The sequence below is a fragment of the Panthera leo genome, chromosome B2 (assembly GCF_018350215.1).
Source record: "Panthera leo isolate Ple1 chromosome B2, P.leo_Ple1_pat1.1, whole genome shotgun sequence".
NCBI lineage: Eukaryota > Metazoa > Chordata > Mammalia > Carnivora > Felidae > Panthera > Panthera leo.
Window position 1 is genome coordinate 85,957,774 of NC_056683.1, and position 72,089 is coordinate 86,029,862.

Genomic DNA, 72,089 nt, shown 5'->3' on the forward strand with positions numbered 1-72,089 from the left:
GGAATAATATATATGAAATATTTTTAAAAGCCATGAAATGTTATAAACTCTCAACACATTATTTATTAGATTGCTCATGTATAATGATAAAAGTTTGTCCAACTTGATGATTCACTGAATTGTTCCAGATCAGTCCAAAAGAGTGGGAAAAAAACTAGTAACATACATTGATGATTTTTAGTAATATCATCATCATATGTAGTTAGATCTTAATTATCTATGGAAATGGATTTTGGTAATATCATGGGGAAATGAAAATACAGATATTTCTATAAATGTGCATGCATTATGAATACCATCTTACTGGTCATTTTTATTCACTGAATGTGGCAGAAATTATAATGATGATGAGAAAGTGATGATGATCATGAGTGTGATGTGTGTGCATGTGCATTAGAGAAGGGGAGAGAAAAAGAGAGAAATAAAGAAAAGAAAGGAAGGAAGGAAGGAAGGAGAAAAAAGAAATATTGAATATTCTGCTCCTCAATTATGATTATGTAAAGGCAAATTATAATTACAGATAACTATAATTATAATAGATACAGATAACTATAAATATAATACAGATAATTATAATTACAAAATCCATATATTTCTGTAGGGTAAATTAAGAAGAATACCATCCTTCAGTAAAGGAAAATCTGGATTGAGTTAATTTTGTAACACCAGTGTAGAAACAATGATTGGTACAAGAAAGACCAAGTTCAAAGAAGAAGCTTTATAGCTATAGCTATAGATACAGAGGTTTAGATAGATATGGATATAGGTACAGATAGCTCTATATCTAGAATAGATATATATAGATATGGATCTGGATACAGATACAGACATGGACACATGACATATGTAGGACAGATACACATAGACATAGGCTGAACTTAATTTATTTGGGAAGAATAACAAATAGTTTCAGTGTTGGAGGTGGCTGCCTGAATGTGGCTCTGAATACTAATGGACCATACAAATATTTATAGGATCTAGAGACAGTTTCACACATTTAGCTATAGTATGAATTCACATTTTCTGTGAAATAAAAATCACACTGTGTAGACCTGCAGTACCTGTAATTATGTGTTACTAATAGAGTGAATACCAGATATCTCTAAGAAAGTGTGCCTACTCCCCATGCCTTTTGTCATGGGATATGAAGGGCAGACATTCACCATTCCAAGAATTTGTGCTGAAAGATTTTCTGAGTCCCTTACTGCTCCCAACAACCAACCTAAACACATCAAATGAGTTCTTAATTTCAGACAGTATATTTTCAGTTCAACCAAATGTTCATTTGGTTCTTTTTATACATTTCAGTTATTGAAATTCTGTATCTTTTCATCTAGTTTGTCCTTTTTTTTTAAATCATAAAAGTGACCGTTTTCTTGACACCCAAGAATCCCAAGATTCTCCAGGCTTTTCTTAATACTTGATTTGAACAGAATCCCAGGTACAAGCAACATTTAAAGATTCTGCATTAACGTTCTGGGGTGCCTGGGTGGCTCAGTTGGTTAAGCATCTGACTTCAGCTCAGGTCATGATCTCGTGGTTTGTGAATTCGAGACCTGCATTGGGGTCTGTGCTGACAGCTCAGAACCTGGAGTCTGCTTCAGATTCTGTGTCTCCCTCTCTCTCCTCCTCCCTGGCGCTCTCTCTCTCTCTCTCTCTCTCTCTCTCTCTCAATCTCTCTCAAAAATAAATAGATATGGGGCGCCTGGGTGGCTCAGTTGGTTGAGCGCCGGCTTCAGCTCAGGTTACGATCTTACGGTCCGTGAGTTCGAGCACCGCGTCGGGCTCTGTGCTGACAGCTCAGAGCCTGGAGCCTGTTTCGGATTCTGTGTCTCCCTCTCTCTCTGACCCTCCCCCATTCATGCTCTGTCTCTCTCTGTCTCAAAAATAAATAAATGTTAAAAAAAAATTAAAAAATAAATAAATAAATAAATAAATAAATAGATATGAATTTTTTTTAAAGATTGTACATTAACGTTCCAAATTTTTGTATGTTGTCTGCATGATGTGTTTATTTCCCACGAAATTTCTTTTGTAATAGATTTGTATATTCTCAGTCACATCCCGATCTACAGGCTGAACAATGAGGTCATATAGCCGGATGGTGAGATATCACAAAGGAATAGCACATTTTCTTCGGGGCAAACTCACCGGTTGATGCAGCAAAAGAATGGCCATGCCCAATTGAAATAAGAGCATTCTACTAACAGAATCTTTTCTTTGGGGCACAAATAATTGGCAATACCAGTTAGAAAGTGATACTTGTATTCCAGAGCATTTACTTGTGTCCACTACACCTCAGGTGAAATGTGCCAAACATCCAGGATGATGAAATATTTTCAGTCAATAAACATTTTGGTTTTGTTTGTTTGTTTGTTTGTTTGTTTGAAGGCAAACAGAAAGGTTTGCATATTCAAGAAGTCAAACAATTCTTCTGCTTCAACTTACAAATGATTCACAAATCTTTGCTAGGAATAGAATGTTTAAAGACTTTTCCCCCACTAGATTTTTTGGCATCTTACTACTCTTCAGGGACACTGTATTTAGAAGTGAAGTCTAAGAAGCTCTAATATAATTTTGTATTATCATGATTGGCCACTGGTTTCTTAGCTGGTGCACCCAACCATTTAAGGGGAGTCTCAATGTAGAATACGAAAGCCATCATGACCCACCAGAATAGGCCCATGTTTATTTGGTTATTAAAATCTTTGGCAAAAAATTCTGACAGTACCCAAAGATTAGAGTACCCTTCGATTAGATCACTGGGAAAGAAAATTTGGAAACCTGTAGCATCTCTGAAGAGTCTACTGCATTGCAGGCTCTGAGGTGGCGACAGAAGAGGCTGGGTGCTTGATAAATTCTAGTGTCACTGGAGCCACGCTACAGTGCTGCATGCAGCCTGGGAATCAGTCGTAAGGGCAGCCTTACTTAACACAGCCATCTGAAGGCAGTGATCTTCTCTGAGGCAAGTCATGTAACAGGACGTATTTTGCTTATTTCGCCAAATATTTTCAGGGCCTGTTCTTTCCTATAATTGTATCTATTGGTGAAGGCTAAATGCCACACTTTTTTTTTTTTTCATTTTTTTCCTTATTCTTTATCTTATGATTGTTCTCTCTTGGTTCTTCTCACTGAGGAGATTGTTGTAACCAGTTATTAAAAGCACCATTTTTCTTTTTTATTTGGGAAACTGTTCATTGATGTCACATTGTGAATATTATTTGGGGCATCCACCCTTCTGTTTCTCAATTATGTGCATAATCTCTTATGAACTGATGGCTGTTTTTATTATTCCCTCCCCACCACCACCGTGACTCTTCTCTGATGCTGATGCCCCTCGGGATTTGCGCAATTATCTAGAAAATGCATTGCATGTACCTGAGCTACCATCACATATGAAATACTATGATTCGAGCATGAAGAACATGTATAAAATCTGTTCATAATCTGCTGTACGCACAGCTTGGTTTGGGGCAGAAAGTATGTTTAGAAACTTGCAATGATGATTGCCCTTAGATAAGGACAATCTAAGCTTGATTTTTAAGCTTAGATTTTCAAGCTTTAATATACATACAAATCACCTGGGTGTTTTGCTAATGATAAAAATTCTGATTCATTAGTTCTGGAAGTGGCCTGAGATTCTGTATTTTTAACAAGCTCCAAGACAAAGCAATACTGCTAGTCCAAAACCCATACTTTGAGAAGCCAGAGGCAAGGGCTGTACTATTCAATACAGCAGGTGGGTATTTATGACTGTTCAAATCAATTATATTCTTACTGATTTTCTACCTGCCTGATCTATCAATTACTGAAACAAGAGTGTTGAAGTCTCCAGCTATCAGTGTGGATTAGTCTAGCTCTCCCAATAATTCTATTAGTTATTGCCTCATGTATTTTGATAAATTATTGTTAGGTGTTTACATGTTAAGAATTGTTATACATGTTACTTGAAGAATGGACCACTTTATCATGGTATAATGTTCATCTTTATCTATGATAACTTGTCTTATTCTGAAGTATGCTGTGTCTGAAATGAAGATAGCTACTCCAGCCTTCTTGAAATACGGTTAGCATGGCATGTCTTTTCTCTCATCCCTTTATTTTTAAGCTACCTGAGTCTTTATATTTAAAAGTAGATTCGGGGTGCTGGGTGGTTAAGTCTGTTAAGCTTCCAACTTCAATTCAGTTCAGGCTGTCTGAGGTCAGCCACATCAGGCACTCTGCTGTCAGCAGGGAGCCTGCTTCACGTGGGTCCTGTCTCCCTCTCTCTCTGCTCCTTCCCCCTCTCAAAAATAAATATTTAAAAATAAAAATGAAAGTAAAATTATGTAAGCAATATATTATTGGTCTAATTTTTTTACTGTATTTTTACTGGTGTATATAGAACACTCATATTTAAAATTATTATTGATACAGCTGGATTAATATATACCTCATGTGAAACTGTTTTCTATTTCTTACACCAGTTCTTTGTTTCTTTTTCTTTCCCTCCTTTTCTGCCTTCTGTGGTTTTCATTGAACATTTACATTTTATTTTGTCTCTTTTCTTAGCATATCAGTTACACTTCTTTTAAAAAAAATGTTAGTGGTTGTTCTAGAGTTTGCAATATACACTTTAAACTAATCTAAATCCACTTTCAAATACCACCATATCACTTCATGTGAAGTAGTGAAGATAGTTTTTAAGAGACTTTCCAATCCCTGCCTTCTATCCATTGTAACACAGTTGTCCTCAATTTCACTTATCCATATGCTAAAATCACCCATGCATTGTTATTGTTATTATTATTTTAAATAGTTATTTTCTAGATTAAGAATAAAAAACAGACTTTATTTTTCATTCATCCATTCCTTCTCTAACACTCTTCTTTTCCTTATGCAGATCCAAGTTTCTGACACCATTTTCCTTAACCCTGAAAACACTTTTCACATTTCCTGGAGGACAAGTCTGTTGGCCAAGAATTCCTCCCTTGGTTTTTGTTTGGCTGAGAAAGTCTTTATTTCTCAATCACTTTAAAGGATAAATTCTCCAGATACAGAATTCTAGGGTGGTGACAGTTTTTAATACTAAATATTTCATTCCACTCTCTTCATGCTTGCATGGTTTCTGATTTTAAAAAATCCACTATAATTTTCATTCTTGTTTCTTTAGAGATAGGTGTTTTTTTTTTTTTAATTCTCCTCAGGCTTCTTTCAAGATTTTTATCTTTAGTTTTCCGCAATTTGGAAATGATATGCATGGGTATAAAATTACTGATTCCTTCCTGTGCATGTCCAGTCTCTTGATGAGTCCATCAAAGGCATAATTCATTTCTGTGACACTGGTTTTGAATCCTGTTGATTCTATCTTAGAGCTTTCTTTTTTTTTTTTTTGCTTAAATTACCAATCTGTTCTTGCATGTTATTTATTTTTTCTATAGAGCCCTTAACATATTAATCATAGTTATGTTAAATTCTCAGTCTGGTTATTCCAAAATCTGTATCATATATATTGGAGTCTGGTTCTGATGCTTATTAAAAAATAAGAGGGGCGTCTGCGTGGCTCAGTGGGTTAAGCATCAGACTTCGGCTCAGGTCATGATCTCATGGTTTGTGGGTTCAAGCCCCGCATCTGCTCTGTGCTATCAGTTCAGAGCCTGGAGACTGCTTCGAGTTCTGTGTCTCCCTCTCTCTCTGCCCCCTCCCCCACTCTCACTCTGTCTCTCAAAAAATGAATAAACGTTAAAAAAAATTCAAGAAAAATAAAAAAAATTCTAAACAAGAGAAATAAAATAAGAGAAATTCTTCAGGATGTATTTTTGTTGCATTTTAGCATACATTATAATTTCTGGTTGAAAACTAGGAACGAGGTATCCGTTAATAAGAGCTGAGGCAAACGCCTTTAGTGTGAAATTTCATGTTAGTCTGGCTGGAGTTGGGCTGTATTTAATGATCTAGCTGTACATACCAGAGGCTTCACATTCTGTTAGTGCCCTTGTTTTGACTCCACTGTAATCTTTGTATTCCACTTTCTCTTAGACATTTTATTTTAGAGTTCCCTGAGAACCTTTCCTTGTATGGAGACTGCATCTTATAGCTCTTTGAGCTGCGGACCACTGCTAACATATTGGTGTCTTGTTGGCAAGATGGTAAGGTGTGGGTGGTGGGAAAGTGTTCTGTAACCTTATGATTAAATCTCTGTCTTTCAATGGGCTTATGTCTCTGGACTGTGACCTTCATGAGTCTTTCTTAGCTTTTTATTTCTTCTTAGTTCATATAAGAAAGTTAGAGAAGTCTGGAATTTGAGAAATATATTTTCTTCCCGATCATATAAGGCTCTGGTAAAGTCTTTTCTTTTGGAGAGAAGGTCTTTGTTACAGAGACTGTTCTAAGTATATTTCTTAATGATTATTTCCCCCTTCCCTTACTGGAATCAGGAGAGGGATCCTGGCTCTTCACGGTGAGAATTGGTGGGGTTTATGGAGGGAAAGCCTAAGACAATACAGAGGTCCACCAATACTACAGCCCTCACAAGTTCTGTAATCAGCCTAGTCCACACTCAGCATCAGAAGTTCATGAAAGTTACCATCTAAATGTTCCTACCAGCCTATGGCTCCAGCAGCTTCTGTTCCAGGTAAAGAGATTGTGGCTGCAATTCTCAAGATTCATCTGTCTCTCTGGATTTGGGGGTAGCAGTTTACCCATGACCTCAGTTCTTCTATAAGAACAAAAAAGTCATTGATTTCCAGTTGTTCAGCTTTCTCCTTCTTTTAAAGACAATAGTGACAACGTCCAAGTTCTTTACATGTTGTAGCTGTGACCGGAATTTTCACATGTGACTACTTAAATTTAAATGTAAACTAAAGTTAAATAAAATCTAAAATTCTGTTTCTCAGTTACACTAGCCATATTTCAAGTACTCAATAACCATGTGTGGCTAGTGTCTACCATATGGGACCGTATAGATATAGAACATTTCCACCATCACAGTTCTGTTAGACAGAGATGAGCCGGACAAAATCTCTAAGGAAATCTCATGAGACAACTAGAATTACAAGACAAAATGGGTCAGTATAAAGTAAAATATTTTAGGATGAGATTGTAAATCTTTGTCTCGGGTTCACCTTGAATAATCACTAAATGATGATAAAAGATAACTAAAGAGTTGACCAATAATAGTCTATGTCAATCAAGATAAGAAGTGATCTCTACTTAATTCTAGTAAGGAGACTGACGTCAAAAATCTGAATTGAGACATACCCTAACACATAAAAAGACACACCCTGATTAAAAGATATCTATATTTCCATATAGAGCTAAAACCCAACTTGCATTTTCTGCAAGTGACTGTCACCCATGGATTTAAAACTGTCTTCATGTTATTTTGTATATTTTACCTGTCAGAAACTTTAATTAGCTAAAATTTGAGATTTGGCTTGTGATTTTGAATGTATAAAAAATGCACTCAAGAGTATATGGTAATTAATTTCAAAAATAAAAAAGTAAAAAAGAAAAAGAGGTAACAGAGCGAAAGCATACAATAATTCTTGCTTTGGAAACAATGAAAAAAAGAAAATGACACCTTTCATACTTTTCATTTTAAAGAATGTCATGTAAGTGACAGGCTTAATGGATCATACCTTTGAAGTAATTATACTGCCAGAGCAGTTAAATATGATAATGTAACATTAGACTAAGGAAGCATAGTAATATTGGCATATTCTATACATTGTGAGTTCAAAAATTATCTTACTGCATAATACAGTAGTTTAAAATATCTTCTATTTTTCCAGACTAATGTTACATCTGACTTTTAAAAAAATACTAGCATGCTGTTCTGAGTACTCAAAGGAGCCATAATCATTCACTTTTAACAACAAGGTTAAAATTAAAGGTTTAACATTTTGCTTTTAATTTCTGCTTTATCGGTGAATAAGAACAATTAGCCCTGGAATGCCACTGGCTGAAAAAAATTAAATATTCTTGTAGTGTTGTGTTTTTTTTAATGTGATATTTGAGCTAGTACCAGATACCTAATAAGTATATGTCACACCATATACTTCATGATCTTTATTCTTTCTGCTTAAATATTTTCATTAGTGAGCCTGAAAAAAAGTTCCTGAAGATGTAAAATGGTTATTTTAAATTTGAGAGAGCCAACATAATTAAGTATTTAAGGACTACTTCTAGAGCTGAAAGTTATTGGATGTGATCCTTAATTCCTAATAAACAACTGTGAATTCTCTAGTTTTTAAAATTGAGATAATAATGGAGATTTTGAAAGTTCTTAAATCAAATGCCTAAGGCAATTGATGCCAAATATATATAAGAGTCAGTAAAGCCAGAAATGAACAAGGATGTGAAGAAGGAAACAAACTAGGTCAAAGACTTTATCTAAGTAAAATGAAGAATGTGTTCGAAAAGTCTACACTATTCCCGTGTGTTTTTCCTTTACTCACATTACTACCACACTCACAACACTTCTGACAACAGATGTCTGGGGGTTTTTCCCCATACCAAACAATTCTTTGTGATACCAGCTTAACACAATTCTGATACTGGCTTCCTAGAGAAGGTGTCAGATCCCACTGCTTACGGGTTCAGTCCCACAAGATTTCTCCCATCCCATTTCAGATGCCAGTCCCAAGTAGTAGGTCCCCAGATTATCCTTGAGGTTGGTTGGTGGTTCCCATGGCCTCCTGCTCCTTGGGTGTGATTGTTTGCTAGAACAGCTCACAAAATTCAAGGAAACATTTACTCGTGTTTACCAGCTTATTATATAATTAAGGATATGATAAAGAATGCAGGGGTGCCTGGGTGTCTTAGTCGGCTGAGCATCCAACTTTGGCTCAGGTCATGATCTCATGGTTCGTGAGTTCAAGGCCACATGGGGCTCTGTGCTGACAGCTCAGGGCCTGGAGCCTGCTTTGGATTCTGTGTCTCCCTCTGTCTCTGCTCCTCCCTTGCTCACACTCTGTCTCTCTCTCAAAAATAAAATAAAGATTAAAAAAAAAAAAAAAGAATGCAGATGAACAGCCACATGAAGCAATGCATTGGTCAAGGTAGATAGAAAAATGCACAGAGCCTCCGTGTTCTCTCCGAATACACTGCTCTCTCAACTCCTGCATGTGTTCACCCACTTGGAAGCTCCCCAAACTCTGTACCTTTGGAGTGTTTATAAAGGCTGCATCACATAAGCATTGTGGTATTTAAATGGGGTGTCTCTCCCCCTAAAGTGTGGGGTAGTGATCTGGTGAAAGCCAATGGCGGGAGAGGTGAAACTATTCTCCTGAGGCACCTCATGAGAACAAAATATACAAAAGATATACCAATCACCTAGGAAATTCCGAGGGATTTAGAAGCTCTGTGGCAGGAACTACAGTCAAAGACAAAACATTAGAACAAAAGGTGTTCATAGTGTTCTTATCACTTAAGAAATTACAAGAGTTCTAGGGGTTCTATGCCAGGAACTGTGGCAGACAGATAGATATAGATATGGATATAGATATAAATATATTCTATTCTATTATTTCACAGGAAGCCAGTGGAAGGCTTTAAGCTGAAGAGTGAAATGATCTGGCTTACAATTTAAACACTCTGGCTTCTGGGAGACTGTAAGAGGCATAAAAATATAAGCAGGAAGAAGCTATTTTAATATTCCAGAAGAAAAATGACAATGACTTCATTTAAAAGTATCCTTGAAAATGGAGAGAAGTAGCCAATTACATATGTAAGTTAGAGACAGAGCCAGAATTTCCTGATGAATTGGATATATGTATGAGAGAAAAGAGTGCAGTCTCTCAAATAGCCCAAGGTTATAGCTTGAGCAACTAAAAGAATGAGGTTACCATCAAAGAAGATGGGAAAGGCAACTGATGGAACAGGATTGGTGGAAGATCAAGACTTCATTTTTTTAATGTTTATTTATTTATTGAAGTGGGGGCTAGAGGGGGAAGCAGAGGGAGAGAGAGAATCCCAAGCAATCTCCATACTGTCAGTGCAGAGCCCAATGCAGGGCTCCATCTCATGAACTGTGAGATCATGACCTGAGCTGAAATCAAGTCGAGGCTTAACTGGCTGAGCCACTCAGGGTCCCCAGATCAAGATTTCATTTTTAAACATAATGCATTTGAGATATCTATGGGATATCCAAATGGAAAGATCAGGTAGGCAGTTTGAAATAGTCTAGAGTTCAGAGGTGAGGTCTGGTATAGATATATACATTTAGTAATTTTACATATATTTGTGGAACGAAACAACTTATGAAAACCAGGTACTAAGCTCTGGGACACTTGAATCTTGAGTGCTTAATAAAAAATGGGTGTAGCCAAGAAAGGAGCAGGGAATAAATGGCTAGTAAGAAGAAGGAAACCTAGAGGAATGTAGTATTTTAATCCAAGAGTAGAAAGTTTTTGCTGGAGGGAGAAAGCAATTGATCATAAGTAAACTAAATGTAAGATGAAGACAGAGAATTCATCGTTGGGTTTAGCAGATTGGAGAAGAATTTCATGAAGTAGTAGGGAAAATGCCTGAGTGGAATATATTTAATAGAAATAAATACAAGCAGAAGCAGTGAAGAAAATGAACATATAGAAAACTAGTTTGGAGAATATTACTGTGGAATACAAAAATGAAAAAGTAGTTGGCAGGGAAGAAGAGTCAAGAGAAGTTTGTTTGGTTGCTTGTTTTAAGATGGGAAACTTCTTTGCATTGTGATGGAAATATGTATATCCAGTGGAATATTACCCAGCCATCAAAAAAGAATGAAATCTTGCCATTCTTAATGACATGGATGGAGCTAGAGTATATTACACTAAGTGAAATAAGTCAATGAGAGAAAGACAAATACCATATGATTTCACCCATTTGTGGAATTTAAGAAACAAAACAGATGAACACAGGGGAAGAAAAAAAAGAGAGAGAGGGAAGCAAACCATGACAGACTCTTCACTATAGTGAACAAATTGAGGGTTGATGGAGGGAGGGGGGCAGGGAAAGGGCTAAATGTGTGATAGGTACTAAGGAGGGCATTTGTGATGAGCACTGGGTGTTATGTAAGTGACAACGCACTGAAGTCTATTTCTGAAACCACTATTACACTGTATGTTAACTAACATACACTGTATGTTAACTATTGAAATAAAAACTTGAAATAAATAAAAAAGAATTCAAACAAACAAAAAATAGTAAAGCTCATTATGGCAACAAGCAAGAAGGATACAAGGGTGTAGATGCTCCAATGTCTGACTAGAAGGTGATAGAAACCTGGTGACTTTCACTTTTATACATATGGTGTTTCATTTAATCCTAACAGTTCTTTGGGGTGGATGCTCTTGTTTTCCATGCCTTACAGATGAGAAATCCAACTCTTAGAGTCTAAGTAACTTGTCCAGGATCATACTGTTCATAAATGGTACCTGGTTTTATTTCAGAGCTATTGGTCTTGACCACCATGCTATGTTGCCTCACATGAGTGTTGGTAGGACACTTCTGGTCAGAGTGTTGACAGTTTTAAAGATATGACCTATGAGCTCTTTATTATGGGGAAATTAGTACCGAGACTTAGGAGGTTTTCAAGTTGTGACAAGTTCTCAAAGGGTCAGTCTGCAGGGTTTTTTAATTCATAAAGTGTCTTATTTAGTGGCACTTTTAAGAACATCACATACCATGATAGTTTCATCTCTAATAAAGATCATCAATAATAGATGCTCCATAAATATGCAAATATTTATGCTACAGATATTACAGGAAACAATACAAAGTGCATTCTTCACAAAGTTCACCTTTTATTTAGAGGAAATGGATAATAAACAAGTAAGCAAATTAATAAATAAGATGGTAGTCACTTCTCTGAAGTAAATAAGTAGGAAAATATGAGAGAGAGTCCCTGGGGAGGAGAGTACTACTTTCGACAGTGCCAATGTAGTTCCCTTTGTAAAGGTGGTATCTCAATTATGATCTGAAGAATAAGAAGCAACTCCTCTGAAAAATGGAGAACATTCTAGGAAGTACAAAGCTGTTAGGAAGACAATAACTTGACACATTTAAGAAATAGTAAGAACAGTGTAGCTGAAATGTAGAGTGAAAGTGATATTGGTGGGAAATAAGGGTGGGAAAACTGACAGTGGCCAAATCTTACACCTATGATAAAAAGTTTGGATTTTTTTTTTAAATGGGGGCATTGACAATCCATTGAAATGTTTTGAGAGAGAGGGATGATTTGATGTATGTGGTCATTAAGCTTGTTGCTCTTAAGAATAAAAATTACCTTTTACTTTGGCCCTCACACAAACGCTGCCTACTTTTACACAGACTTGTATTAAAAAGGATGATTCTAGGCAGAACCAATATTTTTCTCATGGCGGGTTGAAACTTCTCCAGATACTTGGTTCAAATAGATGGCTAAGGCACCAGAATTTCCTCCTATATACTATAGAAACAGTTATTTGAATCTGAAAAATTTTCAAAACGTTCACCATCAGTCCACATACCAAAACAAAATATGTTTCTAGAGTGCCTTCACTACACAACACATGTTATAGCCAAAAAAAACTTGCCATTCTTCTGTCAGTCTCCTAGAAATGGCCACTGAGAGGGAAGTGTGTGCAGAGGTGTATTGGGGAGTGCTTGGGAATATCTATACAGGGGTGAGGGAAGCAATATTGGATGAAAGAAGATGGGGATCTGCCATACAACCCTTACAAGGGCCTCATGTGAGCCTAAGGAGGCCTGGAGATGGGATGGCCCTTCAGAGGGCCTACCTTGGCAAGGGGTCTGGGTCTTTGCACTCACCCCTTTAAAAGACAGTGATGTAGGAGCCAATTTGGAGGAGGCACTTAGCTACAGAGGGACTCAGTTGTGAGGTGCCAACAGCCAACAGGCCCAGCATTTAGGGAAATGAGTGAGTGCCAAAGTCCTAAAGGAAAGAGCTGAGTTGTCACACCGTGTTTACTACGGTGACCACCAAGTAGTGAGTAACTGATGGGTAAGTTAGTATTGCCCGTGGAAATTTTGATGAATGTATAGGAAATATGACCATGTCAATTCTAACTTCAAATTAAGCTACACTGATGGTTTTAGTTGCATTTCAAATTCACCCCCAGTTACGTATGGTAAAATAATTCCATTATCAAGGATAGGGTTATTTAAGGATTCAGTGAAATAGTATGAATAAAGTACTCAACAGAATGGCCGCATAGTAAGTACTCAATACATGCAAGCTAAGTTAAATAAAGCGAACAAAATCATAGCTCTTAGAAAGTTACAATTTGACTTTTATCTCTCAAATTTTTATTTACTAAAAAAAGTGCATAATCATTTTAAATTTAGATAGTTTATTTCTCTCTTTAGATATCTTCTAATTGAAGAACTATTCTGAAATGAGCAGGCATTATAAATAGAAATTTTTTTCTCTCATATTCAAATCTCCTTTTTAATGCTGTGTGTTTACCAAATTTTTCTCCTTCATTCTTTAAAAAATAGGGGCGCCTGGGTGGCTTAGTCGGTTGGGCGTCCGACTTCGGCTCAGGTCACAATCTCGCAGTCTGTGGGTTCGAGCCCCGCATCGGGCTCTGGGCTGATGGCTCAGAGCCTGGAGCCTGCTTCCGATTCTGTGTCTCCCTCTCTCTCTGCCCCTCCCCCGTTCATGCTCTGTCTCTCTCTGTCTCAAAAATAAATAAAACGTTAAAAAAAAATTTTTTTTTTTAAATATATGATTTTAATTGATTTGGGGAAATTCTAATTAACAGTTTTTATTGTGTTGGGAAAGAGAAATTAATTTCTTATGGTAAAGATGAGTGAGAGGTTACGTTCTTTCTGCCAGCCAAATGAATTTGGAATAAAGTTGAGTGAGTGATTTTTTTCATTAGCCTGTGAAAAGGCTATTTATTTCTACATGTAATTATAAAACAAATAATTCTGACTTAATGAAATAAAACCAACCCTGAAAACAAATAGGACTCATTTGCAGTTTCAACTAAATTAGATACTGAAAAATGCTTGCATTCTGATGTGTTTGAAATGTCTAATGAAATTACAAATATAATATTTCAAAGAACAAGGATAAAAACTTTGATCAGAGAAGGAAATATATGTGCATAAATAACATCTCAAGAAGCTCAAAGTCACTTTGCCATTTTAAGCCTTCTCTTATTTATAAGTCAATGATGTGAAATAATGCAGGAAAATGAGTTTCCACCCAAATCTTACTAAGAGGCTAAGTTTCACAGGAATAACTGTAAGTAGTTTACAATGTGCACAGTAGGTCAAATTGATATTGTGATTCATGAGAGTTAAATGTTTTATTTGATAAATGCAGAAACCCAAGATTGCCTCTGGCAGAAGTTTAAAATAGGTTATAAATCCGATTTAATGTTAACAGCAGGGATTTATAACAATCATAAACTGAAAACAACCCACGTTTTAATATGTTAGGATCATGAACTACATTGTATCAAAACCAAACTGTCCTTTTTTTTCCTTTAAAAAAGAATAGCCAATGAACTAGTAAAAAGAAGTTAAAATGGAGCAAAGTCTCTTTCTTACACACACACAAACCTATACAGATATGCTATCAAATAGGAATAACGTAAGAAAATAATAATACTGTCACTTAGAATCATTGCCTTATATGTTGTACATAATGGCTTTCCTATGGTTTCTGCTGCAAGTTAATAAAAGTCCATAAAGTATGTAATAATGACAAAGAGCTACTGTCCTGGGATTAGAAGGAAATAAATTTTTCTAGCTCTCCATTCAGACAACACATTTGAAACCCGGGAGGATGGGACATTTGGGGATTGTGCTCTGAGTCAAGTAGAAACTCAGAGACAATTCTAGTTCTCTGTAAAACTCTCTCGCTTTCTTTAAGTTACCCATGGCCTTCATTTAGCATATAGATCAATTAACAGACTACTGTTTGGGGGACAATATATGGTTCGCTCCACTCATCCTGCTTTTTTCCTTCTTTCTTTCCCTAAATCCCCATTTAGTTTCAGTCCTTCTGAAAGTAGACTCTGAGACAACGACTTGACTACCAATAATTTTGAGGAACATCTCAATCCTAAGAAACAGAAGCAAAGAACAGGACAAGTGACAGGTGAAAGGTATAGAAGCTTTATCTCAGGATGCATTATCAAGTTGGCCACCAAACAGGTGACTGGCACTCAAGCCCATGGCACATTCTGAAGAGTCTTATGAAATGTGTCAGAGCTGTTTGCCAGGGGATGTGAGACAAAAGCATTTGTCCATCAGTTCCTATCCCCATTTGGACAAAGCTTACTCCTCAGATATTAACTGCCCAGCACTTCTGAATGCTTTACAGGTTCCTAAGAATATTCCACATTCAATGTGTCAGAGAAGTTTTTAGGCAATAAGTGGTTGGTATGCTACCCAAGGAAAGGAACTAGTGGGTTGCATCTGCCAGTGCTAGTGAAGGGCTGCATGGAGATGGTCACCGACTGCAGCAGAGGCAGGAGTGTGTGGCAGGACTCAGAGCTTGGTGAGGTGGGGTACTAGAGTGGTCTGAGACACCCATCTTCTTTCATGGTGTCTAGACCCTTTTAAGTTCCACATTTAGGGCTCATTCTTGTTGCCATTCCCTGTATCTCAATGTGATTTTATCTCAGTTGCGTGACCCTTATATTTCTGGATCCAGATAAAAACAAAATAGGAATATCTTTAACACTAAATACTTTAAATATCTAAATAGCAGGCTTAAAGACGGTCCATGCAGCAAAATTTTGCCCTCTACCTTACTCAAGGGCTCTCGTCAACTCAAGGGATGCCTATTCTTGGTTTTCCTCCATTCAGCTCAACCCTTAAATTAAGCAAGGAACCTGAAATTCCATCATGAGATCCTTCCCTGAAACACCTAGCAGAATAAAGAACTTTTCTAATACTTAGGACCATTTTGGGTTGAATATCATTTGACAATTCTAAAGGAAGAAAATATCTCCTCAAGTCATCAGTGTGAGCTAACTGGAATGAACGATTTCCTTTAATGTTTTCTTGGGGACTCTGCCATTTACCATCATATGCATTTTTATGTGTATTTTTTTTACTGCCAAAATGTTTGTTCCTGATTGTGTGTGGGTCTGAAAACAATTTGAAATCATTATTTGGTTTCTATATTTGGGAAACAACACTACATCACTGAGACATGTTCAATTTATTTTTTAATGTTTATTTTTGAGAGAGAGAGATTGAGAGAGCACATTGGAGGGGCAGAGAAAGAGAAAGGATCCTAAGCAAGGGCTTGATGCTGGGCTTGAATCCATGAACCATGAGATTATGACCTGAGCCAAAATCAAGAGTTGGCCAATTAACTGACTGAGCCACCCAGCTACCCCTAGACATGTTCAGTTTATTAACTCTTCAACCCCTGTCATCTTTTGCCCTCTTTCTTGAAAATTAGAGTCTCAACAGTGTGGGTTTCTGCATAGTAGTATCAGTGTTTAGAAATTGCTACCAAAGTCAACAATAAAGAGACAACATATGTTACTGGGAAAAAACAAAACAAAACTGGAAAGTCATTGGAAGTTTCAAGCTAAGAACTGACAACTAGCAGTTAAAAATCAGACTTCACTTCTTAAAGCAAGGATTAATTCTCTAAAATACATTGCTAAATGTGCCCAATCTGAGAAGCTTCAATTACTTTGTTTTTATTTAACATACTTTTGTCAATATTAAGCAAGGTACTGTGGTTATTACTCCAGAAGCATTCCTCTTTTCTTTTCATAAAAACTTTCAAGAGGTAGAAAATTAAGGGAAAAATCACAATTCCATTGTCAACTGGCAAGTCTTCAACAAGCCTCAACATTCTGTATTTATTTTTTATTTTTATATTTTGAGAGAGAAAAAGCACATGTGTGTGAATGTGAGCAAGGGAGGGGCTGAGGGAGAGGGCAAGAGAGAATCTTAAGCAGGCTCCACACCCAGCCAATGCTGGACTCAATCCCACAACCCTGAGATCATGTAAAGAGATTTTGGCTCTTTACATTTAACCTGAGCCAAAATCAAGACTTGGATGCTCTACCAACTGAGCCACCCAGGCGCCCCCAACAAGGCTCAAGATTCTTATTTTGGCAGTATCATTTGTCCATAGGATTGTCACTATAGAAGACAAAATAAATAAAGGGACACAATTCTCATTATTGAGAAAATAACTCTGTGCTCTGTAAAGATACAAGAGCCTTGCACAAATATTTACATACTCTATCATTGATGTGAAGTTTCCTAGTACCACTGAAATATTAAAAAGAAATGTAAGAGCTGGAGTCAAAATAGATGGTTTTATGGAATTGGAAGAAGACTTATAGAAAATGGGATATTTGAATTTAGATTGATGGAGAGGGGCAGGAAATTCATTCATTGTGAGGAATAATACATGCACAGTTTCACAAATCACACAGCATTCTGTCCAGCCACAATGACATTTTTCTATTTCCTTTAGTTTTCTATGCTGCTTTTTCTCCAGATCATTGAGGAGCTGGCTCCCGCTTGCCATTCAAGTCTCCCCTTAAATATGTATCATTTGATTTACATAGGCACTAGTCACTCTGTAGTACTGTATTTTATTTTCCTCAAACAACTTGCCTTAACTGTCTTATTTACTTGTCTATTCTATTGTCTGCCATCCCCCACTAAAAAGTTAACTGCATGAGAGAATAGAATTTGCCTATCTTCTTTAGCTATTTTATCAGTAGCAACTTGAACAACACTCATAATGAGGTAACAGATCATATGTATTGAATGAATTGATTAGTCAACCACATATAACCACATATAATCTTGCCTCTCTTAGTGTGAGATGGGATTTGGGCTGTCCTTCTCGCAAAGTCTTTGTGTTCACTAGAGGTTTCCTTGACTATGTTCTTGCTTCATTTAAAATCTATTCAATGGAAACAAAAGAAAAAAAATTGATGAATATTTTATGTGATAAAATACTTTTGTATCTGTCTTGTTAAGTTGTGAATTTGTCAAGATGGAACACCTGGTCTTTTATATTTACAAGATGATAATTCACCATGTAAATCTTACAGATTTTCTTTTGTTTTCTTTAATACCATTTAATGAGAGCTATCATTTTATGGCATTGCTAAGAGTTTTAAGTTTTTAAATAAATGTGATTGCCGCATTGTTGTCATTAAAAGTGTCTTTTAAGAAATAATTTGCATAACAAAGTAGTTAATAATTTATTTGTTTGGATTGTTGTTTAGTTTTTCTAAAGAGAAAAGTGGGATTTTATTCTGTGAATCAAGGAGAACACAAGAAGACTTTATTAGGACTTCTGAAATGAGGGATTGCCTCCACTGGTTGAGACAGAAAATATGAAATCCTATGGCCCAGTAAATCTCTCACTTGCTTTTGAAGTCATAGACCACCACTTGCCCCACTTTAATGGTGAGCAAGCAACACATTAGGGATTGAAGTAAAAGAGATGTGATTGGATTAATACAAACTCTTCAGCACACCAAGAAACAACTCAAATTAGTCTCCTAACAATCACAGCTCTGAAGATAAAGAGCAGCACATTATTATGTAGAGATGTTAGAGAAACTTAGATTATTATTAAAGAAAGAGTAGCAGAGGATTGTTAATAACTGGTTTCAAGAATATAAAAAGTTCTGTAAAAAGGTTGACCAGATGTTTTTCATCTACATGGAGACAGAATCAAATTAAATGGTTGCAAATTACAACTAGAAAGATGTAAATTATACCTAAAAAAACTTATCCACTGGGGAAGGCTATTGAAAAAGAACAGTTATCTTTCACCAGTTCGGTATAAAATTACTTGGGAGTCAGAGGTTAAACAAGATAGTTATCTGCCAGGGTTTTTCTCCCAGCATGAAATAGACACAAGGATCCCCAAATAAAAAAAGGTCACTGCTACCACATTAACAAGATATACACATTATAATCTTACTCTTCCCCCTTTTATCATTATGCCTTTATTTGAAACCAGGGAGGAACATGATAAAGTAAACATGGGAAGCACAGCTAGATTAAAGAGGTTGAAAAAGATGGAAATGAATGGGGAAGTTAAGAAGAATTCACAGAAAATGATTTGTGAATAATAGGAAACCCAAGGACTTTCATTCATGCCCAGTTCTGACGTCCTGAACAAATTATCTAGAAAACATCCCAAATAAAAGCTTCCTGAAACTGAATACAAACCATTTTAGACACATGCTCTATTTTTCTTTCTTTCTTTCTTTCTTTCTTTCTTTCTTTCTTTCTTTCTTTCTTTCTCTTTCTCTCTCTCTCTCTCTCTCTCTCTCTCTCTTTCTTTTGTTCTTTCTTTCTTTCTCCCTCTCTTCCTCCCTTCCTCCCTTCCTCCCTTTCCTACCTTATAAGGGTTTAAAGTGTTCAGCGCTCCCAGAAGGATAGTTGACTCAAATATTTCAGGATCTTATACTAAATACTTCAGTGGAGGGGCACCTGGGTGGCTCAGTTGGTTGAGCGTCCGACTTCGGCTCAGGCCATGACCTCGCAGTTCGTGAGTTCGAGCCCCGCGTCAGGCTCTATGCTGACAGCTCAAAGCCTGGAGCGTGCTTCAGATTCTGTGTCCCCTTCTCTCTCTGCCCCACCCTTGCTTGTGTTCTGTCTCTCTCTGTCTTCCAAAAATGAACACACATAAAACAAAAATTAAAAGAGCAAATACTTCAGTTGACACATCAGTTGTGTTGCCATGCCTTAACAATTAGGAGTTAACTAGATTGCAGTACTCTCTTCTTAAAACTGGACTTTGAGAAAATGTCTCAACAACATCTCAAGACTTTTTCTTTCAGGAACTATTTAAAGCTGAAGGCATGCTATTTTGGCTCCCACTTCCCTAAGGCTATAGTTTAAGAGATAAATCTTGGAGCTCATCAACAAGAAAAAATGGTGCCTCTCTGAGACCATGGCCTTTTCACCTTGCCAGCTAGTACATTCAGCTCTGCCTTTATTAAGTAAAGGTGAGGAACTGTATTTTCATTTCTTCTCTGCCCCATTCCCATCTTCTGTCTCAACTAAATACATTCCCAAGATTATGTTGCCTGCTAAAAAATATATAAGAAATATGGTCACTCTGAAAGAAGCAGAGAAAAATTGATATACATTCAGTCATCAAACATTGTACCAGTTCTGTGGCTAGCAGTGATAGTTCTTTACATACAGATGTCTTGAGCATGCCATTTCATGTAGATTTAACAAGCAGTAAAGAGAAAAATGCAGAGTTTGTTCCTTAAAACTACTCTGGCTTTCTACCTAAGCCATCAAATGTTAAGAAATGTAAATACATAAATGCACACTATGTTCTAAAACAAGTTCTACCTGATGCTTTAGAGCAGGAAGTTGCAAACTTTCTGGAGCAGGCCAGATGTAAGTATTTTAGGCTTTGTGAGCCATAGGGTCTCTGTTGCTGCTACTCAACTCCGTCATTGTAGCACAAAAGTGGCTATAGACGATGCATAAATGGATTGGTATGTCTGTAAAATTTTATTTACAAAAGCAAGCTTTGGCTAGATGTGGCCACTGGGTATATCATTTGCTAACCTTTGACTGAAACAGTCCCTTTTGGTTCTTTCTTTCTTTCTTTCTTTCTTTCTTTCTTTCTTTCTTTTTTTCTCAGGTATTCTCTCCTTACACCTGCTTTTCTCAAAATCTCTGATAAAGCCCAAGAGAAAGAGGGAAGCATCTTCCAGTGTGGCATCTTCCAATCACCGAGCCATGCCTCTTGTCTACCTGCTTCTGACTTGCTCTTCTGGTTTAAGTTTGAGGGTAGCATAACTGGGATCTGGGGCTTCCCAGTAAGGACATTTAGTGGTGCTGCCTGGCTGCCCTGGGTTCCCCCCAGCTTCTTTGGTGCCGTGACCTTGCAGGGGTCTGGCAAGGCTGCCATGCAGTCTCAGGCCAAGCAGTCCACCTTGCAGCTCCACAGAACCACCTCACTATGTCATGACATTCCCCTCTGGCAATTCTCCCAGCCACAGTTTCATCTACCCACACCATATGTGAGCCAAGGGCAGCTTGGGGAAACTCCCTCAAAATCTGAAGTGTCTTACTACACTTGGCCATGCTGACTTGGATGGCTCTTGTGGTTTTTAAGAGGTCTCCCTGCTTTCCTCTGTGTTTAATATTACACTTAATTATCTGGCACTCCCTACTTAAGCCAGAGTTCAGAGGCCTCCCCTCAAACTTAAACCTAGAAAACATCCCGAAAAAGGGATGTTAAAAGGGAATAAAGGCATTTGAAAATCTCTCCAAATAGTAACTGGACTTGCACCGTGTACTACATGTCAGAAGCTGAAAATCACATTCTCCTTTCCCTTTTTATTTCTTCTCCAATATATCCTAAGTAAGTTATTCCATTTTGCCCCAAGATAGGTAGACGGGCCAGCCTATGACAAAGGTCATGCACTGAGAAAGTTCAGACAAGAAAATGTGTACGTCGTTTTTAAACTATTAGTCTATTATATATTCCCTGATATTTCTTCACAACAACCCATTTAGGTAGATGTTGTTATTCCGGTTTAGAGATGAAAAAACTAAGGTTCAGAGAACATTGTAAAGCTTGTGCAGCTACTGCACAAGTGAACAGAAGGTCCACCTGCGTCTCCAGTCCCACACCCAGTTCTCATTCCACCGCCATTCCTGGGAGATGCAGGAAGCTCATTGCAAAGAGCGAGGGTCTGAACTCTGGCCCTAAATCCACCAAATACCAGTTCGGACCATTTTAACAAATTCAAGAATTCTCACCCTTTGCATAAAATCATTGGAAGTAAATGAGATGATGATACTAACTGCTTTTTCATCAAGTCCTGTCTGTGTGGCAGGCAGTTTCTAAACACTTGGATTATCTCCTTTAATTTTCAAAACAATCCTATAAAGTAAGCATTAAAATTATTCTTATCTTATGGACAGTGTATAATAAAGTCCTCCGCATAGAATCTGGCACATCATGAATGCTCAATAATACTAGTTATTTCCTTAATTATTACTCTTCTCTTAGAACCATACCCACCAATAACATTTATACAGAAATCTTTACCCAGAGTAGGAGCAATTCTTGATCGGGAGCCTTTGTCTGCTTACAATGTGGGAGCAGGGTGAGGGATCCTCCCATTTTTAAAGGGACTAAAATAGTATCAGACTTAACAACAAACTTCTGTGTCCTCCTACACTGCCATTTGGCTTGGGTCCCCTTGCTGCTCAACCTCCCTGGGTTCAGACAGCTGGGACACAATGGCAGAGGCCTGGAGAAGGCAGTAAAAGAACATGTACCAGGATGGCTGAGACAAGCTGTTGGTTCCATTCAACATCCAAGGCTGCTCTTTTCTTTTTTCTTTTTAAAAATTTTTTAAGTTTATTTATTTATATTGAGAGAGAGACAGAGACAGCGTGAGCAGAGAAGAGATAGAGAGACAGGGAGAGAGAGAGAATCCCAAGCAGGTTCCACACTGTCAGCACAGTGCCTGATGTGGGGCTCAAACTCACGAACTGTGAGATCATGACCTGAGCTAAAATCAAGAGTCAGATGCTCAGCCAATGGAGCCACCCAGACACCCCAAGACTTCTCTTTTTAATTTTCATTTCTATTTGAGTTATTTTAATTTTAATCCACTTGATGATTTGATTTTGGACCATTTTTCATTTTGAATTCTTACTATCACAACTTCCCCATATCATGAAGAGAAGAGACATTGCCTTATGGACAGTCTTGAACCACAAGTCAAAATTTGTGGTTTGAAGTTCCTGTGTCACTAAATATGTACTATTAGTGATAATTTAACCTCTACGTATCTATTTCGTAACTCTATCAAGCTATGAAATGAGACTGTCAGATTAGATTATCACAAAGTTGCCTCCCAGCTTAAAATTGTTCCTTAATTATTTTCTATTGCCTTCAACACAAATGCTCACAAATCTCTTCATCATTAGTCAGTGTATGTCTTGCAAATATTTCCATTGTCAACCACCTGACAATCATTAATTAAGGAGCCTCTAACTCTAGGCCTTGAATAATGCCATCATTTTTAGAAATAATTGTTTATGAGTCTCAGTTCCTTATTCAATTTATTATTTAACTGAAATATAAATGGAAGGAATATGAACTATAATATCTAAGAGTTTCCTAGCCCTATCAGTATGTTAATTATTGAATATAATAAACAGTGAAAGAGCATCAATCTCCCTTCTCCTTGCTTCTCAAAACAGATGACTCGGTTTTTGAACTGTTCCTATTTTGTTTCACATTAACATCTATTTTTAGAAATTCATAGAATCATGTTTAAATACTATATTGTGGAACTTAGGGTCTAACAGGAGAGGAACACAGGCAAACCACCCTTAATCTCATTATAATAGAAATGCCATGTTAGAGAGATGCATAGCAACTATGGGAGCAGAGAAAGTCTTTCTTATTAAGATAATATATTGTAAAGTATTCATTATTCAATAGGGTTGTTATTTTGCTACTAGTTTTTTTGGCTTGTGAGTTCTTTAAGGGAGCTTAAATATATTCATTGTAACATCCATTTATAACACTGTGTCATATAAACATAAGAACTTTAATTAACAAGCATTTATTGTGTACAAAATTTTGGGTTAGTTATTTTGCTAACTGTAGAAAAAAATGGAATTTTAATACACAAGAACAATGAAAATTAAGAAAATGAAAATGACAAAAAATCACTCACTCCCATAGGGAACACCTGAAAAAAAAATGTTTTCACAAATTGAAGGTCGAAGAGGGGCAAAGCACATCACAGAAAATGAGTTTCTTAATCTCATGAAGCCAGATTTGCCTATTGAGCATACAGCTTATGACAAAATAATTGTTCAGTAATTACTCTAAAAGATGGAACAAAATCAAATTAAAATGGAGCAAATTGCCTTTTGCATTTTGGCCAATGACAAGTAGTGACACATTCATGCTGCAAAATACCACTTTGTTTTTTCTGAGAGGTGACCACTTGCTCAGTGGTTAAGTGACTAGATTACTCCAGGCAAAATCTCTTACAATTCTGTCTCTCAGAGGAAATGCAAAGTTCATTACTGCTACTGCTACAGGTGGCCATTTCATATTCAGCAGTGAAGAAGTATACTTCTGGAGCCATATGCATGTATGTGTAGCAAATATCACAGCCCCTGATTATCAAATGCTTGCTATACACCAGGGCCTGTTCCAGGTGATTTACATGTATCAATTAATCTTACATGCACAAATCTGGCAGGTAGGTATTCTGATTTTTTAGATGAATAACTAAGACACTGGGAAAGATTGAAAATGTTGCCCAAAAGTTTCATAGAGAGCCACAGGTAGATCCTGGATTGAAAACTAGGCACTCGGTGTCCAGAGCAGGTGTTTTCAGTCACAGAACAATGTGCCATGTGCCCCACGTAGTCCAGAAGCCAGTTAATGGTCCTCTTTTTCGTATCTTTTAAAGCTACAGCCTTGCACTTAATTCACATAGCATCAAATTGAAAAACAAGTTTGAGTCAGATGAACACATCGTGAGTAAATCAGTTGCCACCTTTATAATTAGGTACTTTTAAATTAGAAAAAGACAAATAGATGATGAGAAGATCTGCCTGTGGCTCAGATCCTAAAGGGAAAACATTCAGGATTTGTTTCTCCACTTTTCATGCCCAAAAAAAAGATATGGTCATTATACTTACAGATAATCAGTCCTATTATCATATACACACAGGTAACTGAATAGTGAGTTCATTCATTCAGGAAGAGGAATATGGCTTTTTGTTGAAATAATCAGCCTATGTGAGGGGGGAAAAGATACTCTACACAAAATAGCAAGGGACAATAAAACATGAAATGCCTCAGAAAAAAATAAATGTGTGAGACACAACCAACTTTTACTCTGGGATATGAACAACTTTAATACAATGACATAGTAGTACACTTTCATTTAGAAGAATAAATACTTTTGGTGTGCCATTGTTTCCAATACTGTAAGTAAACATAATGAAATATTTCTTCAAAGTACTAATCAGATTTTTTTAAGGATGGACTTGACAAAAATAATTCTAATGTTATCTGGAAGAATAAGTGATATACAATTGAAGAAAATAATTATAAGGGGGGAAACAAATACAAACAATTTAAAACATGCTATAACACGACAATCAACAGACAGATGAATGGGATGGAATAGCTACCCTTGAAATAAACTCATACCTGACCTGAAATTGTTTGAGAAATAAACCATTGTAAAAGAATGTGCAAAGGAAAGGTTATGCGATAAATATTGTTGGGAATAATTGGCTGGGTATTTGAAAAATATATTCAGTTGTTCCTTACCATGTATCAAGTATGAAGATAATCCCCAAATAATTATAGAGTGTAATACAAAACCAACTGCAATCAGAACCTAGAATAATATATTGATTTGAATGAGCTTTAGTTATGAAATACTTTCTAAGTATAAATACAAAAAGAAGCAAAGGTAGAAAGAGATATATACTGAAGTGCATACAATTTAATTTGAGTGCACAAAACTGGAGGAAATTTAATAACCTTGTATCATTAATAATGCCAAAAGAAAATCAAAGTACCACTTACCAAAAACTTTGAAATATGAAATTTAAAAGATACTGTCATTGGTATGTATCATAAAAGTTCTTCCAATTTAACAAGTTACATGGTAAAAGTAATTTGGAAAATAGACAAATTCACAATCCATTTTCAAAAAGTATAAATAGTCAACAAGTATGATCTTACATCATAGTCATCAGAGAAAAGTGAATTAAATGAAAACTTAACAAATTATATATTCCTTATCAAATGCAAAATATGCACACATACCTCAAAAGATAATACTTAGTATGTCTAAATTCTGACTAGGGGAGCTCTTTACTTTTTTAAGGAAAGATATGTGCTCTTATATATTTTTAAAGGATGTGTAGCTTTGAAATTGTTCATGCTCTTTTATCCAGTTTTCCCGTCTTAAAACCAATCCTAAGGAGATAATCAGAAATATAGTCATAGATTTACTGTATAAGTTGCATATTATAATATTTTTATTATGAAAAAAGCAAAAATAGTATTTATGACCAACAGTAAGTGACTGGTGAGTAATTTAACAGTATATTCATATGGTGAAATGTTATCCAGCCATTAAAAATCAAGTTTTTTCTTGGTGATACAAGCAAATTCTCACAACTTAAAGTTAAATAAAAGAAAAAAAATGCGGGAGAAAAATTATTTAAATCTATTAGTTCTCACTATTGTTTGAAAACATAGCATACACTTGATAATTGAAACTAGATAGGTGAATAATTAACTAAATAGATCTTTACAATAAAGACTAGAAAGAAAGACACACAAAATATTATTTCTGTGAGTTGCTTTTATAGACTGCTTCTGTTTATCATGTTTGTGTATTTTCAAAATTGTATAGCAAACATTAAGTTAATGCAAAGAATCAGACTGTTATGTGAAACTCATTTCTATTAGAGATTGTTCCTAGTGTCAAACTTTACCAATATTTTAAGGATGCAGTCATAAATAAGCCAGGGAGAAGTCTGAAATATCCTACTAATTTCCATAAACCCTCCTTTTTGCATCATACCTGGTCTCTGGTCCAAAATAATAGAAGTCCCCAGTGGCAGCTCACACAGTAGGGAGTATTTAAATTTTAAAATATCTATTTTATATGTAAAAGTCTTATAGCTTATTTGACACTCTCCAGGGAACCATGCCTCATAAATCCATCCAAGTTTAGATTCATTTACAATAAGCAATCCTAAACCAAGAACATCTTCTTCAAAGTATTTCATAGATAAGAGTTCTCCCTTCCAGCAAATATGATTAGTCTGTTGGCTTGGAGGTCAAGTTATCATGTTTACAAAGACATTGAACCAGGTCACCTGCCTTCTTAACCACCCAATCCCCAGGAACATCTTCTTGGTAATCAGGAGGGATCACAGGCTAGCTGCTTTAACAGCTTCCTCTCCAACATTGCTTTGACAGTAAAACTTTTTCTTTTTTTTTTTTTTAATGTTTATTTATTTTTGAGAGAGAGAGAAAGAGATAGAGTGTGAGCAGAGGAGGGGCAGAGAGAGAGGGAGACACAGATCAGAAGCAAGATCCAGGTTCTGAGCTGTCAGCACAGAGCCCAGTGCGGGGCTGGAACCCACAAACTGTGAGATCATGACCTGAGCTGAAGTCAGACACTGAACCTACTGAACCACCCTGTTCAATAAAACTTTTTCAAAAGAGAGAAATTTTAAAAAAAGAAAAGAAAAAGAAAAAAAAGTCAGTGTTTACTATGAATTGGAGGAAAACAAAAGCAATATCAGTGACAACAGTTAGTGGTTCATTACAATAATCCGGGAAATAAGTGAAGCAGGCCCAAACAGTGAAGTAACAGTAGATGGAGAAAGCGAATGAGATTTCATAACTAGCACATTTGCAATGATTAGGTGCAATAATTGACTGGATGTTGGATAACAGAGTTGAAGGAATGAATAATGACTTCCAGTTGGAGGCTTAGGCTTAGATAGGTATATGAATGATGCATCCATTTGTAGAGATAGCTGAGCAGTGTTTGAGAGGGTGCAGGTTCTTTAGTAGAAGACAAAAGAACTGTGATTATATTTAAATTCTAATGGCAAACAACCATTAAGATAGAGAAATTGAACATTACAAAAAAATCAGAGATAATGAATGGAATGAGGTCACTTGACTTATTTAGGTTCCAGATAATGAGGAAGAATCAGCCTTGGATGAGAGAACAGTTGCCTTTTCCAATGTGGTGGGAGGAGAGAAGGGTGTTCTCTGTTGATGTATTTCCTTTTCTTTTTCTCTATTATGTTTATGGAGTATGGTGCTTTCTTCTGAGTATTCAACAGCTTGGTAAACTGAATATTCAAAAGATTATTTAATTGGAATGAAATTAGAATAGGAATGTTAGTTAACCCTTGAGGAGACTTATTCAGGCTATGGAATAAGTGAGGCCAGTGATACAGTGATATAGTATATATACTATATACTATATGATATATATCACTATATGATATAGTGATATAGTAAAAAACCTCCCCCCACCTCCAAGGATGGGAGTACTTGTATCTCAAATTTAAGGGTCTTTCACTCTTGCAATTTTTTACTTCTAAATTCCTCCTATCTTTCTTCTAATAATATCATCTTTGTTGAGTATCTTAATCAGTTCATTTTCAGATTACTCCGTTGCAGGTTGATTAAACCTGATTCTTTCCTACAGACCTCTTTAGCCACACTTTTATTGTGTTGTTTCTTAAGCTGTTAATTTCTTCGTGGTTTATCCTTTCTATTTTAGTTCTTACTGGCCTATTCTCATATTATAGATTTAACTTGAAGTTTCAGAAGCTCCTTATTAACTACAGTGATGTGTTATTTAATCCCAGTAAAGCTGGTGCTAATTAGTTTCACATGAGTTCAAAAGATGATCAGCCTGTAAAATTTGGTCTGATCCAGAAACTGTTGTCATGGCAATGCCCCATCTAATATAGTGTTTACCTCTATAGGTAGATAGGTTCTTTTGTTATGGCAACCTTCTTATTAGTATCTGTTAACATCCTTTGGTGTGCACGATGGTGTGTTGTTTTTGTTTTCATTTTTGTTTTTGTAACTGAAAAAGCGAGAATTTTATGTTGGAGAAAGCGTGTAGGAAAGAGCCAAGGAACATAAAGCAGTTTGTTTCCCGTTTTATTTCCTTGCCTTGCAAACTGGACTAAAGCCTCTTTTGGTAGCAGACAGAGGACCAGAAATTAAGGGAAATGTTCTGAGAGAGACTGTGTGAGTGTGTCAACATAGTCAAAGCTGCTGGAGTCAGTGACAGATTTTGATTCAGATAGGCAGTCTTCCAAGTGCAACAGGAACCCAGATACCCTGACACTCAGAGAGTTAGAGGACAGGGGACAGTTGGGTTTGAGATTCTAGGCTCACACATATTATGGTAGGAGCAGAAGTGAGGCTGCATTGGGGTACCTGGGTGACTGAGTCGGTTGAGCTTCTGCCTTCAGCTCAGATCATGATCTCGCTGCTCATGAGTTCGAGCCCCGCAATGGCCTCTATGCTGATAGTTTGCAGCTTGGAGCCTGGAGCCTGCTTCAGATTCTGTCTCTGTCTCTCTTCCCCTCCCCTGCTCATGCTCTCCCTCTGTCTCTCTCAAATATGAATAAACATTTAAAAAATGTAAGTAAAAAAGAAGTGAGGTTGCATCAATTGGATTCTTAGACTAGTGGTAGCCAAATGAGCAAGAAGGACAAACCCAGGGCAGAAGGGGACTACTGAGGCCAGACAGGTTTGGCTCCATATGAAACTCCCTCCCAGTCTTTTACACAACTGAGAGACACCTTGAAGAGATTATTGGTAGTAAGACTGATGAAAGTCAAACAATCATAATATGGTCCTTAAAAGCACATGACCTAATGCAGTAGTCTGGTGGGATACAGGGAATTTGTAAATTCTTACAGAAAAGGAATTCTTTATTCCATTTTAAATAATGGATGGTTAAAATAAATGCTTGTAAATCCTTTAAAGTATATTAAACAATGACATTGTGTGCACAAACTATAGGATATAAGTGAAATTTTTATTGGAATATTTTTTTAATTTTTATTGAATTTTATTAAATTATTTGAATTTGTATTGAAAGATTCTCTACCTTTATTGTTTTTGGCCACCTGGCTCTTTGAGGTTAGTTAATTTTCAAAGCTGACTAATCAAAGCAGCACATAAGGAATTCACTTGAAAGAGATTGCAGCTATGAGGAATACACTATCAGAGAAGCCTTGGATTATCAATTACAAATGTGTCAATAATTCTTTGTTTCCCTGGAATTGTTTTATAACTAGACTAATAATAAAACAAAGTTAGACTCCTCCCCTGATCCAATTCACCCTTCTGCATTCTCTTGGGGACAGGAGGAGAACTATCTAAGACTTCTGGTTTTCTGTTTTGGCCATTGTTTTCCAGAATAAGAGTAGAAATGAAGTGTTGGTAATCTAGTTTGTTCTAATGAACAATGACTTCAGAGAAATACATGTGATAAAATAAATTTTAAATCCCATAATTCATAGAATTCTTTTCAATTACAAGCTGGAATTCTCAATTTTCAACATGTGTTTTTAGAGTTTTGGAGTCAAGCCACTAAAGTCCATATCTTGATTTATTATCTACTGTGTGATAGGAGACAAATAGAGGTGCATCAGCTTCCTGGCCTATAAAATGAATATAATTATAGTGTGTATTTTATCTTGTCATTATGGATCTGAAAGAATTAATATTTGTTAAGTGCTTAGAACCATGCTTGGCATATAGAAAGTGATATGTATTTTTTTTTATTTTATTAAAAAAAATTTAATATTTATTTATTTTGAGAGAGGGAGAGACAGAGCACGAGCAGGGGAGGGGCACAGAGAGAAGGAGACACAGAATCCAAAGCAGGCTCTAGGCTCTGAGCTGTGAGCACAGAACCCAATGCAGAGCTCGAATTCACAGACTGTGAGATCATGACCTGAGCCAAAGTCAGATGCTCAACTGACTGAGCCACTGAGGCACCCTGATACGTATTTTTTTAATGAAGAAAAACAAATATGATTTTCCTGAAAATAAAGTGATAAAAATCTATATGAATGTCTTAGCCTGGTGCCTGGAACATTACAAGTGTTCAGTAATTGTTAACTATTTGGTCACTCAAAAAACATTGGTTGAAAGCAAAGGTATATCGGGTTTGACTAGGCACTAGAGATTGAATCCTGAAGAAAAACACCCATTGTCTGTTGTATGAGCCTAGTTACAGTCAAACAGAGGCAATAACACCAATCAAGTACACAAATACAGGTATACCTGATATTGTGGTCAGTGCTTTGCAAAAGTGACACATGGGACGATGAGACATGTACTTGGCCTTTGGTTTACTGTGGGGATCGGTATTGGGAGGTCCTCAGGAATCCTTCAACAAAAAACTGCCAGGGGAGCTGAGGGATGAAAAGTGAAAAGGAGGAAATCAACAAAGAGAGAAGAGAAGCTATTCCAGGGAGAGGGAGGAGCTGGTGCAGCGAGTGTCCCCATCTGTGCACGAGGGCCAACCGTGGCCATGGAGGGAGTGCAGAAGGGAGCCTGAGTTGGAACAGAGGCAGGTTTCCCATCACCCAGAACTGTTTAAGCTATAGTTAGACACTTTTGCTTTATCTTAAAAGTAATTGTAATTCATTGAAGGACCTGAAACAATGTGATCTGTGGTTTGAAAAGATGACTCGACTCAGGGATTCTCAAACCTTAGTGTATTTTAGAAATCACTTAGAGGGCTTTTTAGAATGGATTGCTGGACCTCACCCCAGTTTCTGATTCCTTATATCTGGGGTCGGGTGGGAGAATTGCCTTCCCTACAAGATCCCAGGTGATGTTGATGCTGTTGCACCTGGTCTGGGGACCACACTTTCACAAACATTGCTCTACTGCATTGTGAATAAATTGAACTGATCAAAATTGAGTGCCAGATGTACTGCTGAAAAGCAATGTCAGCAGTCTAAACAGGAGGTGATAGATTTTGGACCTAGGGAATTAGAAAGAAGTCAACTAATCTAAGGAATAATTAGGAGACATCATTGGTACTGGGTAGGGTATACATTTAAAAGACAGGGAGATGTAAGGAAAAATCTACTGGGTTAATCACTCTACTTTGTCATCTATAAGGAAAAAAGTCTCATCTTCAGAGTTGGGAACGCATAGTAATATATCAGCCCAAAATGAGAGTTTGGGATTTTTGTAAAGGCTCTCTTGACCTTCACTGGCTGGCTGTTTGGGGCTAAAACCTGACAATAATCATAGCACTGGTGCTGCCAGCCAAATTATAAAAGACCATTGGCCCCAAGGAACACCAGAAAGCATGTTCTGGGAAAATGCCAGCAAACACCGTTGGCCCTGTCTATGGTATTCCCTCTGGGAAGGTACCACGTGAGCCAAGTGATGCTTGGGCTCAGTGTCAGATCTGATTGCTTTAGCTGCAGCAAAAGCAGGTAAATAGAGCTTCTAAGATGAATAAAGACAGTGACTGAGAACTAGTGATTACAAGTAGAAAGAGAAGAGAGCAGATAAAAGATCAAACTAAAAAAGGTTCATCCCTGAATTGGAAAGAAATTTCAAAGAGAGTGAATGTAGAAACCACTCAAGATGAAGAAATTTGCAATGCCGGAAAAATGGCAGTTGGCCAAACAAATGTGTAAAACAGAAATGAAAGGGGGCGAAAAGAAAGACATTTCTGAGCATTTTGGAGTAATATCCCTAAAGATGAAAACACTGCAGAAATAAGTCAGGGAATCCTAGTATGTGCTAGAGTGCATTCTGAGGAATATTCAGTAGAAGCATTGGGACCAAAATCTGGCATATTTTGGTGGTAGCTTTTCCAGTGTTTGGAGGAAATAAAAGAGGCTCACCCATGGAAATAGCAGAGATAATATCCAAAGGTCTTTGAGAAAGGTTCACAAACACAAATTTGATAGCATTCCAGAGATCATCAACCTGTGTCTTCTTGCCAAAAAGTAAATGGCATCTCTCCCAAAGACAGGAGGCATTTGGCTCAGATTCTAATGGGGGAAATTGTGGGAACTCAGAGCAGGAATGCCCATGAGAAAGGTTCAGCGGAATGTGAAGTGTCAAGGGAATCTTTGAAAGTGAAGTGATGAATATATAAAGTTTTACAGTGCTTCGAGGCAGAATATAATCTGGTATATAGTATAGAAAGTATGAGGCATATTTTTATTCTTGTAAAAGATCTTAGCCTAAAAGTCATAGGAAGCAATAAAAGCAAAATAAAACAATAACGAAGACAACTCCCAAAAATAAAACCGTGAAATTTAAATGATAAACATTCAGTGTAGTATTCAGAAGACTTATGCAGAATCCATATGAGTATCAGGACACTAAACCCCATGATGATTATGTGGAGAACAAATTGTTCTTTGAGCCTGACCAAACAGGTCAGTAATAGCCCAATTAGATACCACAATACTTTAATCTGGGTGGGGTCTATGGCTTAACTTAAAGTGAAGAGATATATTTGATGTTTTAAGAATTTATATATGTTTTTTTTAATCCAAATAATTATGGACATATTTTGAAAGAATTAAGTAATATACTTCATGTCCTGCAGGAATTAAAAAAAGAGGAGAGAAGATAATTAGTTGGGGTTTTGTTGGCTTGCTTGCTTGCTTTGGTTTTGTTGCAGTTGTTTGTTTGGATTTGTTTCAAGCACTGAAAACAATTATAATAAACATACACAAAGAGGAAATTATTGCAAGTTTATGGAGTAGCTCTTAGAGCTAAAGGAATGCCAGAAGAAGGAAGCCCAGGAAGGCGGCACCCCAAGCAGCAACTTGGAGGCAATTAGTAGACTTTACTTAATTGTCTTATAAGGAAATCCCACTGTGATTAATCAGCCCCAAGATTTTTCCCTCCTGACCCTTCCTTTCAAGTTTCAAAGTCCCAGAAAAAGAGTTTGAATGATCTGGATCCTCTGCTCAACATTGGCTAGGAAAGGGGGAAATATCACTCTCTGTAGTCCCAAAGATTGCACACAGAAGAGGAGAGGTAATATCCCAGTAGGAAATAGGGGCATTTTATCAGAAGAAGGGAGGCGATCCAGAGAGTGAGAAAATGTAAACAGGAAAATAACTCTGCCTATACTTGTACAGCTTCTCAAATCATGTTAAAAGAAACTCACAAGAAATTTTAAAATAGCAGTAATTATTTTCATTTTCATATATCTGCTATAGAATCCTTTAATTATAATATGCTTATAGAGTAATCTTTTGTATAAAGGGTGATACCATGAACAAGTGAAAGACCCTGTTTATAAAATTTTTATATTACGTATTTATCCAGATGTTATTAATAATGAGTTATGTTTTGAACTTAGAGGAAATTCTGCATGTGTATGTGTGTGTGCATGTGTGTGTGTGTGTGTGTGTGTGTGGTTAGAAATGGTAATAATTTGGGGATCCTGGGTGGCTCAGTAGATTGGGCATCAGACTCTTGGTTTTGGCTCAGGTCATGATCTCACAATTCATGAGTTTGAGTCCCACGTCTGACAGCAAGAGCCTGCTTGGGATTCTTTCTCTCACGCTTTCTTTCAAAATAAATAAATAAACTTTAAAAAAGAAAAGAAAGAAAAGAAAAGAAAAGGAAAGAAAAGAAAAGAAAAGAAAAGAAAGAAAAGAAAAGAAGTGGTAATAATTTACATAGAAATAAGAAGGGATCTATAATTCCAAAAGAATTTCAGCTATGGTAAAAGCTCGGATTCTTGACTATAACAAAGAGTAATAATATAATAGCAAACACTTACATAGTGCTTTTCCTGGTCCAGGCATTATCAGAAGCACTTTGCAAATTTTATTTTATTTAACAGGGAATAAGTCACAATGGGTGACAGTCAATTTTTTTCCTTTAACTATTTCTAACTTTATCCACTGAATTTTTTAATGATTCATTTCTTGTCTTTGGGCTGATCTGGCTTGATCTGAAGATCCTTAAGTGGGTCCAAAGTTCTGTTCCTTTACACATTTTTGCCAAGGATGAAAAGTTTTACTGTATCAGGAATCATTTAATTATGCACCCACACAACAAATAGGGAATACGTGATTGTCAAACATATTGACTCAAGAACTCCTAAGGGCATGAGGGAAATTCTCTTCCAACCCCACATGCCTGCAAGCGTGAGCCAGAGGTAGGTTGAAGAATTAGGGGGTGGCTGCAATGTAGGAATAAATCCCAAGTGGCAAGTGACAAACCCAACTGTTCTTTTAAGTTTTAGGCAGGTATTGAATTCGATTTTAAATATACACTTGTTTCTTTCCATTTGAAATAAGGATTCAACACACACACACACACACACACACACACACACCCAAAAAAAGGAACCACTATTTCTTGAAGAAGGCTCCTGTTCTCTTTGGTTCACATTTCTCTCCCAATACCTTGAAGTATATTTATGACTTGAGAATCAAACTTGAACCTTTTCTATTCCAAGCTCTCTTCCATTCTTTATCACTCAGTAGAGCATTCCTACAAATGTGAATGAAGGTAGTTTCATGATGGAAAACAGAATCATAGGCACACCAAGGCCCATCAAGTTGTACTTTTACCAAAGATTGTGTTAATTTTTAATGCCAATGCCTTTAAATTATATTCTTCAATAGTACTGGAGACTATTAAAAATAATTGAAAAGTTTTAACTACATGATTTATTGTTATAATTTGCTTAATGCTATAAATGTGTTGGTATCTCAGGTGAGAGCAAAAGTAACACTGCTGTGGGTGCTTTAAAAATAGGTTGTATTGATTAGCAATTCAAGATGTGTTAGGATCCAACTGAATTTTAGTAATGAGGAGTAGGTGAAAAGGTTCCTGTCAAGGAGATGTCAGTATGGTGGTTCCAAGAGGCAAACTTTTCTGACAGTTTCTGTACAAAGCAGGGGTCACTAAATAACTGCCCCTACTATTCAGTAATTGACCCCGACAGCAATGAAAAGCTGAGGTGAGAGGTATGCAGAGAGTTAACAAGAAGAACCTCAATACAAAACGTCCAGGAAGCAGAACACAGAAAGGCACACAGTGAAAGGAACATTGTTTCTGCCTAGTGACCAATTTTTTTTCCTCATTTGGCCAAGAAAAGAGTCATGGGAATTAAAGAGTACTAGATAGATGCCAACTTTGACACGTGATGAAGAGAAGCAAAACTGGGAGATTTTGCTCATTTAGTGGTAAAATACCTGTATGTAACTGTAATGGTAATTATTCTCTAAAGGTTTACTTGTTAAACCCACAAAGACAGCAACTAAGTATATATTTCTTCAGTCACACTTGGTTCATTTTTGTTTATCTAGTTACTAAGAATTTTATCTTGCACATAGTAGGGACTCAGAAATCCACCCATTTGTTCATGCAACATATACAGCACTTAGTCTTTCATAGAGTTTACTTTCTATGAAACAAAGTCTTTCATAGAGTTTACTTTCTGGTATTGTCAAGATAATTACATTCTCTGGCTGCAACCTGAAGAATCAGTAAACATAAAATATAGTGATCATGCCCCAACAGGAACCAGATGGCCTGGGTTGTTTGACAGTGTGCTCTGCCACGTATGAACTGGGTGACCCTGAGCAAGTTTCTTAACCATTAGAGGACTCAGTCTCTTTATCAATAAAATGGGATTACAGTGAGGATAAGTGTGTTTATGTATGTATGTTAACGTCAGTGCTAAGATCAATCTTTGACACTAAAAAGTTTCATATAAGTGTCAGGTTTCTTGTTAAGGGAAATTGCTCTAAATTTAATGCATAGATAAGTACTCCTCAATTATGGAGTAAAAGATAGAGGCCAGAGAAATCAAGACAATGAAACTTGAGGTGCTAAGTGCATCTCAACAGACTACTGATGTTTGTATTATTCAAAGAAGATTGTGGAAGGCAAGAAAGAGCAGAACGCAATGGGTAAGCTAGTTAGTCATATCTCTGGCCCTCAGTTTTCTCATCTGTGAAGAAGTGATAAAAGACCTTCTTGCTAGAGATTCTATGAAGATTAAAGGAAATGTTGTGTGCAAAGTGCTTGGCACAAGGCCTAACTGAGAGTGAGCATTTATTAAATGGAGACTATTAAAGTTGTAACCTGATCATAATGAATTGATATCACTTATGCAGTTTTTGCCAATGCATTTCGATTCAGAAAGCATTTAAGGAAACTTTCAATGAGAACATTTCTAAACACCATTAAACATTGGTGCCATAGGAGGAAAAAAACCTAATTGCTGAGTCCAATCATGGATATTAAAGGTTAGTATTACTCCATTAAAGAGGAGATCCTTCTTCCAGTAAATTTTCTCAGTCTGTAGATCCCAAGATCTAGAAAAAAACCAAAGATTGTCCAAATATTTAAATTTATTAAGTGGGATCAAATGTACATGAACCTACAAAAACCTATTCTTGAATTGTGTCATATTTTTAATAATCTTTATTGCAAAATGTTTGTATTTTTACATCTGTGTTCATAAATGAAATACTTTTTTTAAATTTTATATTTTCTTTTGGTAATAGGGTAATAATTGTCTTCATATAATGAGTTAAGCTTCTTTGCTTATTTTTCTGTTTATTAGATTTTTTTTTTATTAAATGACAGTAGTATTCTCTAGTCATTGAAATGTTGATATCACTCCTACACATCATCTAGGTCTGCTGTTTGTTTTCAGTTACCACTTATCAATTCCACTTTTCTAACTGCTATTTGTTTAATAAGAATTTCTTATTAAAATTGGCATTTTTCTCATTTTTCTATTTGTGTAGATATATAACCATTCATTTCATCAGTTTTTCAAATTCATGAATGTAAAATTACTCAATATAGTCATTTCTTATTTTTTTATGTTACATCAAGAATCATTTAGTCTTTTTGATATTTAAAATGAACTTCTTAAAAAATATAAAATAAATTGAATTTCTTTTTTCTTAATTATTCTTGCCTGGGGTTCATCTTAGTATTTTTTCCAGTTTTATTGAGTTATAATTGACATACAACGCTTTATGAGTTTAAGGTATACAACATAATAATTTGATATATGTAGATATTGCAAAACTATTACTACAATAAGTTTACTTAACATTCATCACTTCACATAGTTAATGTGATGTTAGTAATCACCTCAAATTTCTGCTCTCGATTTTAATTTCAATCCCTATCTTAATTTTTTACTTCTTATTTATTTAGCTTTGGATCATTTTTCTTTGTCCACTTTATTCAGTTGACCAATTTATTAATTTCCCCAAAACTGTGCAAACCTGGTAATTTCCTTTAAAGTAGTATTTTAAGTACATTCCACAAAATTTGACATGTAGTACCATGTCATTTAGTTATAAAGAGTTGAGATTTCATTCATATTCCTTTCTGGTTATCTCTTTAACTCAGGAGTTAATTAATAGTTTCTGGGGGCACCTGGGTAGTTCAGTCCATTGAGCATCCAACTCTTGATTTTGGCTCAAGTCATGTTCTCAGTCCTGAAACTGAGCCCTGCATTGGGCTCCATGTTGAGCTTGGAGCCTGCTTGGGATTCTCTCTCTTTCCCTCTCTCTGCCCTTCCCCCACTCATGCTCTTTCTCACCAAATAAATAAAACATTTATAAGTCAGTCAGAGAAAAGACAGATATCATATGTTTTCACTCATGTGGAATTTGAGAAACACAAGGGAAGGAAAAATAAGATAATACAGAGGGAGGCAAACCATAGGAGACTTTTAAATACAGAGGACAAACTGAGGGTTGCTGGAGGGTAAGTTGGTGGGGGAATGGGTTAAATGGGTGGTGACAGGCATTGTGGAGGGAACTTGTTGGGATGAGCACTGGGTGTCACATGTAAGAGATGAATTACTGGGTTCTATTCCTGAAGCCATGACAACACTGTAACTTGAATTTAAATTTTAAAAAAAAGGTACAGATTTCCTGGGGATGCAAGGTATAGCATGGTGACTATAGTAAATAATACTGTATCATATATTTGAAAGTTGCTAAAAGAGTAGATCTTAAAAGTTCTCAATACACAAAAAAAAGGTATATATATATGTGGGATATTTGTGGTGCTCATTTCATTGTACAGTTGACCTTGAACAATGCAGGAGTTACGGGTGTTGAAAATCCACATATAATTTTTGACTCCCCAAAAGCTTAACTATTAATAGCCTGCAGTTGACTATAAGCCTTATTGATAACATAGTTGACTAACACATATTTTGTATGTTATATGTATTACATACTGTATTTTTACAATAAAGTAAGTTAGAGGGAAAAAAATATTATTAAGAAAATCACAAGGAAGAGAAAAATGCACTTACAGTACTATAAAAAAATCTGCATAGAAGTGAACTTGTGCAATTCAAACCTGTGTGATTTAAGGGTCAACTGTATATTATTATGTTCTACACCTGGAATTAATATAATATTATATGTTAATTATACCTCAAAAATGAAACCAAACAAAAAACAAATCCAAGTATATGCTATTTGTAAGAAATATACCTAAAGCAACAAATTTTTAAATGACAAAAATAATACATAAAAATAAACATTTAAAAATAGTTTCTGGACATAGTTGGTAGACACTTATTTTCCTCTTGTTATTGACTGGATAGCTAACTTTGAGGTAAGTCTCAGTCTTTGATTCCAAAATTTGTCCTAGGAGTGCTCCAAAGTATAATATCCAGAATCTTTGGATGAACAAAATCAAGCTTTACTACATATCAAATGTCATATGCTTTCAAAAAAAGCTGTATAAAAAAATGTGATTTTTTTAAATGTGCACATAAATTTAGGTAATTAAATAAAGAACAATTTCTCCCTTTTTTTCTGGAAGGAAACATCTAGTGTTTCTTTTTTTCCCCCAGTATTGTTACTTATTCTTTCCATAAGAAAAGCCTCTAATTAATCAAACTATAATTCCCAACCAATTTTTACTTCTAATTAAACAAAAATCAAGAACAAACAAAAAAGTAAAATCCCACACCCATGAAAGGCATAACCAAAGCAGACTTCAATACTTGTCAACTATTTGGGAAAAGCAGTAAAATTTATTGTACTAAAGGAGAGGTTACCCTTTAATGAACCCCAAATTTAGAGAAATCATGTAGCATTCCCATGACTAAAAATAAATAAATATAAATAAGGGAAGAGACACATTTATTACTAAAAATTCATGTCTATTCTATTTAATTGGGAGTATTTTGGCAGAAACTCTAATAAACATGATGACTGACAGTGTGGCTTCGGACTGCAAAAAGCAGCTTTTTACCAAAGTTAAATTTCAACTGGTTTTTCAATCACATTTAGTCTGGGAGTTTAGGATAAGGACTTAGGGTGATCTCACTGTATAGTCTGTGATTTTATGAAATATTTTAATTCAAACATTTGAGCTATAGTTTAGAGTACCTGTAACATTTAAAAAAACCCACAGAATGTTAATTTTGGACAACTTTTATGAAAGTAAAACTCCTTAACAAATTCTAAAGCCATAGAAAATCAGTCTGGATGTATTTTAATTGTGGAGAAAAAATAATAGGATTTTAAACTATCAAATCTATTTCTTTCCTGTGAACACAGTATATATCTTTTTCCTTGAAACAATTTTGAAGCCAGTCAACACCCAAAAATAAAAATATTATTCTTATCTCAGTTGAAAATTTAATGAATCAATAATATTATCTTAGCCAACAACATGGTAAACTGCATTATGACAGATATATAAAATTGATACAGAAATCATCTAAAAGCTTTGAAATATTGGAACGGAAGGCTTTCTGCATTTGTAAATCAATGAGTTTTGTGTGGGAGGGACTAAGCTATTTAAAACACTGTAACATCTTAAAATCTATGACAAAAGGGAAAAACTACTAATACTAGTTTTTATTTTTTTTATTTTTTTAATATAATTTATTGTCAAATTGGCTTACATACAACATTCAGTGCTCATCCCAACAAGTGCTCTTCTCAATGCCCATCACCCAATACTAGTTTTTAAAACTCACAAGTTAGGGGCACCTGGGTGGCTCATTGATTAAGCATCCGAGTTCATCTCAGCTCATGATGTCACCGTCCGTGAGTTTGAACCCAGTGTAGGGCTCTGTGCTGACAGCTCAGAGCCTGGAGCCTGCTGCAGATTCTGTGTCTCCCTGTCTCTCTGCCCCTACCCTGCTTTCACTCTGTCTCTCTCTTGAAAATAAATAAACATTAAAAATTTTTTTTAAAAACCTCGCAAGTTCTAATAATACAAATCAAATTTGTCACTTTGCTGATTTTTAATTTATACCTACAATATAAATTACAACTATGTACAGCATTACAATACCACCTAAAGGAAAACAGTGATGTATAAAATATGATAAATAGAATTATTGCATTTAGTGTCATTTTCTTAAAAACCAAAGTCATCAAATCCATTAATGTCATATTAAACATAAACAATTCCAGTTCAAATTAGAGGAAATGTATACCAATACCAGCTTCTGCCAACAAAAATAAAGAAAGCCCTCCAGTTTGTCTGATTTAAGTCAGATAACCATGGAAACAAAAGAATATTTAAAATTATTTATTTTATCATTACGCATAGCAAAGGAAAGCATCACAGACTTCTTTCCTACCATAAAACTATTTACACCCATTTATTTAAAATTTTTTAATGTTTATTTATTTTGGAGAGAGAGACAGACAGACAGACAGAATGCGAGTGGGGAAGGGGGAGAGAGCGATAGACACAGAATCTAAAGCAGGCTCCAGGCTCTGAGCTGTCAGCATGGAGCCCAATATGGGGCTCAAATTCATGAAACGCGAGATCATGACCTGAGCCGAAGTCGGCCACTTAACCCACTGAGCCATCCAGGCACCCCTACACCCATTTACTTAGAAACACTAGCTAGAAGAGATACTGGTGTATTCCATTTGTAATATTTTCTCTACAGCAAACAATTGCCTTACACTTGGAGCATGTTGAAGAAAGGGGTCTTTTTCTTTCCTTTGAGTCTCAATCACTGAGATCTCGAGGTACTCTGAGAGAATCCTAGTGTCCTAGATGGTCTGATGAATGCATTAAAATCAAACACTGTGTTTTTGTACTCTTGAAAATACTCTTAAATCCCTCGAAATGTTGCTTGAGTTGGGGAGCTCATATTTCTCCTCCTGGCACTATGACATGCGAAGAGTACTTGTTATGAAAGCTTCGCACCAATTTTGTGTTGTTCCTTCTTCATCAGCCACTGTGCCTCCTTTTCCATTTTCTTCCTTTATTTTCTCTGTCTGCCATCTTGTGCTGCCTTAGAACTTCTTCCGCTTGCCAGGCTGCATCTTCTTCTCCTTCCCATGCGTTGGTATTTTCCTGCCAGGTATCCAAGTTGCCTAATTCAGGAGACTGACGAATAAAAGGCACATATTGTGTAGCTGTTAATCTACTAGAGAAATCTGTGCTACCATCTGGGAGGCCAAAATGTAATGGTTCTCTCTTCTTAGTAATGATTCTGCGTTTTCCTTATAGTTGGTGTCATGTCTTGAAAATAGGTTCCAGTTGTTCCACAGTATTTTGTTGTGTCATCACATCCCCATTCCCTCCTTCAATCTACACTTGTGGGTGTATCTTCATCCCAGGACGTCCACTCCTCAACGTCTGTCTGTTTAGGAACCGACGAATAGTCAACTGCAGTTGGCAAAGTTATTTGGTCTCCACTTAACTTCGGTCCACTGCCAGATCCACATATTAATCTCTTTAGGAATGAAAATAGTGTTGTCGGGCAAGTGCAAACTTTAAATAACTGAAACTGTGTGATAGCCATGGTGGGAATCAAAACCTGTCCCTCCCCCTCCCCCTCCCCAGGAGAGGCTCCCAGCTGCCCTGGTGCCAGGCATGCACACAAGGCCACATCTAATGTTTCTACACTAGTTTTGATCAAGATTTCAAAATATTTTAGTGAATCTGAAATCGTTAGGCCACATTATTTTGGTGAGAAGAATAATGAGCTTCCGAGGATCAGTAAGAATTTGATCAAAAGACAGTTTTGTAAACATATTACATATCTTATCTTTGTGTTCATATTCATAAGACATGAATGTCAAAGAGGAAACACCTTGAAGATTCTTGTATTTAAAAAAGTTTTTAAAAAGCTTTGATTCATCTTTTTAGTTTCAATCTACTATGATTCACAAGATCAATGCTGTTCTCCGTGGAATATATTTTGAGAATCCATTTATCTTTATTAACTAATGACATTTTAATGCTAAAAAAAAAAAAAAAAAAGCTTGTTTTAATGACCCAATACCATGTAAGTGAGAATGCCTAGTAGATCCTGGGTGTACTAACAGATTACTAAAAGTAAACAGGAAAAATGGTAAGAAAAAGTAAATGTTTAAAGTTAAACAAGAAGTTTTAATTTATCAAATTTTTGTTGTCAGTGTACTTAAATAAAAGACAAAATGAAACAAAGTAAAAAAGCGGATATCAAACCAAAAGTTGCTATTTTTTACAGGATGACTTGTGACTCACTTCGGACGGTGAAGATAACATGCCAAGAATTCCATCTGAACTACAAAGTTGTATCACAATCTCTAAAAGCACACTAGTGAATAAGTGATTATATTAACTAGGGAATGTTCACAAATCTGATGTGGTGTCAAAGTACTAAAGATTTTAGTCATACCTTCAGTGGTGACAGTCTTTGTTATGTCATTTGTGTAGACGCAAATAAAAATATAACAGGGAAGGATGGCATTGAGAAAGATGTAACTCAGCTTGAAGATATGCTGGTACTTTTATTTTATTTTATTTTATTTTATTTTATTTTATTTTTTTAAAGTTTATTTATTTTTGAGACAGAGAGAGACAGAGCATGAATGGGGGAGGGGCAGAGAGAGAGGGAGACACAGAATCGGAAGCAGGCTCCAGGCTCTGAGCCATCAGCCCAGAGCCCTACGCGGGGCTCGAACTCACTAACCGTGAGATCGCGACCTGAGCCGAAGTCGGACGCTCAACCGACTGAGCCACCCAGGCGCCCCATGCTGGTACTTTTATAACAAATTCTGATTTATTATTTTTAGAGTTCAGGGGAAACTTCCTTTTAAAAGCAGTTTCTTGGCGTAACAAAAGCTCTAATTCTCTCAGTGGTTTAATAACACTGAAAAAGGAAAAGGCAATGGATTTTGTGATTAAGTGTATTCTGAGATGTACCACTTGTTGATCTCCAATTATGGTTAACATTTTGTCACTACCCCTCCCTATCTTTCTCTTCTGTTTCACAGAAAAAATTATGACATCAGCATCCAAAGGAATTCTCCGTCCATTTTTAATTGTCTGCATTATCCTGGGTTGTTTCATGGCATGTCTGCTCATTTACATCAAGCCCACCAACAGCTGGATCTTCAGTCCAATGGAGTCAGCCAGCTCAGTGCTGAAAATGAAAAACTTCTTCTCCACCAAAACTGATTATTTTAATGAAACTACTATCCTGATTTGGGTGTGGCCATTTGGGCAGACCTTTGACCTTACATCTTGCCAAACAATGTTCAACATCCAAGGATGCCATCTTACCACAGACCGTTCCCTATACAACAAATCTCATGCGGTTCTGATCCATCACCGAGACATCAGTTGGGATCTGACTAACTTGCCTCAGCAGGCTAGGCCACCCTTCCAGAAATGGATTTGGATGAATTTGGAATCACCAACCCACACGCCCCAGAAGAGTGGCATTGAGCACCTGTTCAACTTGACTCTGACTTACCGCCGTGACTCAGATATCCAAGTGCCTTATGGCTTCTTGACGGTGAGCACAAACCCCTTCGTGTTTGAAGTGCCAAGCAAAGAGAAGTTAGTGTGCTGGGTTGTAAGTAACTGGAATCCTGAGCATGCGAGGGTCAAGTATTACAATGAGCTGAGCAAAAGCATTGAAATCCATACATACGGGCAAGCATTTGGAGAGTATGTGAATGATAAAAATTTGATTCCTACCATATCTACTTGCAAATTTTATCTGTCTTTTGAAAACTCAATCCACAAAGATTACATCACAGAAAAGCTCTACAATGCTTTTCTAGCCGGCTCTGTCCCTGTTGTTCTGGGGCCGTCTAGGGAAAATTATGAGAATTATATTCCAGCAGATTCATTCATTCATGTGGAAGATTATAACTCTCCCAGTGAGCTCGCAAAATATCTGAAAGAAGTTGACAAAAACAATAAGTTATACCTTAGTTACTTTAACTGGAGGAAGGATTTCACAGTAAACCTTCCACGATTTTGGGAATCACATGCATGCTTGGCTTGTGATCATGTGAAAAGGCATCAAGAATATAAATCTGTGGGTAATTTAGAGAAATGGTTTTGGAATTAAAGTTTTCCATCATTTGCACACTTGGAGAAATTATTTTGATGAGCTATCATCCAAGTTTTGAGGATAAGAAGAGAGACAACATTCTGCTTTTGTGTCACAATTTATTTTTATCACTCTCTCTTGGGTAACATGTATATTTTGATGGAGATTTTTGAGAGCTCAGCATTAGCAATCACTCCCTTTGGTTTTAAATTATCCTGTATATACCTAATTATGTGCACTGAAAGTTAATTTATTCTTTGCTACCATTTGTAAACATTGTTTTCCACATTTTGGTAGTTGTTTGTAATGTAAGTTTGTGATATGATTGTTGTTTCTACATTGGTCAGCTGTTTAATCTTTTTGGGAAATGAAGATGCACACTTAAAATATGAAATATTTTCACTAAATATCATAATTTCTAGTTCCAACTTTGCATAATGTAACAAAGGAAAAGCATTGGTAATGGAGATCTAACCTCTTTGACTTTGAAGTGAACAAAGTGTATAACTGCCTCTATTTGATCTATTTTTTACCTGTTTACCACATTTTTTGTGAAGGAAAAATTATTCATATAATGAATAAGAAAGAGAGTGAAGCAGAACTGTTTTATTCAGGAAACTAGTAGACTTCTCATTTATTTTCATTAAGCTGCCTTGCAAATGCAGCTACCTGTTCTCATGATCTTAAGTTAAATTATTCAAGTATTTTTACATATCCAATTTGGGGGGACTTTTAGAACCTGGGAAATAATCCTGACAACACTTAAGAATATCTAAGACAGTTCTCTTCCCAGTCCTAACACTCATTATTATAATAAAGCAAACAATTTCCCCAAATAAGAAAGGAAAAGGATGTGTATAGATAAAAATCATATTTACATGGTACATTTATGTACAATTTTGATAACATATCAATTTACCATATTTGTTCCTTAGCCCCAATATTTAAAAGTTTCTATTTGCCATACAGACAGTCACATAGACAAAACACTTAAAATATCTTTTAAAATATCATTTAAAATAACTTAAGTAAAATTATCATTAAGTTGTAAATGTAAGATGTTAAACATAATAAAAGGGGGGATCTATAGAAAACACAATGCTAACACGGAGTAAGATCTCAATGCATATTTATTGAATTAATCAATGAATGTCATTGAAAGTCATGGGAAATTTTTGTTTGTTTCCATGGAGTAACAGTTCTAGCCTAGAAATATTAACTGGAGATGATGTTTTATATTTCATTTTAGTAATTATTCGTATACAGCATACATGACCATGGCTATGAGGGCTTTACAGAACAAAAATAAATTTGTCATTACTCTAAGTTTTTGGAAAAATTCATCCCTGAACCTCCAGTTGCTATACAGCATTTTTCCTCTGTAAGGTTAAGGACTGGATATAAGCAGAAATTATTAGTAGGTGAGAAAAGATGGGATGTTAAGGAAAGCATTTCCCAAAAGCCTCTTTAATGACTCTATTCCATTCAAGCCAAAACCCCAACAAAAGAATTGGGATGTTCTGATGACATCCATTTGGATCTAATTCTAATTGTCCTGCTACATGTCAACATTAGCAGTTGAACACAAATCCACAATCTTCTACATCAAATGAAAGTCAGATAGAGGCAAACTTCAGTTCAGTAAGTACTCCAGACTCCCTTGTGTAGGAATGGGCTCTCTGGAACACTAGAAGGATTGGAACAGAGGAAGATTCCTGCATTAGATGGAGAAATGTTTGATCCTCAAGTTCATTTCTTACCCATGTTGAACAGGTCTTTTGTGTCAGGCAACACCCTAACCAGAGATAAAGATGAGCAATAGGATGCCCTATAGGAGCTTACAATTCAGTGGAGGGATACACAGAAGCTTTCTTTGAGCCTATGTTTATGCACATACTACTCTCAATGGAGTTGATTTGAGTCACTGCTGATTTAATGAAAATGAGGTAGCAAATTTCCCCAGTTGCTTAGGGATTTGACGTATTTCTGAGCTGCAAACTTTGTTTACTCATTTGATCCAGTTTTGCTTCCCTCCATATTATCTCTTCTAACCACACTGCATCAAGAAATAGTATGTTTGTGTGGATGCCCTCTTACATAAGAACAGATCTCCACCCACATTTATTTCATCATGTTAAAACAGTCTAATTCATATATTTACACTTACTTTGTCATCTTTTGGGCCTGTAAAAAGCATAGGGATCAAAACAGGATGCCTGGCTAACAAGTTTAGCAAGCATCTGCTTCTTCAAAAGCAGAAATGCATTCATCGTCATGACAACCCATCTTTGTTATGGTGGGTGCTCATGATTTCAAAGAACTGATAAACCTGAACGCATCGCCTCTCTTGTCAACTATGAATTTGGTCTCTTTTGTAGACTGTCTATGATCACCTGTTGATAATGTGACCCAAGCCAAGGTAATAACACCAAGTGACTAACTGGCACATCTGTCTATTGAAAACCTGTTACCGACTCCCAGAAGTTTAACTTTTCTGAATTTGAAGTGCCAAAATGAACGAGTCAGCTTACCCCATCCGTTATGGGCCCATTTATCCATAGGTTTTAGGGCTAGATGGCATTGTAGCAATGTTTACACACCAATTCCTTTATTCTACTTATGAGTAAATCAGATCCAGAGATAATATTTATGAAAGAAACATGTTCACACACACATATCACACACACACACACACACACACACACACACACACACACACGTAGCTACTGCCATGGCCAAGATTGGAATGCAAAGGTGCTGTATCTTTTAATTCTATATTTTTTTCTTCGAATTCTCACCTAACAAAAGAAGTATGTTGCAACTCCTAAAAATGTGAATGCCTTATTGGTATAATTAGGGCCTGTGGAATGGTACACTCTATGTGGAAGCACTTTGACTTTTGAAAAAGTACACAGTAAATAAGATATCAAACTTGTTAACATTCTTTCTGTCTTAAATATTTCAGGAGTTGTGCTTGGACAGAAGGAAATGGGCTTTCACCACATGTTAAGTGAAATGCAACCCTCACGATGGTATATGGTTCTCAGACACTTTTTAAATAAATCCTGTGGATTGTAACTCTTTTAAAGGATATCTCATGGTGAAAGATATTGATTCAACAAAATTAACTTGCCATTGGTTATAGAAACAAATAATTATGCCAGAGGATAAACTGTGGATATAAAAAGAGAATAAACCATTTAAAAGGTTTTATTCCAAAATATCAAAAATCTGTTACTTTCAATGGTCTGAATATTTAAATGTTAATTATTGTAAGACTTACTGGTAAGAGTATATAAATAGTAATCATTATAGGTATTTGCAGTAAGAATGTATAATGAATTCTTCATACCCAGCAGTATTATACTCTGAAAAAAGACATGACAGTCATATTCTATGACAGCCATAAATTTTACAATATGAAACAGCAACAGGAAAAAAAAAGTTATCCTAGTGGGAAACCAATATCAGCTAAAATTTGTGCATGTACTACATAAGTCCTGATAATCCTAGAATGTGCAGAAATGTTTTCTGTTGTGAGGCCTTAGAAAGCTTAGAACACTTGAGGTGTGAAGTGACAGAATATTTAAGAATTATTTGCTGCGGCTTTACATTCTTGCCTCCAATTGGAGGTTAAATATGGAAAGAATAGGAAACTATACTATTAATATATTTTTGCATGCCTATTTTCAAACTAGATTCCATGAGTCTTAAGGTAATCACCTAGAAAATGTCTTTGCATGAAGTAATATTACCAAAACAAGATTTGGGTCCTTTCATTATGACTTTGTGCTTAACCATATCTTTGAGTTCCCTTGAACTCTGACCTCATTTAGAGGAACTTCTTAATGAATTAATTCCAACCAAACTGTTAGATATGCAAACTTCAGGATCTAAAAGATAAGCACAGTGCCTAAAACAAAGGAGGCAAATATTTGTTCAATGAATAAGGAAATTGTTTTGGGGATCATGCAGAATTTTTTTATGTGTGATAACTGTTCCAGCTTATTGACATCAATTAGAGGTTGTATATGATATTTATTTCATTGTTCAGTTTACTGCTTGGATGCAAAGGAAGGCTTTATGTTCTTCCAATCTTATTGCATTCTGGCACCCCAAAAGAAGTAACATCTCAAGAAAGATTTAAAAGGATTGGAAACATGTTAACATTATATTCAAATGTTAATGCCAACTGTTTCTAATAGGAAAGACAACTGGTATTTGAGGAGAATGTAAATGCAAGCACTGTGAAGGGCATGTATTTATTACCAAACTATGCACGGAGAGAAATCCGGTTTCCTTCCTCCCTAACTGCACTCATTTGTATTGCAAACATCAGTCAATTCAGATGATATTCTTTTCAGGTTGTCTCTCATCTAAAGATTTTGTAGCATTTTGCAAATGGGCAAGCTCAACTACTATCCAAAGTGGTCTCCCTCTGAGTAATTCATGTTGAATGCATCCATATTCATAAACATTATACACAGCAGGTAACAGAACAAAAATGAGAGAGAGCCTACTAAACCAGAAATATGAACAATGCTACACTGGGTTATAGGTTCAACAAACTATAGTTCTGAGAAAGCCACCTAACTTTTCTGGACCTTGTTGTTTGCCAAGTTCCTTCTGGCACAGTTATTCTCTCATCTAAGATCTAAACTGATATATGCATATGTTTGCAAATGAAATTCCAATGACCATATAATTTTTTGGAAGTAAATGTTTCAAACGGATTTCCCTCTTATTTCTCTAAATAGGCATTTAAAGTATAAAATTGATTATCTAAACTAATATATGGAAAAACTTAATCCAATGCTTGGAATACAGAAAGTGCTCAATTAACTAAACTTCTTCCTTTAACTAACTTCCCCTTCATTCTCTACCTCATCTTTTGCAATTCATGTACTCACTACCCACTAAGACCTTAACTGCCCATAGAAAAGCAACCATTTAACGAGCATTATTTTAAAATATTATAGATTTTTCTATATCACCCACATTCTTATTACAATAATCTAAAACTTTTTATCAATGCAAAAATTTCAGGGAGGCAGAGGAAGGCACATTGCAAATCCCCAGATGACAATAAAACAGGGAGCGGATATTTGAGGAAGCCAGATTGACTATATCTAAACAATTTAGTTACTCTTAACTCATAGTTACTATATATTTTCCATTTGATCTACTTTGAAAATATTGTAAAAAAATAATTTAAAAAGAACCTCTCCAATGCCAGCTGCCTTTTCAGTGTTACTGAAAAGTCTGGTTCCTGGGTCAACAGACCTAGAATCACCAGAGGTTATTTATGAACAATACTGATTCCTTGATCTTGCTCATGTAATTGGAATCTCTTTAAATAAGTTAAAAAAATAGCATGCTTTTGATCCTTTTCCTAAGTTATTCTGCTCCGTGCTATAGTTTATAAGCCATCCTAAGCCAGTCAGCTGTCAGCATTTCTCAACACACCTATGTCACTGGAACTTCTTGGATCAGTTGCTTAAGAATCATTTTGAAAAGTATAAATAATATACAGTTTCTGATTATCTGGTCTGAGATGGGAGCTGGAATCTGTATTTTCAAAATATCCCCAGAGGGGCGCCTGGGTGGCTCAGTCAGTTAAGCGGCCGACTTCGGCTCAGGTCACAATCTCACAGTCCGTGAGTTCGAGCCCCGCATCAGGCTCTGTGCTGACCGCTCAGAGCCTGGAGCCTGTTTCAGATTCTGTGTCTCCCTCTCTCTCTGACCATCCCCTGTTCATGCTCTGTCTCTCTCTGTCTCAAAAATAAATAAACGTTAAAAAAAAATTAAAAAAAAAATATCCCCAGATAGTTCTGATATGCTGCTGTCAGGTTTGAGGCCTGTGTGTTAGCCACCTGTAAAACGGAATGTATTCTTTTGCTTAACCGATACAAGCTAATGTCTTTTTATTTTTTTTTTTTTTTTTTATTTTTTTTTTTGCTAATGTCTTTTTAAAATTCACCTGGAATGTTAGCGTCCTTTTTAAATTCACCTAGAATTTTCCCGAGTATGTCAGTGAAGTGTTTTCTCAACTTCAAGAGCCAAGACATTCTATATGCCTAATCATTTCATACATGAGCATGGTATTGACTAATCCCTTGACTTGGGACAGGTTATCTACAGTCTCCAAATCTTCTTCTAAGTTGTGAGTGGTTCATTCATAGCAGTATTTCTCAAGCCTAGATGCACATGTGGATCACCTGGAGAGGATTTAAAATTGTGGATGCCAGATCTCCAGAGATCTGATCTGATCGGTTGGAAATGGGACCCAGAAACAAACAATTGTAAATGCTCCGTAGATGATACTCATGTGGGGCCATCTCTGGAAACCATCAGTCTGCACAAAAGACCTGCTCAATTCTTGTCCTGGAGAAATTATTAGGAAAAGCAAAGTATATATACCTGGAGAGCATATCTCTCTTTCTCTTTTTAGGTTCTAAATGCATGTTTGAATTTGTAACATGAAAAATTGGACTGCCCAATTACTAGGATCCTTTACAACCATAAAATTTTATTCTTCTTTGATCTGCTAAGGAGCTGTATATGTTTAAGAGAATTTATTTTCAGTGTCCCAAAGTCTTTGTTTGATGGGTAGAAAAGTAATTTGCAACTGGCATATAACAATGAGCTATCTGTAGCACATGGATTTTTGATGACCCAGATTTACAACTGAATCCCAGCTCTGCCTGTATACAGGCACTAACTGTATACAACGAACTGTATACAAATTATGAGGCTCCTGTAAGCCTCAGATTTTGCATCTGTAAAGTGGAGGTAGCATATTCCTGATGCATATTTTTGTGAGGACAAATGAAATAACACTTAAGTGAAGAGAAAATATGTTCAATGAGTATCATTTATTATAATAAAAGATCATTGTGGGGAACTCCAAACTGTCTCCACAATTTCAGTTCCCAAACTGAAGATGTTAATTAAGCAGACAGCTTATAAGAATTGCTGCAAATTTAAGTAAGCCGAAGGAACAACCTTCAGGATAAGAGAAACAAATAAATACAGTGTGGAAGCATGCATTCACATCTTCTGTAATTGCTAAGTACTGGAAGGGGTGTGGGGAGCTGGCCTTGGTAGCACACAGGCATTATTTGCATCAGTACACACATGCTCCATTTCTTAAAATAATTGGATCTCCAGCAGGCTTAATTTCCCCTCACTGTTATGAACAATCCATAAGTTAACAGTTAATTTAGCTTATTATTAGTTGGCATAGCTCATGTCACAGAATGGAGTAGCAGGAAGATTCTCAGAGGTGATTGGCTGGTAAGGAAAGAGGCCCAGAAATATTCAACAACCTGAGTTCCTCCACATCAGCTTGGCCACAGAGCCAGTTAATGACATAAGTTAGAAACAGAATCAGGTCCTCATCTACTTTTCCTAAAGTTAAAAAAAATTCTAAAAGTTACTTTAAAAATGTTAGAGTATAAATTCAATAAACAGGAATGTATTTGTTTAGTGGTGCAGAAATAAAAATAATTCCTAGCCAGACTGTAAGACTACTCTAATTGCTAACTGCATAATAAAATTTTGACATGACTAATCTCAGCTGTTCATTTGCACAATTTCTAAGTTATACTGTAATAAAACAAAAAAGTAAACTTAAGGAATTTTTTATATGTATGTGTGAAAAAAATGAATAACATTCAAAATAGTAGTTTTAAGTAGTTCATAATCATCTCACTTTAAAGAACATTAGAAACATTTATTTCAGACACATTAGAAAATTTCAAAAATTACTTTTCTGAGTTATCTGGCAACCAAATTATTGAATTTCTTGTATACATAAAGAATGTTAAATTAGAGCTTGCTGGAATTTCATTAGGAGAAACAAATATACATTTTATCTGAGAAGTTTTCAGAGTGATTTTTTTTTTCGGAGAAGTATGTTAACTATGCTGACTCTTACACACGAGGCTGCATTCCATTTTGATTAATGAAGGTGCAGGAGATAGAAAATCAGTCTCCACAGATACGGTACCCAGATAACCCCACACTACTCATTGTGCAAGAAATACGTGCCAGAATTACAACAGTGCATCCCCCATCTTGGACTGGCCTCATTAGCCACCTTCAGTCCCTCAGATGAAACAATCCTGAAGATGTCTTCCTCGTCCAAAGCCAGATTGCCAGAAGAGAGCTTACTATCATCTGGGATGGGATATGTGTCTCCAGGGACTGTAATGAGATCAGGCCTTCCAAATACTGGCTTTCTTCTTTAAGAGCCTTAAACAGACCAAGAATATCTCATTCTATGTAAAGGCAGGAGCTGTCTCCTTTTTAGATAATAGATGACCTATCTTGAATATCTTATATATTATTTAAAAATAATGAATCAAAGGACAAAGACTATCATACTTGAGAGCAGGAGTTGATTTACGGGGGGGAAAAAAACATCATTTAGCTCATAGATGCTTTACATTCAAAACAATGAGAGCTCTTGTGCTGGAAGATGAACAGGCTATATAGCATTGGAAATGGAGATAGAAAAAAGTAGTGAAAACAATGACATCTTTATTACTCTTAAATAAAAATTTAAATCTCTTGAGCTATCAGCATGATGGCAGCCTTCAAAATCAGTATATTTATTCACGTGGACCTTTTCCCCTCCCTCTTTTTTATTTTTTCTTTTTTTTAACTTAAGATTGGATTTGGTAGGAGACAGGGTTAATGGAGTAATTGTGACAAAATAAAAATAACATTTTCATAAATCATATGTGAGATGAAGGTAAAAAGTAATGTTTGCTGGCGGGAATGCAATAATTTGAGAGAAATTATTGAGATTAATCATTGGAATAATGCGGTTTATTCCGAATCTAAAACAACCTAAAAACAATCTAAAAACCTAATAGAGGTTTTTAAAGGGAAAAAGTAAAGAGTTAACAAGTCTCAATGTAGATTCAAGTTCACAAAGCTGCAGAAAGGAAGAAAAGAGTAGTAAACCAAGGATTCGAACCCAAGCTCCAGGTGGCACAATCCATCGCACAATCCACTAGCTTTTGCGGGAGAGGCGGGGGGAGGTCACTGACATCTCATGTGTCAACAGTGTGGTAGACTTTACATTACAGTCACTTCATAAATCTTGATTTCTTGATTAGACATTCTTGTTTAGTTAGCCTGGCACGGAGCATGGGCTGCCATATACTCTTCTAGAATTTTCCTTCTTTCCTCTTTGCTCTCTTCCATGTGGCCATGTCACTGCTCTGGGAGCCATAAGAAAGAAGAGAAAATAGTTACCAGGCAATTTCCTTAGGAACTCTAATTAAATGGTTGCTAAAAAAAAATGCAGTGGAGTTTTGCAAATAAAGAGTGGGGACTTTACATACTTTCTCTTCCCTCATTTCCTCAAGAACACACATACACACACACATATGCCTATACTTCTTCTGTGTAGTTCAAGTGTAACTTTGAATAAAACAATGTACACTCAAGTAAAGAAGGTCAAAACTATCATGGCGAAATAAAATGTGCCAATTCTAGCCAATATGTGAATTGTAAGGGTCAGTAATCCATAAACCATTTGGGTGATAATTGTATGTTTTCTTAATGTAATGTGATTTTGCACTATTGTATTGTCATATTTAAGTGGACTCTTAAAAATATTCTGAAACCTAAATGCCAAATGTACAGTTTATAGGTTCATGTTATTTCTGATAAGGATTTAATTGCATTGTGCTAATAGTTGTTTAACGCTATTAACTTTCTGTATGTGTATTATTGCAATGCAGACCCCATAGGGTTGTTGTAAGCACACTACTTAGTCATCTGAATTTTTATAGATAAAATCACACATTGATCAGAAACCACTTTTCTACTTATTTTTTTGTAGAGTATTTTTCCACACTTGAAAAGACATGATTATTTTATATCAAACATCAGCTTTTCTTTAAAATCTTATTTTAGTAGCCAGTGCATGTTTGAAATAAAATGTGTTAGGAATTATATGAAGATATTAAGGTTGTGTTATATTAGGTGAAAAAATGCATGCCATTAGGGAATCATGCAACTTTAGAGAGGCATTTACACTGCCAGCTCATACATTGGCTTCATCTCAATCTGTGTGCATGATTCACATCCTTTCAAAAATTCTTTTTAAACTTGAGTAAAGTGAAAATGTTAGTGCTAATGAGCCAATAGACAATGCTGCTTTGCTTTTTTTCTAACTTGGCAGCATAATGGGGTAAAATCCCCCCCTCCCCAATTTTCTTCTTGGAGTCTCTCGTTGGCAATAAAATACAACAAATAAAATCATTTGTTGGCAAATGACACAATTTACTGCATAGCAATTTACTATTATAAAAGCATGAAGATGTGAAAAATATCTCAATCAGTTCCATACTATGAACACAATATTCTGGCAGCTTTTTCTACAATCAAGAATAGTGTGTCGTTTGTTTTTTTACACTGCCAAAATCAGTACTACTGCCAGGGGTGGTCGGGGGGGTATGGTGGGAGGTGTGGGAATGCTAAACACTTGAGGCCAGGTCTGTACAACATCAAGTTGGGCAATGATGTAGAACATCCAGGCAGTGTGAACAGCCAATCAGTGTGCTTGGCAGAAGAGGGGAAAAAATCTTTTTCTCAGTAACTTGGGTTTTAAGAAAAAAAAATAGAGATTCTATAGAAAATACGAATTTTGCTGAATATCACCAAGCCTCCACATGCTGATCATTTGCAGTAGTCTTTGGGAACAAAAATTACTCCATTCAGTGAAGTTTTGTTTATGTTTTTGTTTCTGTTTTGTGTTCTTTTTCAGAAAATATACTTGTGCTTTTGAAAGGGCTTAATTCCAAACAGATAATATATGTGGACCAATGACCACTTCCCAAATGAAATTAGTTATTCATCATAATATAGTAAGACTAGAACATAGCACTAGGTGACTTAAAACACCAATATAAGCATTTATACTATTGGAAGGTAATTTTGTTGCCATGTGATTAAAACAGTGGGGATCCTATTTATACGTTTATTTATTTATTTATTTACACAAGTTTGGTTCGTTCAAGTTCAATTTGAACAGCTTCAGTGAAGTTACTATAACAGTAAGAAAAGCTGAAACTCAGGCAACTGATCCTTGCTATAGCCTGGAGAAAATCATTAATCCAAATGTTGAGTAGTCAGTGCTGGCAGTGTGGAGGCCAGCTTCACTGACCACGATGTCATATGTGTATGGCATTCAACGAACATTGCTCTGGGCTCTTAGTTTGCTACACATTGTTCCCTTCATTGATTCAACTTGTAAATAACATAACATGTTATGGCAGCTAAGCAAATATTTTAATAAGCCATGCAAAGCAAAATGCCATAGGAAATCTGTATATTCAGCTAGTTGAAGAACTTGTGTTTTCCACAAATTAAACTGGAGATGTCATTTGAAATTTCCTTCCCTTAAAAATGCCATCGTAATGTGGATTCTGGCCCATTGATGTCTTTCTGGGTTTATATAAATATATGGTATGATTGCTATTGTTATAATTTTTTGAAATTATGTTCAGCAATTAATAGTGACTTCAATGATCCATGCTAAGATCCCAAGGCAGAAATAAATGTATAAAGGGTTTGAGCCTGTATGTGTAAGAAGAATTCTCTTTCTTCAATCATATTTCCTATATTCAACGTAAGTACTTCACTGATTTACCACTGGAGTTATTCCTTGGATGTGTAAATAATGATGTTCTATTCAGGCTTAATGAATTCCTGTACTGTGAATATTTAAAATAAAAGAATTCAATTTAAATGTGCATAGTTAGTGCTGGTTATTTATGATGCTTCCATTCAAAATCATTCACTCGAGAAGATTCATTTTGACTCACATGCAAATCTGGATCCCCTGTATATATTGAATTAAAACTTAAAAACAATATATTTGATAGATTATACATTTATTACAAATACTAAATCAAAAAATGACAGTCAGTGTACACACATAAACTATTGTACACTGGCTTGTTTCCTTAATTTTGCATTGTTTCAGTGGATTTGGGGCTGAACTTGGATCCATTGATTTGGGTTTCTGTGTGGGAAACAGGAGAATCTATCCAACACTTTGTTCTGCCTTGATCCAAGCTTGGAAGGCCTCACCTTGCATATCCCCTGGTTGTTTTTATTCAAGTATATGGAATCAACAATTACGAACAGCCTATCATCACAAGTTATGTATCCATTTTGAACTTCTCTCTTCAGCCATATGCCTCTGACTTCCAGTTGTCTGTTGTCATCTCACTTCCTACAGACCCATGGCCTTCGATAGCCCTCAATGAAAGGATTTTAACACCCACTTCCCCTCTTAATCTTTCACTCACTTAATGGTACTATTACAAATTATGTTGTCCAAATCAAAAATTTAGAAGTGATTCTTGATTCTTTCTCTTCCTTTTCCCCACATTTACTTGATCATGAACTATCTCTTACATACGTCTTCTTTCTTCTAGTCCACTGCTCTTGCCCCATTCATTGCACTGCGGTCTTCAACATTTCCTACCTGGCTTAAAGCAATAATTTCTTGAAGGCTTGAAAATCATCTCTCCACACTGCCACTATGAGAAAAACAAATAAAAGGCGATAGGAAGACAGAATTCAGCTATAGTGTTGATTAGCCAGTCATTTTTTCAAAAAGTTATGCACTTTTTAGGATCTTTCCTTGATTTCTCATTGTTTTCAGGACATATTCCTCAATTGGTAGGAAGTTTCATACTTTTTTTAATATTTGGCTTTTACCAATTTTTCTAAGCTTTTCCCTTGGAATGCTCTGTCATGTTTGCTCTTCTTCCCACACCATCCAGAGACCAGGCTGTTTTTCTGGCCAATGAACTCTTAGCATCCTTAAGATTACACTCAAAGGTCACATCCACTGTGATGCAAAATATATTTCGTATTTAAAATATATTTCAGAAGTTTCAAAGACAAGTTTCGAGACAGCAGGCAAAGTGGTCAGCATTTTTATGGAAGAAGTGAGTTGTGAAACAGTCCTTGAAGAAATAATTTAGACAATCTGAAAAGATGTGTGGATATTCCTTATAATGGAAATATGAACAAAGCCTTGGAAGCAGGATAAGTTAAATAAACATGCTTGACTGAGGGCTGATGGGGGATGGGAGGGAGGAAGGGTGGGTGATGGGTATTGAGGAGGGCACCTGTTGGGATGAACACTGGGTGTTGTATGGAAACCAATTTGACAATAAATTTCATATATTTAAATAAATAAATAAATAAATAAATAAATAAATAAACAAACATGACTGATTATAGTGGTATGTCCATGAAGAATAACATTAGATAAAACATTCGAGTGTTGAAATAAAAGCCCAGAATATAGAGTGCTTGACAGTTACACTGACAAATATAGACTAGGCTGGTTGGTTTCAAATGATTCATACTGCAGTGTGACATAAAGTCAGTGAAAATTTATAAGCAGATGTACAGTGTGAGTAAAGCCACAATGCACCTTTCTCAAACTCTAGATCATGAAAAAATGGAAGCAAGCAAGCGTCATAGTATCTTATGCACCGTCATGGTCCACTGCAATGCATTGGAATGATTAGGATCTCCCTTTAGCCGACAAGAGGGGTGTGATGTAGTGGCTTGAAGTGTCTGGGCTCTGGACAAGGACTGCTCACGTTCAACACAGCTTTCTCACTACCAACTGTGTGGCCTTGGAAGGTCAGTTCTTTCTCTTCACCTCCGTTTCCTCTCATGGAAAACAGGAATAATAACAACATCTTACTTATAAGATCATGTGATGATTACATGAGTATCTCCAAATTACTCCTCTGTTGTGGGGTAGGCAGAGAAAGTGGTTTTCATCACGGAGAAAAGTCAGAGAACATGACTGGAGGCATCCTAGAGATAGGAAGAATATTGAGTATTTGGTAACTTACTCTCAGTAGCCAGGTACTCTGAAACAAAGAAACAAAAATCCTTGTAGAGCAGACACTGCTTTGGGAACTCCATGTCTAAAACAAGCTGGTCGTAGTGGTAACTCAGACCGTATTATATTTTAAGCAGTCTGACAAGCTTCCTTGAGGATAGAACTGACTTGGGGGAAACTGAAAACTTCTTTCTGGATAGAAAATTCAATTTTGCCTTTCTAGTCTTTTTCCCCTTCATCACACCTAAAGAGGACTTTAAAAATTTTTTGGAACACCTTTAACAATGGGTATGTAGCCATCAGTCAACAAGAAAACAAATCCAAGTCCCAGAAAATGGCAGGGCCATCAGTTCCTACAACACACAGTTTCATAAAAAAGAGCAAAAAGATTATTTTTCAAGGTTAAGCCTCCCCCTGGGATTGCCAGATTCTGCCATAATTAAAAATATTAAGCCCCAAATCAGTAGCCAGACCTAAAACTCAGGATTTTAATTATGCAAATTATAATTACTTCAAGTACAAAATACTATTTTTAGGGCTTAAGAGCTTAGAAGCACAAGGAAATATTTGCGTGACCATTTGGCTATTCGTTACATTTGTCAACATATGTTATTTATTTTAGTAAATGATGATGTTTGCTAATGATCACTCTGCATCTGAACACTGCATCAAATGGGTTCCCTAAATCTATGTCCCAAATTAGACTAGTGTCAAACATTTGTTTTTTGTAGTTTTCGTTGAATAAAATTTGGGTACATGATCTAAAACATTTGCAGAATACTTCACAAAATATTCCTTTTTTGAAGATTCACAGAGCACTTTCATATATTAAAGTGCTCGGGATGCCCTTCAATAAAGAAGTTTGCTTACTTTTATTTAACTCAGCAGTTCTAAAATATATTTCATCATAGAAACTCTGTTTTTCTGTAATGCTAATTTACATCACTAAAAGCAGTGGTTGAAGTAATACTCTAAAAACGTTGCTTTAAGGCCAGCTACATTTTGCTGTAGTGCAACCTGGGTTCAAAATCATAAGACATTTGAGTCTGATGAGCCCTTCTCGATACATACCTTTGCTATGGGATTGTGATGCACCTTTGTCTAGCCTTCATCCAAGAAAACAAGTGGCTCCAGATTCACATTCCATGCCCATCTTGGAAATCAGAAGTTCTCTGTAGAGGATATTTAGTAAGTTGTATAGTCAGAACATCTGATCTGCTTCAGGATTTCTAGTCTGGATGATCTAATTACGACTAACTAAAATCTTAATAGTTCCATTAGCTACTTGACAAAACACCTCAATCCATCCGATTCCCTTATTAAATTACCTAGTAAAACTATTTCCCTAGCAAGTTATATGCAATGACGAAAAAAATTGAAAGCTCATCTTCCATCTTCAGATTTGTGAACTTTGAAAGAAAAAAATACACTTAATCCTGCATTCAGTACAAAGCACATTGACAACAAGTTCGATTAAGCAAAATTCTTGATCCTTTAAGCCCTTTTCTTCCAGTCACCCCAATAATCTCCAGCCTCAAATGTCTTTCAGATATGATCTTATTCACTGTGGTGAGACAGGGAAAACTGAGAGAAACTGAGATGTAGAAATAGTTCCACCAACTGAAGCAGGGCAGGTAATTAGCAGACCCAAGTTTTAGATGATAGAAGAAAGTTCATTCCAGTAACTAAAGCACTATGTGATTTCCACAGGCTGGGGCAACAGACAAGAAATGATAGTCCAGGAACAGACAAATAATTAGAAGAGGGCAGAGGAAGGCGTGAATACTTCTCTATATGTGAAAGAGAGTACTCAAATAGGAAAGCACAGAAGTCCGGAGCAGATGTCTGGAAGAAGAGAGTGAAGGACAGATGGTTGGGGTTCCCTTAACCTGAGAGAAGTCTTGTGAAAGACCAGACTTGTACTATATGGAGTCTGGAGCTGCATGGCATCAGGGACCTGGGAGAAGGAAGACTGGACCAAAGGAAGAACTCAGAAATTCAGTGGTCAGAATGGATCCACCAAAGGTGACACCACCAAAGGTGAGACCACCAAAGGTGAGACCACCATAGAGTCTTTGGCAGCACCTTAAGAGACCTGGTTCAATTTTGATAAGTCTCTGAGGTTACAGAGATGATGCTCTAGATGATCCTATACAAGAAAAGAAAGCCAGAAACTCTATATTTCCTAAAATCTCCTAGTTTAGCAATCTAGTCAAGTAATTTATTTTTTGACTTGTAAATTCATTTATAGGGCAAACATTTATTCCAGTAAAGCTATAGACAAATATTGATGTGATTTGGAGAACTACATTGTCACCTAGTCTCTTCAGATGAGCTCTTTCTCAAAGAAATGAAATGTTTTTAACTGTTTACTCCTGGAGAAGAATTAACTCTTCTGGAGATAATTTTTTTTTTATTTTTTTAATGTTTATTTATTTTTAAGAGAGAGAGAGAGATGGGGGAAGGAGCAGAGAGAGGAGACACAGAATCCGAAGCAAGCTCCAGGCCCTGAGCTGACAGCACAGAACCTGATGAACCCTCGAACCATGAGATCACCACCTGAGCCGAAGTTGGACTCTTAACAAACTGAGCCACCCAGGCACTCCTGCTGGAGATAACTTTTTACTCAAATAGCCATGTAAGAGATATGCAGAAAAGTGTTTATCAAAAGCAAAATAATCGGGGTGCCTGAGTGGCCTAGTCAGTTAAGCATCCGACTTCAGGTCATGCTGTGGTCTCACAATTCATGGGTTGGAGCCCTGTATAGGGCTCTCTGCTGTCAGCACAGAGCCTACTTCAGATTCTCTGTCTCCCATTCTCTCTACCCCTCTCCTGCTTGCACTCTCTCTCAAATGTAAACACTTTTTTAAAAAGCAAAATAATCTACAATATTTACCAAATTTTTCCATTATAAAATTGACATAATTTTTATTCTCCTCATTAACCATAATTTAAGAGATCCATTTGTTTTTAATATTTACCTTCAAATTAAGCAAAGAGATAATATAAAAGTAACTGTTTTCCTCACTTCAGGAGTAGAAAAAACTAAACAGCATCCATATAACAATGATTATTTTAATGTAAAAACACTCAACTGTCTTTTCCATGTGTATGACTACAAGTATATAGATACAGGTTAGTGTTGACTTCTTAATTCAGCCTTTAAGAACTGTGTTTCTATTTTTAAATTCTAAAAATCTTTATAGTTTATAAGGTGGCTATCCAAATCTGTTTTCTAATATGGTCAATCTTCAGATTATATCTTCAGTTAGATCTAGAAATAAAAATGCTAAGATACCTCTTACCCAGTGTTTTGAAAACTGTAGAATCAATATTTAGATTCTTCAGTGAATGAAACTACAACAATATAATTTTCAATAAGTCTGAAATTTAAAATCCCCCAGTTTTGGCACCCTAAACCTTCAATAGTAATTTAATAACAGGAACTATGAAAGTGAAAATCTTTATTCTTCTAAAATGTAACAGTACAAGTGGCTCAGTAGATTAAGCTTCCAACTTCAGCTAAAGTCATGATCTCATGGTTCATGGGTTCGAGCCCCGCACTGGGCTCTTTGCTGACAGCTCAGAGCCTGGAGCTTGCTTTGGACTCTGTGTCTCTCTCTTTCTGCTCCTCCCCTGCTCACTCTCTGTCTCTTTGTCTCTCTGTCTCAGAGATAAATAAATATTAAAAATAATTGAAAATAAATTAATTAAATCTAGCAGCACATTTTGTTATGTTACAGTATTTTATGATTATAGTATTTTATGTGACAGTATGTATTTCAGCTAGATTATTCAGAAAACTTCATATAGCTTTTTGCAATTAATCAGCTGTAGATTCCTAAATACTAGATGGTTTCATAAAGGATACTCTCCTTATAGCCACTATAAATTGGTGGCAAAATTATTTCCAGTTTGGCCTCAATTCATGTGACTTAATGCACAAAATTTGCCTTACAGTCCAAATATTTCATTTGTTTCAGTTAAAATTCTCTAACCAGATCCTTATGAGCCATATCATTATGTATTTATTAATTAAATTTAAATGCAAAATACAAAATGCACCATTTCATTAAAATATATTTAGGAAGCACATTAATAATCTCTGTTCACACTATCTTTAGTTTTGTTATTGAAGCTATTTTTTGACTTCCAACTTTTAAACACGATGCATATGTGTATCATGTCTCTAAGGCTCTAAATAAAAGCTAAGTTCTTTTTAAGCTACTATTCGTCAAATATAGTTAAAATAAATCCCAAGTTTGTATTGATGTATTGATCTATACCTTTGAAATAGGACATTTGGGGATTTTATCAAGGTTTTTTTTTTTGCAATAAAATGTGAGATATTTTAATTGAAATTGAGATATTTCTGGGGAAAAAATGCTAATGAGATAAATCAAGAGGAGCTAAAGTAAGCCAAAAAGAAAAACTGCAAACATTCTGAAGTGTGGTTCTGCGAACTCAGGGCCAAACCTCTTGAGAATAGGACCAGGAACGGGAAAGCCCGTGGGAACTTCAGCAACGCTCCTCCGATGTGAGCGTGTCTTCTTTGAGAACGGACGCCTGCATATATGTCATGATGCGGGGATCTGTGTTTCCGTATGCTCATCTGTACGTGTACGTATCTGTGTTGTATGTGAGGAGTCAGGGAGGTCCTTTTCTTTCTCTTGGCTTCATTCTTCATTCTTCTCTCTGGGCAGAGAGGATTGTAGGGCACTTCAGTGCACCTGGAGGGAAAAAACTTAATTTACTGGCTGTTTCCTACAGCCTACTGGCAGGTGCGTGCCCAGAGATAAAAACTAATCCATCTGAGCGTAGTTCCCTAGAAAGGCAACTATATTAAAAACAACTCCGTAACAGTCCCTCCAAATCTCTTAACAAATCCCATAGTGACCCTCATAGGTCTTACTCCAAAGTAAATCCTGTGGTCAGGATTTATCTGATAATAATGCCAATAACAAATAAGTGTTGATAAATTAGTATTAAATATATTAATCCTATTAATTATACTGATATGGAATTCCCAATAATTTTAATAATGTGATTATTGATTATAATTATTAATAAATTATGATGATTAATAATCAATGAAATAATAATAACACATGTATATTGAGGGTTTTAAATAATCCAGGCAATATTAAGTACAGTTGATTCTTGAACAAGTGGAGGTTAGAAACACTGACCCCTTCATCCATGCAATATAACTTTTGACTCCCCTAAACCTTAACTACTGTTGACCAGAAGCCTTACTGATAAAGCAATATATATACACTATATATTCTTATAATAAACTAAGCTAGAGAAAAAAAAATGTCATTAAGAAAATTATAAGGAAGGGGCACCTGGGTGGCTCAGTAAGTGTCTGACTCTTGGTTTCAGCTTAGTCATGTTCTCATGGTTTCTGAGTTTGAGCCCTGCTTCAGGCTCTGCACTGACAGTGTGGAACCTGCTTGGGATTCTCTGTCTCTCTGTCTCTCTCTCTCACTGCCCCTCCCTGTTTGCTCTGTCTTTTCTCTCTCAAAACTAAATGAATATTAAAAAAAAAAAAAGAAAAAGAAAATCGTAGGGAAGAGAAATTACATTTACAGGATTGTATTGTTAAAAACCCATGTTATGTGTAAGTGGACCCCTGTAGTTCAAGTCCTTGTTATTCAAGACTCACTGTACTTCACATGTATTCTTTAATCCTTACAACACTCTACAGTTCCACCATTACCTCCTTTTTTCCCAGCCAAAAAATTGGGACACTCACCCAAGTTTACACAGTTAGAAAATGGTAGAGTGGGAATCGGAGGCCAGGCCATCTACTGCCAGGACCTCAATGTTTAACCACTAAAGTCTACGGTTTAGAAACAATAGGTTCAATGAGATTGGAACAATAATTGATTGATTTTTGTTATAGGATTTCTTACTACTTTTAATATGTTGCTGTGAATTATGAATTCCCCAGAGCAAGATATACCATAAAGTTTCAACAGTTTATTTAACTATCAACTTTTTATTTTTGTGGGTTACCTAAAAACATTGGCACAACATTCTTTGGGAAATGTTGCTATAACTTGATTTTACTCTGGGTCAGTAAAACATTACACAAGAAACAATTGAACCACAAGGAAAATTGAACAAAAATTAAGTTTATTTATTTTCAGTTTAATTTCAATTGGTTATAGGATTCTCTTCTTATAAATTCTAAAATTGAGGTGTCAACATGGATAGACAAGATCGAATTGTGTGCATACAATCAATGTCCTTAAATTATTTTTAAAAATAATCAACAGTAAAGATAGAGAGCAGCTTATTATCAGACAAATAAATGGAAGTAAAATGGTACCTAGTACATAGTCCATGTATGGGACATAATGTTCCAAGAATTAATATGTGCAAATAGGAACTTAGGAAGGGTATAATTTAGTTAAATCCTTTGGTGATAAATATATGATGATTCCAAAACAGAAGCTAAGGAAGTAGTTCCTTTCTAGAAGTAGTATATGGAAGACAATTACTATCCCGTCTTACAAAACAGTGATTTATTCATTCAACAAACATTTACTTAGTGCCTACCAGATGCAGGGACCTGTCCTTTGTTTCTAGAAGACAATAGATGGATAAGACACAAATTCTTCCCTCATATTTTTCATGATTTATCTGATCACTCATACATGCAGGGGAGGAACCACATTTAAAGTGAGGGGGGAAATGCACATGAGAAGGTGAAGAAAGGCCCCAGAAAAGGAATGGCATTTAAACTGGACACGACAGGTGTTAGGAAGTTAGAAAGGACTACGTGCTGAGAAAAGGGAATAGAATGCCCTCCCCATGAGAAGGAGAAGTACAGAGAAGAAAAAAAAAAAAAAAATCTGTTTAATTGTAGCCTTGTGTCTGTGAGGGAGGAATAAGCAACGAGACATTCAGGGTTTGCAGAAACCAGGCTAGAGCCCTACGCTGGGGCAGAGTCCTCGGAGCGGAGAGTGCAACGTGATGGTTCTACGCATGTCCGGTGGAGCCTGCGACCCCACCTCCAGATTTCGGTCAGCAGTGGCTCTTCACCAGCAGCAGTTTTGCTCCCCAGGGGACGTTTGGTAATAACTGGAGACATTTTTAATCGTCATAATTATTTGACCATTGTATTTGGTATTATAAGAATTTAAAAGATTTAAAGTAATACTGCATTTAACATTTCAGACAGTGACTTTACAGCGGCAACACTGCTTATTGACATTTAAAGGGAAATATATTGTCAGTGGACTAAATATTTCAGAAAAACTCTTCTGATAAACATAACCAGAAAGATAGATGATGGGGTGCCTGGGTGGATCAGTCGCATAAACGTCCGACTTCAACTCAGTCACGATCTCACAGTTCTTGAGTTTGAGCCCGGCTTTGGGCTCTGTGCTGACAACTCAGAGCCTGGAGCTTGCTTCAGATTCTGTCTCCCTCTCTCTCTGCCCTTCTGTCACTTATGTTCTCTCTCTCTCAAAACTAAATAAACATTAAAGGAATTTTTTTTAAACTGATGGATGAAATATAAAAATCATTTTCCTAAATTTACCAAATAGGTAGGTGGTAAGGAATGAAAATGCCACTGGAAAGGATGGGACCCAGAGATTTTAACATGGCAATTTGGAACATTTTGTCAGGGTCATTATCCAATCATAAGCTGGTCATCACCAAAAGCTGAGCTACTTTTTGTTTTGTGCATTTTTAGCCTCATTACAAGTCTTGGGTGACAGATCTGTCTGCCTCCAGGACCTGTGAAGTATGCAATCCGGCTAAACTCCACTGTCTGCTTTGAGTTAGGATCCAAAGAGCCACAGGATTAAGACGAAAGAAGGAACCCAGACTACAGCCCAGGTCTTCTGTGTAGACAAGAAAACTTCAAACACAAATCTCAGTGTCAAGTTATGCAGACAAATAGCAAACCCAGAGACCAGCAGAAGCACTAAAATCTTCTTTAAAGGAAGATAGTCATCCTGAGCTGTCAATTATTTCTATAAGTAATTTTCCTGATTCGATACCTGTTACACAAAAATAAATAGACAAATGAGGAGATTAATCATAGATGAAAAGCAAGCAAAACCACTTGTAAAAAGTCAACAAGAATGGATACAAAAGACCCCTGAGTTGAGGACACAGAGAGACAATTGATAGTCTGAGAGCAGAGTACCAAATAGGAGAGAACTGTGGAGGGAGAGACAGAGAGATAGGGAGACAGAGACAAACAGACCAAGAGATCCAAGGATCTGCAGAGGGACCCCTATAAATATTCAGCTGAGTGTGGGTCGAAATATTCATGTAAGGAAATTACCCTGAGACCAGAGAAAAACAACCTAGAAGGATTAGAGGGAACAATCCTTAGAAATAATATAAGGCTGGGACTAGTTAACTTTCCTGCACCTGCAAGAAAGAAGAGAAAAACTTTGAAATTCACAGGATTTAGAGTAGAGTACTCACAATGTAGTGCCTCAGTAGGGAAAGTTAGCCCTTGATTCAAGGCTGCTCTGATTCTAACACAGCTCAAAAGCAAGCCTTGACAGAATAACTGTTTCTAAGTAACTGTATCCAAAAGAAAGCTCAAGCATATTTGTAAGAATAAAAAATATCTATTATCCAACAGGATAAAGTATACAATATCTGACATCCAACCAAAAGTTAAATCTAAATTAAACAGAAGAAAGTAGATAATAACACTAAGAGCAGAAAATAAAGGAATAAAAAATAGAAAACTTTAGATAATTTTATAAAGAAAATTTAGATAAAAATCAATGAAATCAAAACTGGGTTGTTGGAGATGACTAATAAAATAGAAAAATTTCTGGCTAGATTGAGTGTGGAAAAAACACATAAATTACCAACATCATAAATAAGAAAAGTAACCTGACTACAGAATCTGCAGGCACTAACAGGTTAATGAGAGAATAATACTATGAACAACCATATGCCAGGAAATTTGACAACTTGTGTGAAATGCACAGGTTTTTAAAAGGCACGAACAAACACAACTCCTTCAAAAATAAAGAACCTGAATAACCTAATAACTGTTTTCAAAAATTGAATTTGTAGTTAAAAGCCTTTAGGGCACCTGGGTGGCTCAGCTGGTTAAGCATCTGACTCCAGCTCAGGTCATGATCTCATGGTCGGTGAGTTTGAGCCCCACGTCGGGCTCTGTGTGGACAGCTCAGAGCCTGGAGCCTGGTTTCACTTCTGTGTTTCTGTATCTCTCTACCCCTCCCCTGCTTGTGTTCGGTCTCTCTCTTTCAAAAATAAATAAACATTTAAAATAAATAAATAAATAAATAAATAAATAAATACATACCTTTCCACAAATAAATCTCTAGACTTCGATGGCTTATTAGTAAATTCTGCCAAATATGTAAGGGGAAAAATGCTGATTTTACACAAATTCTTTCAGAAGTTGAAGAGGGTATGGGGTCCCTCTATGGCTCAGGCGATTAAGCATCCAATCTCTTGGTTTTGGCTCAGGTCATGATCTCACAGTTCATGAGTTCAAGCCCCACTTTGGGCCTGTGCTGACAGAGCAGAGCCTTCTTGGGACTCTCTCTCTCTCTCTCTCTCTCTCTCTCTCTTTACCTCACCCTGCCTCCCCACTAGCTCACTCTATCTCTCTCAATATAAATAAATAAACATTAAAAAAAAGTTGAAGAGGGTATGTATGTTCTTTTTATTGATTGTGGTGATGGCTATAAGTCAAACTTACAAAATTTTAGGCTGTAAATATAAGCAGTTTGTTGTATGTCCATTATATGTCAAAAGCCTATTTTCAAAAGGTTTAAAAAACCATGTCCCAGTAAATAAGCAACAGACCATCTCCATAGGAAAATGCCCAGCATTTAGAAAGAAATGCAAACAAAAGCAATATTGAAATATTGTTTTGTACCTTTCACCAATCTTGAAAATAAAAAGATTGAATAAAAGCTTGTGATGAGACAAGTCTGTTTACATACTGCTGGTGAAATTCGAAACTTTTCGCCCATTATGAAAAGTAGTATGGTGATATATATTAACTGTCATAGCTTTCTTTCTTGTGTGCTTGCTTTTTCTTTTTAAAGAAATATTTATCCAATAATCTTCACCATCATTGTGTGTTCTTAGAAAATGATTTCACATAGAGAAAGAGCTATCTTGACCAAGATGTTTTCTTCAAGACATATAATAAGAAAAAATAATAATTCAAATACCAAAGAGTAGGAGAGGTTTCATAAATCATGATGTTGATATGTTATGAAATTCGCTGTGATTGGAAAAAAAAAGTAAATGACAACAAGTGAAAACACAGATGTCAAAATTATGTATATGTTATTGTTGCAACTATTTTTAAAGGTCTATCTACTAATGAGCAAGACAACAAAGTCTGGATGTAATACATCAAAATAAAAATAGTATTCTTATGATGGGAACAATATTGGTGATTAAAAAATTTTTAATATCAGGGCGCCTGGGTGGCTCAGCTGGTTAAGCATCCAACTTCAGCTCAGGTCATGATCTCACAGTTTGTGAGTTCGAGCCCCGCATTGGGTTTTGTACTGACAGCTCAGAGCCTGGAGCCTGCTTCAAATTCTGTGTCTCCCTCTCTCTCTGCACCTTCCCATCTCATGCCCTGTCTCTCTCTCTCTGTCTCTCTGTCTCGCTCTCAAAAATAAATAAACATTTTTTTTTTATTTTTAGTATTTTGTAACATTTGTTTTAATAGAAAAAAAAACACACGATCTAAATGTAGGTTCTCTTTTGGTAAAATTAGTAATTCTTTGAAAAAGTTTTCTTTTGAGGATGACTAATTTGCACTAATTCATCTATATATTTTTTTCCTCTTAATTTCATCAGGGATCTGAAGTACAGACTACAGCCATAGCACAGTGGGAAGCCCTGAAATAGAGGGTAATCTCATTACCATGACATTTATCAGCTGAGCTAAGTGGCCATGAATATGAATGTAACAAAGAGATTGTGACAGAGGAAGTTTCTGCCATGATGGCTGCTTTCTGTTCTGTGCACAAAAAATACTAAGATTTATGAAACAGTAATAAAAGCAATAACAATGAAATTCCTTGCACAGTTAAAAATCCCAGAAATTTGCACATTTGCATCCAGCATCTTGGTCAACTGATCTTTCTTGGAACCATAGATCTTTGTATGTAGCTGTTTCCAACAGAATATTGTTTGACAAAAAAAAGAGCCTTAAGATGCAGCTTTTTATTTTTTCATTTCTCTCTCATCTCTCTCTCTCTCAATCTCAAAATGAAGGAAATGTTTTCCCAGCTTCTTCATCTGCACTCACAGCAGCAGCACTAAATACCTTAACTTTGGAGAAAACAGTTGTTTCTGAAAACCATTACTTCTGCATATTACTAAAATTTTCCCTCTAACTGCATGAATGCTTGTTTCTGCATGCTTCAAACACATTTGCACACTAGAAAAAAATCACTCAGAAACAATTTCCACTTGCCCATTTTTATACTTGCCAATCACCTGTAACCAAACTTGCATTACAGAAACACATATCAATATCACTTTAGCTTCCTATTAGGTTATTCATCTCAACGTGCTGCTCCACAATGCATTAGAAAGAAGTCTATGGAAGTTTTTGCAGACTTCAGACAAGTTGCTTAAATCTCCCCATTTGTAAATTTAGAAATGTTTAGTACCTAACAGAATTGCTATGAGGCTATGTGTTTATAGTGTTTGGCATAATAACATATTTATTATTGCTATCATTCACTTCTGTAGACAAAAAAGTGGATTTCCAGGTAAACAAACCTCTCCGAGCTAACTGGGCTGTTTTTAAGATTAACAAATCGGATATGATTGTGTTTTCACTGCGTCATGAAGTTTAAGTTTTGATTATCAACATTATTAAATTTGCATTTGTTAGAAATATAATGTTAAACAAAAATAGTTGTTTCCAGTACTTGAAAAAGTTGACCTCTGAGGGGAATGAATAGACTCTAAACTTACGTTAACATTAGTGTTCATCTACTAGTCTGTGACACAAAGCTACCGTTCACAAATCATTATTAATGAACTGAAGACCTAATCTGAGAATAGAAATAACTTAAAAAGCATCTATTAATTCAATTTAGAGTCAAGAATAGAATCTTTTCTACACATAAAAATCTAACGAGAATCTTGATTCATTATTAGAATACTTTGATGCCAAATATATTTCACAAAGTAAGCATCAAAAGTTATCATGGAACATTCAAGTAAAGAAAAAAATTAACACATAACATAAAATACCAAATGGTCAGATTAAAACAGAAGTAGATATTCACTGTTTCATAATGCCAAGAAATATTCTCAACCACCTGGTTCAGTTCCTTCATTTTACAAATAAGAGTTCAGAGAAGTCTGAAGAGTTCAGAGAAGAGACTTTCTCAAGGTTACATAGGCCCTGGTTGGCATAATCAGTACTAACTTGTCTCTTAATTTCTACTATTGTGTTTATTCATCTTCTATATCATGCTTTTATATCAGGCCAAATATGAGGCACAAAATGGAACATGCTATAGACATAGACACCATTGTCAAGGCCAAATGTTAGCTATAAGCCAAAGCACAGAAGCTATTTCAAAAAGGACTTTTTTTTTCCATTAGTTAAAAAATCAGTTGGGGCGCCTGGGTGGCTCAGTCAGTGAAGTGTCCAATTCTTGATATCAGCTCAGGCCATGATCTCACCGTCATGAACTGGAGCCCCAAGTCAGGTTCCATGCTGAGCGTGAAGCCTGCTGGGAGTTCTCTCTTTCTCCCTCTCTTTGTCCCTCCCCTGCTCCTGCTCATGCTTGTTCTCTCACCTCTCTCTCTCTCTCTCTCTCTCAAAATAAATAAACTTAAAAAAAATCAGTTATATTCATGGTAGCCAATAACAAATAACAAATTAAAATATCATATTACATGTTGACTGCCGTATCCTTCTTGACTTTCAAGCCAAGTTTAACTGAAATTTCCATATAACTGTGATGAGAAGAATAACACCTTAAATGATTTTTTTTTAATTTTAATGTTTATTTTTGAGAGAGAGAGAGAGAGAGAGAGAGTATTGTGGGGAAGGAGCAGAGAGAGAGGGAGACACAGAATCTGAAGCAGGCTCCAGGCTCTGAACTGTCAGCACAGAGCCTGACACAGGGCTCGAACTCACAAACTGTAAGATCATGACCTAAGCCGAAGTCAGACACTTAACTGACTGAGCCACCCAAGCGCCCCATAAATTATTTTTTAAAATAAATTTGCCTTTTCAATGAAAACTACTAATTAATTTATCCATTCATTTTCCATGTCCTGGTCATTAATTAGCATTAGGTCTTATCTTTGTATTATATATG

General features: G+C 36.0%; 1 protein-coding gene and 1 pseudogene across 1 annotated transcript; one reads left to right on the top strand and one right to left on the bottom strand.

Annotated features, from left to right (window-relative positions):
• The first annotated feature begins 18,308 nt into the window (after window positions 1–18,308).
• FUT9 (fucosyltransferase 9) lies at window positions 18,309–44,867 on the top strand. The gene is made up of 2 exons (XM_042937361.1): window positions 18,309–18,381; window positions 43,780–44,867. The coding sequence occupies exons 1-2, from the start codon at window positions 18,309–18,311 to the stop codon at window positions 44,865–44,867; spliced, it is 1,161 nt and encodes a 386-aa protein (XP_042793295.1).
• LOC122219107 lies at window positions 41,703–42,332 on the bottom strand (annotated as a pseudogene).
• Window positions 44,868–72,089: the final 27,222 nt, after the last annotated feature.

What these genes read in the sequence shown, in the direction of transcription:
- FUT9 (XM_042937361.1), top strand. Translation starts at nt 18,309, where the DNA reads ATGAAATCCTATGGCCCAGTAAATCTCTCACTTGCTTTTGAAGTCATA. An exon ending in CCACTTGCCCCACTTTAATG is followed by an intron (nt 18,382 to 43,779) that starts GTGAGCAAGCAA and finishes TCTGTTTCACAG; the next exon opens with AAAAAATTATGACATCAGCA.